This window comes from Dendrobium catenatum, unplaced genomic scaffold (genome assembly GCF_001605985.2).
Source record: "Dendrobium catenatum unplaced genomic scaffold, ASM160598v2 fragScaff_scaffold_390, whole genome shotgun sequence".
NCBI lineage: Eukaryota > Viridiplantae > Streptophyta > Magnoliopsida > Asparagales > Orchidaceae > Dendrobium > Dendrobium catenatum.
Genome location: NW_021318852.1, coordinates 1,888,153 through 1,950,583, shown reverse-complemented (window position 1 = coordinate 1,950,583; position 62,431 = coordinate 1,888,153). Strand labels below are relative to the sequence as shown.

At 33.3% G+C, this 62,431-nt stretch overlaps 1 protein-coding gene across 1 annotated transcript; it reads right to left on the bottom strand.

Annotated features, from left to right (window-relative positions):
- Positions 1–2,331: 2,331 nt before the first annotated feature.
- Positions 2,332–19,726, bottom strand: LOC114579440. Its single transcript, XM_028693936.1, has 2 exons — positions 18,574–19,726; positions 2,332–2,408 (listed from the first exon to the last, which is right to left on the bottom strand). The coding sequence occupies exons 1-2, from the start codon at positions 19,724–19,726 to the stop codon at positions 2,332–2,334; spliced, it is 1,230 nt and encodes a 409-aa protein (XP_028549769.1).
- Positions 19,727–62,431: the final 42,705 nt, after the last annotated feature.

The window sequence follows — 62,431 nt, the reverse complement described above, 5'->3', positions numbered from 1 at the left end:
TGGATCGTCCTGGACGATTTTACTTAAACGATCTGAAACGACCCTATTTGAATATGTGTATGAAATGTCTTCGTACAGCTGATCGTCCTGTACGAACTAGGTTCGTCCAGTACGAACGGTTATTACAAGGTCGGTTCTAGAAACTATTGAAAACTGTTCTAAGTCGGTTAATCGTTTGGACGAGAATATGTTCGTCTGGACGAAATTTTTACAAAGAACCGATCGTCCTGGACGATTCTTGACTTCGTCTGGACGAAAATTTTTCAGAGGACCAATCGCAACGGATGATAATTTATTTTCGTTTGGACGAAAATTTTCCAGAGACCAGATCGTCTTGGACGATTATTAATTTTATCTGTACGAAAATTTTCTAGAGGACCAATCGCCATTGACGATAATTTAATTTTGTCTGGACGAAAATTTTATAGTGAACCAATCGTCCTAGACGATAATTAATTTCGTCTTGGACGAATAGGACTTAGAAAAATTTTTCGAGCAAGTTCCTATTCATTCCATGTGCTCTATAGGAGATAACTGTCTGATCGTCCAGTACGAACGGATATCATCCTGTACGATCAGTAAAAATTTTATATGATCTCCTTATGTGTGTGTATGTTTTTATTCACTCAAAATACAATCACTCCCTTTCAATTTGATTTCTAAGAAAAGTGCAAGCTTCAAATTTTATAAAGTATCTCATGCTGAATTTAATTTGAAGTCTTCATAGTCTGGAGTTCATTTTTCCTAAAATGTTTGTACACACAAGAGCAAATATAATTCTTCTAAAAAATGTTAGGAGATAACTACACATTTGAACAATAATGTTTGGAATCATCAAAACTTCATAAGTTGCAAAAATGTAAAGCATGCAAATAACAACTATCTTAACAGGTTGCTATATAGATTCAGTAGATGAGTTCAAGAACCCACTCCAATCACTTTCTTGAAAGCTAGCACAAGCCATCATGACTTAGCCAAGTGAATCTTCTATTGAAACTGACTCAAAATAGGAAGTTCACTTGAGTTTCGAGAAAGTCCTTCAACGTAAGATGGCTAAGAAAGCTATTGAAAAAGATAAAAATTTTATTACACATTAGGATGATCCTATCCCATTTTCCTAAGAGCAGTCTAGGGAGAAAGGAAGGGGCCAGTTGAAGGTTGATTACAATGTATTAGGTCACTTAAGGAATATTCCTTCTCTTTTAGTGCCTACGATGCTCTAATGATGTCTTCTGACTTAAGAGAGACTATTTTGAAAGTGTTGCTTAAGCTAGAATCTTATCAAGCCTTCTTTACTTCTAAATCTGATTGGGATGTATGTTCTTTGAGAGAGATATCATGTTGTACCTTTTTAGACCAAGATATTCTCTTATAGACTTTTGAGCATAATTATCCCTTGTATGTCACCGTTGAAGTCAATGGTTATGAGGTTAATAGGGTCCTTATTAACCAGGGAGCTTCAATTAATATCCTGAGTCCTGAAACTTTAAAGAGCCTCTCTCTTGGTTATTTGAAGCTTACCTCTGATAAGATTATATTGAAAGGCTTCAATGACTAAGGCCAGCAGGCTCTATGGTCAATCACCCTGCCTTTGAAGTTTGGAGGTTTCCTAACTAAGGAAAATTTTCATGTGATTGAAGCGGATACCTCATACAAGGCTTTCTTAGGAAGGCATTGAAATCATGAATATGGAGTGGTGCCTTTTACCTTGCACCAATGCATGAAATATATGAGGAATGATGGTGAGTATTCCATTACTAAGGATACTCGACCTTTTTTAGTGCATGAGGTCTTTATTTATGATGATGCTGAGCATTGCACACTTCAAAAGACTTATAGATCTCATCCTACCCAATCAAAAGTAATACCTACTAGGTCATATGAAACCACTTGCACAGGGTCCTATATAACCACTAGTATAGGTTCCATCACATATTGGTATTTAGGCAGGTATCTCTGTTGTAGATCCTATGGGATCTTCCATTCAGTTTGTAGTTGGGCATAATTTTTCCCCTAGTATTGGTAGGGGATGATGAGGTAGAGGTAGAGATAGAGAGTTGGCTCGCTCCACAAGAAACTTTGACACTCGAATTCCTCCTTCATTACATCTTTACACATCTCTTTGACTATCAAGTCTAACTCTTTGGATGATGAGATGATTGATGTTCCTCATCATTCAATTCTCTCACTAGCCCTAAATTCCTCTAATTAATCCTCTTTCTCCACCTTTTATATGTATTGTATACTTGAGGGTTACTTAGTTATAAATAGTAGCTCAGATGAGGAAGTAAGCTTTTAATATCAAACTACTAGCAAACAATCTTTTTCCCATCATATGTGTGGAATAAGAGTTGAGTAGTCTCTTTGAAGAGATTCTATTACTCCTTCCCTTAGCGTTGGTGGTTCACCTGCACAGCATAAATTCATTATGCCATAATGATCTTGTGAGTATGCCTCTTTATCCTATAGCATATGTGCCCCATTGGGTCCAGAGAGTTAGGGTCCTGCATATACCATTATAAATAGTGAGGTCACCCATGTCCCTCATTACCTTTTCTCTTTTGTGGAAGGCTGTGTTGAGCGGGGTGTCATTCCTTTTACTTGGTCCGATGAATGAGCTCTACAATAAGCCCGTATTTAGCAAATCGATTTGCCTCAAACCTAGAAAGGCTTTGATTATATTGAGAAAGATCAGTTTAGTTATGCTAACGTTCATGTTGTGTCTCACTCATATCTGATTATTTCCCTTGATAATGATGAAGACTCGAGTGCTGTTGAGTATATGGTCCTTGATGCTCCACATGAGTTCAAAGATGGCACCACTTCTACCATGGATGAATTATATAAGGTTAACTTGGGCACTAAATTAGATAATAGGCCTATTTTTCATAGTTCCTTATTATCTGACTCAGAGGCTAAAGAGTACATCAAATTACTATTAGAATTTAAAGATTGCTTTGACTGGAATTACATTGAGATGCCTAGTCTAAACCTAGAAGTAGCAGTCCACAAGTTTGGTATTAAGCCCGAAGCAGTCCCTATTAAATAATCACCTAATAGAATGAGGTTAGAGATTGAACAACAGGTGATCCTTGAAATTAAGAAGCTTATAGAATCTATATTCATTTATGAAGATAAGTATCTTACTTGGCTTGTAAATGTTGTTCTAGTCCGGATGAAGAGAGGACAGATTTCTGTCTATATTAACTTCAGTGATTTTAATAAGGTATGCCCTAAAGAAGATTTCCCTCTTCCTATCCTCAACATTATGGTGTATATTGCTTCATTCCATAGCATATTCTCCTTCATGGATAGTTCATTTGGTTACAATCAAATAAAGATAGCCCCTAAAGATGAGAAGTTCACTACATTTCATACACCTATAGGTGTGTTTTATTACAAGGTGATGCCCTTCAATCTCAAGAATGCCAAGGCTACCTATCAGCATGCCATCATAGTTATCTTCGATGGATGACACATGAGCAGGTTGAGTGCTATATGGATGATCTTGTGGTTAAAAGTAAGATCCATGGAGATTACCTTAGAGATTTGCAAATCATTTTTGTTCTCCTACACAAGTATGAGTTAAAGATGAACCCTTTGAAATGCATAATTGGTGTTAGTGAAGGAAAGTTTTTGGGGATTATAGTTAACTACTGTAGCATTGAGATTGATCCTTCCATGATCAGTGCTATAATGGACTTAAAACTTCCTAAGAGTCTTACCCAATTGAGATCTTTATAAGGTAAACTTGCTTTCTTTTGTAGATTCATCTCCATTCTTTGTGGTAGATGTCATCCCTTTACTTTCCTCATAAAGAAGGATGCTCGTTTTTATTGTAATAAACATTATTAGGAGGCCTTTGAGAGTATAAAGCGCTATCTGATGAACCCCCATTTTTTAGTTGCACCCATCCCATTAAGGCCATTAATTCTCTACACATCGGCCTTATATGAATCCTTAGGTGCACTTTTGGCTCAAGAGAATGAAGAAGGAAAGGAAAAAAGCTTTATACTACTTGAGCAGAAGGTTGATACCTGCAGAGCTAAAATACCCAGCAATGGAAAAGAAGTGTTTGACTTTAATCTTTACAGTGTAGAAGCTTAGACATTTCATACTTTCACACAAGGTTAACATAATTTCACAAGCTAACCCCTTGCAGTATTTGATGACCTGTCTGACCCTCTTAGGTTGTTTAGCATGTTGGCCTATAATCCTATTACAATTTGATATTACTTTTATTCCTAGGTAGGCCGTCAAAGGATAGGATTTAGCTGACTTTCTTGCTCAATTATGATTTACTTGATGAACTACTTGGGAGTACTATTTTAACAGTGCATCCTTCATTAAATCCTTATATCTAAATGAAACTCCCATAGTTAGGATAGGTTTCGGCCTTCTTTTTGTATCCCCTAAAGGCTATACTCTTAGATACTCCTATAATCTTTCCAAACCTCATACTAATAATGAAGCTGAGTACAAAGCACTGATCTTGGGACTTGAGTTAGTCATTCATATAAAGATTATGTGGGTGAAGATCTTTGGAGACTCCTAACTAATCATTAATCAAGTAGTCATAGTTTTCAAAGTGCTTAAGCTAGAGCTCTTGTCCTATCACAGCAAGGCAATGGAGCTCTTATGTTTAATTTCTGAAGTGACTTTGGCTAAAATCCCTCGATCTATAAATGGTAAAGTAGACATATTAGCTAAACTAGCTAAATAGTTGGCTTACCCATCTGGAAACCACGTGTCTAATGTTGTCGAGCATTATTAAGCCATGTGTCCAACATACTTATCTTCTTATGATAAGACCCTTGCAGTCTTTACTATTGAGGATGATTCAAAATAGAGAGCCCCTTTTATTGAGTATTTGGAATATGGTTAGCTCCCTGATGATCAATCTCTTATTGCTATAATTACAAAGGGAGCATTATCATTTGTTTATGTAAATGTCACCTTGTATTGATGCTCTTTTGACCAAATGTGATTACGTTCCCTTAACAATGGGGAGGATCATAAGGTCATCGGTAAGATACATGAGGGGCTTTATGGTGCTCTTTAGTATGAACTAAAGCTGAAGGGCATAATTTAACACCTAGGTTATTATTGGTCGACCATAATCTGTGACTATATGGAGCATGCTAGAAAGTGCCACCAGTGCTAGATTCATGGCATAGTGATTCACCAACCTCCTAATCTGGTACACCCTACTATTTCATCTTTGCCATATGAAGGTTGGGGCATGGATGTAGTGGGTCCTATTAGTCCTCCTTCCTCTAAGGGTCATCGATTTATTTTGGCTGCCATTGATTACTTATTTAAGTGGGTAGAAGCTATCCCACTTAAGAAACTCAAATTAGAGGACGTGATGCATTTCTTTCATGATTACATTGTTTACTGCACTGATATTCTGTGCTGTTTAATTTAGAAAAACCAAGATTGCTAGATTTCCCGCTGCTATAATATCAATTGGTGATACTCTTTGATTTACTACCCTAAATCCAATGGCTTTAAGGAGGCATTTAATAAAACTCTTGTATAACTAATAAGAAACATTCTCGTGGTAAATAAGTGAGAGTGGTATGATAAGTTATCTGAGACATTATGAGCCTATAGGACTACATAACATACTCCTACTCAATCTTCCCATATACTTTAGCATGCGGGGTTGAAGCTATCCACCAAGTTAAGGTTGAGCTCCCCTCGTTATTTGTGACAGATAGCCACAATCTTTCTCATGAGGATGATGCCTGAATGTGGTTGGAAAAAATTGATGGTTTATAAGAGCTTCATCTTCAAGCTCATCAAAACATCAAGCTATATTAGTCCAGCATGGTATAGTCACATGATTGCCTTATTCAATCCCATACTTTCTAGGTTGGCGACTTAGTTCTTATTTTATGTAGGCCTAACATTTTGTGTTGTCGCGAAAGTGATAAGTTTGAGCCTATTTGGCTAGGCCCCTTCAGCATAGTGTAAGTCTATGAAGGTGGTAGATACAAACTTGTTGATGCAAATGGTGTTCACTCTATGCCTATTATTAATTGGCAGTACCTAAAAAAGCACTATGCTTAAGTTTAATATGTTACATGGGAGCTTCCCTATCACTTATAAATATTCCTCTATATAGGTTCCACCTGAAGGGATTCCTCTTACTTTTCGGTAGTCTGTGTGGCCAAGATGATTTGTCCTCTACCATATAATATTCATTACGAAGAGTATAAGGCTATCCTTAAAGATGATATGTTAATACGCCATAGGGATATTTGTGCATATGTCTATGCACACCAATCACATTGGTGTTAGTGCATAAAATCATCAATTTATTTCACCCTTGCTAGGGTTTTATTCTTCCTAGTTTCACTTGTCACCCCATATTTATTCTTGGTTATCAAAATTAATATGTATTACTTTCTTGTATTTCTCTTGTTTCTCTAGTGTAAACCATATGATTTGTTTATATTTTGCCTAGCTCGGTATAACTTATAGGATTCATATACCTTTATATTCAAGCTTTATAGTTTTCTAGATTTAAAATGTTAATGTTGATCCTATACTAATATGGATTTCATTCATACATCAATTTTTTTGTAACTGTGCTCCCCAGTTCATTCACATGAGTTGAATGTGGCATGGATTATCAAAGTCAATATGTCACTTCTTTATAGGTCTTGTAAAATCTTTGTCCCCCCTAGTTTTATTCATGTTGTGAATATGTCCTTGGTTATCAAAGCCACCCATATCTCCCTCTCTTTGTATTATGGTCATTAGAGAATATTTCATACTAGGAATAACTCATGGATATGGTAAACGTTCCCTTTGCCATTTGTTGACCACGATAGTATGGGATGTACCCAATCTATGACTGTGATATATATATATATATATTATAGATAGGGAAGCTCTCGGTAGAGTAAATTCAGTTACCCTTGTCATAAGTGGAACCTGGCTTTACTCTCCAAGAGCTCAAGTTCCCCCAAAATGTCTCTTTCCCTCTACTTCGAAGCATCTCAGTGATTACTTTAGGGATGACCCTACACTTATTTTTTTAGTATTCTTTGTGATTGTCATTACCTTCACTGGTGATTTGGTACATTGTGTTCTTGATGTTAACATCACTTCTTCATGGCTTGGATTTTTCTAAGGAAAGATCAACCCCCTTTCTACACTATTTTTAAAACCTACTCTCCCATTTATACCCTACTCTTAGTTGCCAGAGTAGTTTGATGGATGTGTTGGTGTTGCTTTCGCTTACCACAGGGTCCCACCAGTTGGTGTGGGCATTACCATTATGAACTTCTATTAAATGTTGATCCAATTCATAGTTATTAGCCTTGGTGGCAAGTGTATCCCCTTGCTACTTTAATTTGTTTCCCTAGTTGTGATGTAGTACATCATGTCTTAGATGTTTTTATCTTTTCTTTGAGAGTTTTTTTTTTAATTAGAAGATCAGCTCCCTAGCATCTCATGGCAACCTACTCTCCCAGTCATACCATACTTTTAGCTGCAAGAGTAGTTTTATGGATGCGTTGGCATTACTTTTACCTCTCACAGGGTCCCACTAGTTGGTGTGGGAGCTACCACTATGTTATTTTAATGAGTGTTAATCTTATTCAAAGTTATTATCGTGGGTGGAGAGGGTGTCCCCTCGAAACCTCAATTTGTCTCCCCATTTGTGATATAGTACATCATGTCTTAGATGTTACCATCATCTCTTTGTGAGATTTGATTTTCTAGCATAAAATCATCTCCCTGGTCTCTTTATCCGCATACTTCCCCATTGGGACCCAATTATTCGCTACTAGAGAGGTTCCTGGGATGTGTTGATGTTACTCTCACTTTTTATAGAGTCTCTGTCAGTTAGTATTGGTGCACCACTATAATTCCTTAATGGTTATTTCTCCTCAAAATAGTTTTATTCTTTATAGCGAGTGTGTCCCCTCGCTACTTCAGTTGTTACTCAATTGTGATGAGATCACCCCTCTCACACTCTGTTGATGGCGTATCTCTTTCTATTATCGATCAAGACATCAGTTTGATGCCTCTGCTTCATATGAATTTAGTTTTGCCTAAGAAATTCCACTGGAAATTGGATACTCATAGCCACGACGACTTGTCCTCTACCACGAGGTAACTAAAATATTGACTTAGGATTTCTTAGATAACTATTTCCTTAGAATTCTCCCATCTACTTTTTTGTTTCCCTAATATCCCTACACAGATGTGTGTCAAGTTGTTATTAAGGTGAATTTCTCTTTTATTCTACTATTTTGATATGGTGAGGCAGAAATTAAATATTTTTGCTCCTTACTCACTAATTCAATATAGTCAGTTGACTTATGAGTCGTTCACATTTGCGGTTTTGATATGGTTAGGAAAATATTGAAATTTTCTTGGTTGGGAGCCTGATAGAGTGTCTGGGAGGCATACTTCACCACCTCTTCATTCCTCCTATTTTATACCTTGGGTTAGGGGGGTTCTTGATCTATCTTTCACTCCTTATTTCACTATTTTGATGTGACCAGGTGAACATCGAGTGCTCTATATTCACTATTTTGATATGGTCAGGTGAATGTCAAACTCTTTTCATGATTATCTTTCTATTTTGATATGGTGAGATGGACATCAGATTTTTTGACTTCTTTATTTATTATTTCAATATGGTCAGGCAAGTATTGAGCCTACTTCATTCACTATTTTGATATTGTCAGGTGAATGTGGGATCCTTCCACCTATTCTGTTATTTTGATATGGTCTTGTATGTAGTTGGTTCACTTTCTTTGTTTTCTCTTTATTTACTATTTTGATATGGTCAAGTGAATATTGAGTTATCCCCATCCACTATTTCGACTTTGTTAGTGAATGTGGGATCCCTCCACCTTCTATTCAATTTTTTCGATATGATCAGGTAGGTTATTGGTTTGCTTTTCCATTTTGCTCTTTGTTTCTATGCTTCAATATAGTCAAGTGAACATTGAGTTGTCTACATTCACTACTTTGTTTTGGTCATGTGAATGTGTGCCCTTTTGTCTTTGTTTCCCCCTCTATCCTGCTCTTACAAAAGAGTAAGGAAGACAGATGAGCTCCCTATGTTCTTTCTTTAGTGATCTTACATGTGTTCCTTATTTTACTTCTCTTATCACATTTAGTCAATACAAACATGCACGGCTCCCTAATTATTCACCGCCCCTATTTGGGGTTCATTTGTTGACCTTGCTTTTTATTAAACTTTAGGTTAATGAGGGTTGACTTTGTTAAATTTACCAAGTCAGATGCTAAGACCACTTCTATTGGGTTCAGTGAGTCAAACCAAGTATATTGATCCCATACCCAAGTTCTGGGTCAACCTGGTCGACCAGGTCAACCTAGGTTGACCAAACTAGCCTAAATCACTCTTATTTGGGTTTTGATCAATTTCAAAGCCTCCCTTATTCACTCCCTAACCTATTTGGGTTTGATTGACCGTATTGACTAGTTCGTCTCATGTCTTGGTTAAGCCTAATTTGGTCAAATTTGACATATTTAAGTCAAATTCAGTCCCCTTTTTGCATTTAAACCATTCCAAATCCCCCTTTACCTAAACCTTTACCAAGGAGGCTTGATTACCTCCTAATTAACCCTAAAAATGATCTTGGCCGTCCATCATAGGACTAGGGCTATAAATAGAGTTTTTTGGGTTTCTATAGAAGGATCTTGCTTTTTCATTTTCCCTAAGCTCTCCAAGCTAGAGATCTCTCTTATGAGAGCTCCCCTAGTCTCACTCCCCCTCTCCCAACTCAAATCCACCGTCGAGACCCCACCAGCAGTGAGCTTCCAGCAACTCGAAGCACTAATTCTTCCAATCAAGTTTGTCATTGATCCATATCATTTTAAAGAATAATTCCTTCTACAAATAGGAGCATGGACAATCTACAAGTGAAATAAGCCGAAGATCTTCTGAATCCATCCATTGGATTAAGTAAAAACCTAAACCCTGACTAAAGCACTTAGAGTTAAATAACTTTTCACACTGTGCATTTTAGACCATGATTTTTGTCCCCCATGAATGCTCTCTCTTGTAGATGCTAAGTTTAAAATTTAGTTTGATTTGATTCAACCTATTGAGAGAATGAGGTGAAATATCATCTTAGGGATCGGGTTATATTTTCCATCTACTTGGGAGAGATCAGGACCACTGATCTAGTAATCAACGGACATGATCTTACTATTTTATGGTTTAGATTTACTGTGGAACTCGATCTAACGGCTCTGTGCTCAGTTATGCTCGATCTTAGCCAACAATTTATTTTAGCGAAGGATCAGAAGGAAGCAGGGAGTTGATGTATTCTTTTATTTCTATTATTTCTACTATTCGTGCTAAGGTTATGGGTTGGAAAAATGCTAATTCTATGCAGGCTATGTTTCTTACTCATTTCAAAGTGTGATTCTGGACTTTAGGGGCTGTTGTATTCTCAGGTTTTTTTTTTGTTGAATGTTGAGAATTCTCCCCCAACGGGCAATGATGAATGGCTCCAATACTTCTTTTAGCTCTCCCCTTAGATGGTCTCACTATTGCTTGTGCCAGTTTTTCCATGACATCTTTTCAGATACTACTTGATTTGGGTCGTAGCCTTTAATGGCAACCAGGGGAGTCCCTTTCTCACTTTAATTACTGAACCGTGCATTATCTCACTTGCTATATGGGTTTCTACCTGAGTTTGTTGGTGTCTAATCTCGTGAGTCTGTTTAGTCCATTGTATTTTTTGACTTTTTGCTTATGCTGCTTTTCCCATCCCTTTGAGCGCTCTGCAAATGTAATTTTTTGGTTTTAGAACTGTTTTTTGTTCTTCTTGTAATTTATTTCTCTTTAATACATGGTCTTAGCCCCAAATTTACCTAAAAAAATATTTAATTTTAAATTTAGTTTAATATAAAAGGAGTTTATTTATTTTAAGTAATTTCTTAATTTAATTAATTAAATCCTAAATACCTAATTATTTTTAATTAAATTGAAATTTAAATATATTCTTAAATTTTATAAAAAAGTATAACATGGATTGAGCATGTGAATAAAATTCTTGGGGAAGGATTATGTTAATTATAATTTAATTCTTTGCATGTCTAGGATGTACGAACACTTACCTTAAGCCCTCCTAGTTTTAAGGACATTGTTTGTGATTGTGTGTTGCATTTTACTTATGTTACCTAAGGGTTAGTCGTTGACACCTTATTTGAACCAGTTCAACCTAATAACACCTTATGGACAATAATTAATGACATGTCTAGAGATCATAGAGAAATTGTAGGGACTAGGATACACCTCTGAATAACATGAAGCTTGAATAATTTAAACTTAGTGACATTTTAAACCACATAGAATTTTCTATAAAATTTTAGGATCCTTTAAGCCACTTAATTAACAATTCCTAATTTAACCATTTAATTAAACTATGATAACTTTAAAAAATTCTAATATATTCATCTTAAATCTAAAAAATGTCAATATTACATCATACTCTTCAAAATTGAATTCTTAATCTAGGAAAATTAAAAGCCCTCTAATTGGACCATTCTTTGAACATTAATTTAATTAAATTAAATAATAAAAAATTATTACAAAATTCTAAAATTTTCCCAAACACTTGGAAATTCTTCCTTGGGTCATTCCTGACCTTTAGAGGAAATTCCAAGAGGTTTGTGGTTGATTTGAATCAAAATCCTTAAACTATCGTTAATTAAGAAATTTTAATAATTCATTAAATATCCAAATTTTAAAAATTCATAACTAATTCAAGAAAAATCCAGATTGAGTAAACTAAAAAGCATTCAACTCAATAAAAATATGAGCATTTCAAAAATTACCTAAATTAAAAAGTCAACTCTTCGATCCAGAGTAGTTTGATAACTAGGCCTTAAACGTCTAAAAATCATAACTTTGTGTAGAAAACTTTAAATATAACAAAATCAAATTTTAATTACTCCCCATAAGGTCTAATATTTATTAGAATTAGTAGAACCCCAAAGCTTGTCCTTTTTCAAAAAGTTACCTTTTGACCCCCTTGACCGACTGGATAGGATAAACTCATGCCATCTAAAATCCGCTAAATCAACTTATATTTCAGAGAACACTACTCTAAGCATTTAAATTGGCCAACCAATTAAATTAAATAAAATTGAGCTCAATATACAAATATTTATAATTTAATTAAAAATACCCTTTGACCTCCAAAAAAATTAAATCACAAACAACTTGAACTAATTACCCAACATAGGACATATCTAAGACCACACAGCCTACTATACACACATAGAATTATTTGTTAGGACATGACCTCTAGCTCTAGTTTAGGTTGGTGTTTCCTTTCTATTTCTATGATGTGACAATTTATATGTGTCACGTGTGCTGGTTGTTTTGATTTCTTATGATGATTACTATGATAATGATTTTTATTATTATACTTTCTTTATAATGTGATGTGTAATGAATTACCCATAGGTTAGGAGTGATCTTTATGATGTGATGTGTAGATGGTCATGCTCATGTAGCACTAATAAAGGGTGCCAAAATAAAAAATCATATATATAATTATTATAGGTGCTTCAACTGCTTAGCCCCCAAATAAATAAAAGCATGACTAAGTGTGGCTCATATGAGTACCTTTAATTCTGTATATAACTGCTTGGGATATTTTTTTTTAACTACTTAGGATAATCTTGCAGGAGAGTCTAGATTTATATTTTTATGATGTAATTTTATTTGATGTATAGAGTTGCGAAATTTTATAAAAATAGGGCAATTTAAATGCAAAGGATCCAACGAGAAAAGAAAACCCCTTGCGGGGAATTTCTTTCATTTAAATATCCTTATGGAGGATTAACTATAAGAAGTATGAAGGAAGATGACCCATAGAATGACTAGAATTAGAAGAGCAAGTTGAAATGTCTTATTTTTTAAATACTTACATCATTCTATAGAAATAGAATCTATGATATTGTCGGTGGGGCCTGACCACCTTTACTTTTTTTACAAATCTTAGGTTATATATTATATGACACATGCCAAGGACTTTTGAACTTTTTCATACTCTGCTTTTTATTTTATTAATGTCTTTACTTTATTTGTGTAGTAGAAATTGCTATTTTTTAAAGGTTTCTTTCTTGCATGTGTATGCAACTGATCTTGCTATGCTCTTTAGGGATAAAAACTTTTCTACTCATAATTAAAATTCAAAACTTTAAGAAATAAATAACATATAACATAGAAAGATAACAACCTAGGGAATAAGTTAGGAGGACATCCGGGGTTGTATGCATATTAACGTATTCCTCTCTCTCCTTGTTAATACACATCCCCATCTATAGGTAGAGTTCAGATAATCTTACCTATGAGGATGAGGTGCTGAACTTGGTGAAGTCAAGTCTTCTGAAAAATTTTTTTATAAGCCTTTTTAAAATTTTATGCATTTCTTATTTTGAGATTTAACTAGCATGTATTACATTAGAAACTAATTAAAAATAAAAATTTAATTTCATTAGTCCTAGAAATATACCACCCTTCATAAGTGCAAGGCCACATAGGAACCTCTCTAGATGTCAACCTTAATTTCTAAAAAACTCAGCCACCTACCCATCTTTCATAAAGACCAGGAGGTTAGTTGGCTTTCCTTTTCAGGTAGGATATAAGTCCAAGGTACATTAGCTAGGATACGAGAGTTAATGTTATGTGCAAAACACTAAACCCACTATAGATTAAAGTTTCAAGGCTACTACTATCATCATTCTGAAGTATGCCTCATCGACCGATAAGTCATCTATCCTTCGGAGGCTATAAATCTCACCTATCTGCATCACATGGATGAGGCCACCTCTATCTTTCTCTTTAGCATGCTCTAATTGAAATATTATCTTTTATCCAATTTATTTTCACTACCTTAGTCCTTCTGAATGATGATGTGAGTCGTGCATGTTGTCTAAGCCAAGTTGAACCTTTCATTCTCTTTGAATAGGAAGTTCTTAAACTCCTCCCTATATACCAATCCCACCGGAGAGAATAATGTATTATCCTTAATCAAGAATCTTCTTGGGCCTCAGGTTATGATGTAATAAACCACAAGGGCTTGCACTTAAGGGAAACTAAATCCCACATCCAATAAACCCCACTCAAGCTGATGTATAGGGCGGGGGGAATCTCATAACCTTGATCAGGTTATACATATTATTATCCCTCAAGGTGTATAGAAAAAAGTCACTATCCTCAATGGTTAATCGTATGTATGATCTCATCTACCCTCCCATTAGCGCGCTTACGAAGAGTACGAGGGTCTACGATAATTTTGTCCTATGGGATAGTGCGATCGTACCATTTACATTTTACTACCTGCCAAATGATGTCCTTTTAGAGGCCCATATTCTCTAACATATAAATTAGGTGCCCATTAAAGAAGATGCATTAGGCAATAAAAAATTTAGAAAGCTCTTCCCAAGAAAATATGGCTATAGTAAAGCTTATTTGAATGTTGTATAGCAACATATCATTAATCCATCATATTGATTGAAAATGTACCAAAAAGTTTAGGTTTTATAAAAAACTTGTAAATCATGTCCAAGGTAGGTCGTTGCAACATAAAATTTCTTATAAGTGTAAAAGGGAAAAGGAGCAGCAAGGTTAGCAATAAAATTGTCCTCAATGAACAAAGCTGGTAAACCCTTAAAAAAAACTATGAAAAAAAAAACAATTTTACAAGTAGAAGATGAAGCACCACCCTCAAGAACCTCCTTAAAAGAGCAAGATTTACCTTCCCTATTCGTAGTGAACCATGGGTTAGATGAAGATGGAGTCATCATCACCCTAAAACTATAGAAAATGTAAAATGAAGTAACAATTATTGTTTGAATAAAATTGAATACCCTAAATTTCTTCTTAACTCCCCTTGAATGAATAAATATTTTTATATAATGGAATTCTTTTAAGAACAAATAATTTTTTTTTAAAATGTTTTAATATATATATATAAGTGAGAAAGCATACAAAAGCATGACAAAGCACAAAAGCAAAACACAAAACAATAAACATAAAAATAAAAATAACACTAACACACTAAACAATCAAACTCAAATAATATTTCTCACCCTTTTGACAAGAAGAAAAAGAAGGAAGAAGGGAAAGTTGAAATGAAAGAAGTCATATGAGAAACTTTAATAATTGATCTTAAAAGAGATTGAACTATAATTCCAATAATAAGATTAAAGTCTATTAGATAAAAATAAAGATTCAAAACATTTAAATTAAAGTATACCATTGACAAAAAAAAATTAATCAAGGTCATGAAACATTCTAGACAATTAGATAAGAAGAATTATTGTAAAAGTGACGAAATAAAGATTAGTTAAATGAAATTTTCAATATAAAACATAATTGAAGATTAGATTGATTTGAATTTGAAGATTAAATGATAGAGGAAAGAACATATTTAATTGGCGACATTGCACATCTTTTTCAAATATTTGTGGCACACTTTGTGCACCTTTTTGTATTTGGGCTAATTTTGTGTCTCTTTTTAATTTATGAACAATTGCGCCTTCTTTCAAATTTTGCACATTTGTACATTTCTTTTTGATACACCCCTTTTTTTAATTGATCTTTCTTAAATTAATAATCTAAAAAATCAAATTTCTCTAATTATAAAGATAATTATATTGAACAGAGAAATAAAAAATAATAAGATATCAAAATTTCAATAATAATATTTAAATTATGTTTGCCTAAAAAGAACATGAGATTGATAGCCTTAACTTGATCGAGTTATAAGTTAACTGAAATTTTTGAAAAAATTAGATTTCATAATGAAATTAATTTTGTAGTGTTGGTTAATTTATATCACTCTTTAGATCAATTAACATAGTAATATCATATAGGCACGCTATATTTCAAACAACGAACAAAGCAACTAATCAAAATAAGTCATTTTTTATTGATATCAATTTAAAGATGAAATATATTAAAGCACAATTAATATCAAATCATAACACAAAGACAACAAAGTATCAACACAAAAGGTAAATAAAGACAAGTACACAAAGCATCGAAAACATGACTAAGTTCAACACATCTCAAAGAACTAGCAAAGGCAACACACAAGAAGAACATCTAGAACTCTGAAGGGCCTTGGTATGGAGGAGGAGGCTGATTAAAGATAGAAAAATATCTATTCATCATAGCTACATTACTATTAAAGGATTTGAACTGTCCTCAAATCCAACCCATGTCTTGTTGGTACTACGCATCCTGTTGATTTAAGTGAGTCTGAATTTGATAAAAACATTGATTAAAATGACTCTCCAACTGGTCAAAGTCCTAGACCATCTCCTAAAAGTCGGGTCCATTAGCAGGTGCAGGTGCTCCCCCTTCTTCTTCAGTATCCTTACTTGAATTGTCATTCTTCCCAAAAAGTGCTCAAAAAAACCATCGGTAAAGTAGATTGGCATTTCAAGTCGAGGCTCAGGATGAATAATGTTGTATTTCTTTCTAGAACATAGGTCACTAGATGTCCTAAAGTAATATTTTTATTCCTCCTATGAGAGACATGCCCAATTTCGGAATGGTTATGAATGTAATCAAGGATGAGTTGGGCTCATCTATAGGTTGTCTAGTCATGATTAGATAGTTAATAGTGGATATAAGAGGAGTAATGTTTATGCAATTACCAACCTTTGGAATGATTGAAGTTTTAAGGACATGCTGAACGATCATAGCATTTTTATGTAAGGTATAGACCCTAGGCAAGTGACCTACTTGAGAAACTCCTCTAAGAACTTTGTTTATTTCAGACTAGTCAAAATCAAATTTGGAGGTCATTATGTGTACTCTAATTCCTTGAGTTATTAAATGTAGAAAGGTTCCAAGATCTTCCCTTGTGAATTCTACCTGTTTCTTTAGGATATATAATCTTATCCTACTCTCATCCAAACTAAAAGTCATATTTTCTAGAAAACAGTGAAAGGTTTCTTTATGGTAGGCATGAATCAGAGTCAGAATGAAGGCAAATTGGGTGGTGACAAAAAGAGGCATTACTTGAAAGTGAATGTCTTCTTAGAAAATAGTCTAGATTGAGTGATTTTTGCATGGACAAACCTAAAGTAAGAATCCTCATTTTCATTTGACAGAAAGTTTTTGTCTACGCCACTTGAAGATGAACCCTTAGAGACTCTACTATGCTTGCTAGAACTGGTCATTGCTAAGATGAAAAGGATTGAAAGAGGCTATTGAAGTGAATGAAAATGAATTCTAACTCCCTCCTATTTAAAGAAAAATGATATTTCATACATAAAAAAATGAATTCGTACAATACAATAGTTTGTTCATATATGACAAAAATAATTTCATATGTATGAACAAATATATTCAAAACAAAATGACTTTCATAATCATGCAAGTTACGAAGCATCCTCTCGCACAGGCTTTTTGACCAGATAATCGTATAGACGAACAGGGGTTCATCCGGGATGAATGGTTATTTAAGATCATTTTAATGATGGTTAGGTTTGTCCCCCACATCGAAAGACACGTGGTTCATATGTATAAAATAAAGTTTCCTACATACGATCAATTATAATAACTAATTCTACCCATACAACCATCTACATGCATACAAACGAATGAATACAAATCATCCGAGATTATATAAATATCACACAGTATAATATGTATAAGAAAATGAAAATGTTATGTATTCAGTCCAAAACAACGGTCGACATGCTACATAATTTGTACGGGATGAAAATAATTTCATGCAGTATGAATAGAACAGTTAGAAAATTCAGCACGAATGATCAAAAATAGCAAATTTGATAAGTGGTGCAACACACAAAACATAAAACAAAATAAAAAATACATGCACAGAAACAAAAATAGAAAAAAATAGGAAAAACATACACATAGATAAATCATTGAAAACAAAACAGAAAATAAATAAAGAAAACATATCAAGTTTTCAGAAATTTTATTTAAGTATTAAGATCGATCACACCAAGACTTGTTCTTAATGTGTTAAAAGTATCAAAGGCTAGTGGTTTTATAAAAATATTTACAAGTTGATTTTCAGTAGAATATGATTCAATTAATTTCTCCTTTGGATACTTGATCCCTAATGAAATGATACCTTATGTCTATATGTTTGGTTTTAGAATGTTGAATAGGATTTTTTTGAAATACAAATGACAGTATTATCATAATAAATTTGAACTATGCCTATTGAAAATCCTAAATTAATCAACTATTGTTTAAACCAAAGAACTTGTTTTTTTTGAAAAAAGAGCTAATTACAAACTAAAGAAAAGGTGCACATTCCTTCTTCAACAAAGAACAAAGAGAAGGAGGAATGTTAGTGAAGGAAGAACTATCAAAGTAAAAGTTGTTATCAAAAGCTATAGTAACACACAAATCGGCTACCTTAGTACAATCTCTATGAACATGATGAAGAATTACCTTATTAAAATCGGCCAAGAAATGAAAGTTCTCCTCAATCCGATTGTAACCTTGCCAATTAGCCTTGTTCAAAGAATGTTGAATGAATTTGATAACATTGATGTTATCACCTTCAATTATTACTCCTTTAATTTCAAGCATCCACGGTTGAATAAGTTTTCTAAGAGTCAAAATAGCATTCATCTCAAGATGAGCAATATCCCAATGTGTTCTCTTTTCTCCAAAAGCAATCAACAATCTCCCTTTATAGTCTCTAAAGCAACCTCCAATTCCAGCACTATAAGAAGTAAGGAGAGATGCATCCACATTAATCTTAATCCAATCAGGCGGTGAAGGGTGCCCAGAAGTTTGAAACTCCCTAGGGAGGTTAGCACCCCAGCTATCAACGAAATGATTAGAGATTTTAACAGCAGAATATAATACATTAGAAGCTAAAGAAATCTTTGAAATTGCAGTTTTCCCATGTTTTATAGCATTTCTATTCCGCCAACTATGGTGCTCTGCATTGCAGTAAAGTCCAACTGTGTTTGGTGTAAAAGTAGAGAGAGTTTTCAGTTCAACAAAGCATTCATTTATGGATTCAAAGATTGGAATATAGAACCCCCAATTCTGGATCTGTCTAATGATATTCTGCAGTTCTTTGCATCGGACAACTATATAATCCAGATTTTCACACTCTAGATAGCCTCTAGCACACAAATCTTCATTTGTAAGTTTTCTATACTTCAAAAATTCATTGGTAGGGATTGCTTCTTTACTTACCCTCCACCAGAAAAGCTCAACACAAGCTGGCAGTTTTAATTTCCTCAACGAAGTGTAAAACCCCATGTCTCCTTCATCAATGTTGCTTTTGCTGTATACTTCATAAGCTCTGGCTGTGATGGTCTTTCCTGAAATAAAACATATTTCTTCCAAGTAATCCTCATTAGCATCCCTATCCATTGAGATCTGTAATACCAAAGTAATGATTTCTTCATTAAAAAAACATTGCAATTCCTCCAAATTCCAGAACCCATTCTCTGTAATAAAATAGCTAAGTTTAAGACCTTCCAAGCCAACACAGTTTTCTGTAATTGACCACTCATTTAATAGCTTATCTAACAGCCAAATGTCCTTAAGAACATCAATTCTCCTCCCATTAACCACTCTCCACCTCAAAAGAGTCTTTAAGTGTTTAGCTCCTTCATTCAAGATCTTCCAAGCAATTGATTTGCCATTAATACCATTACCTTGCCACCAACTATCACCATATTTTGCTGTCATAACCTAATGTAATAAAGAGTTCTAATTTTGTAACAGTCTCCAAGTCAATCTAGCTTTGAGAGGACCAGCTCTACTAACCGCCGAATGAAAGTTCAAACCTCCTTGAGCTTTTGGTTTACACAAAGTTTTCCAAGCAATGTAGTGCATACCCTTCTTTCCATCCCATTTATGCCAAATAAAATTCTTGCAACACCTATCAACCTCATGGAGTACCTTCTTTGGAACCAATGTGTGAGTAGAAATAAAGTTAGGTAGAGTTAATAGGGAAGTCTTAGCAAGAGTAATCTTCCCCGCCAAAGACAGACACTTACTTCCCCAAGTATTCAGTTTCTGCATAACCGAATCCAAAATAAACTTGAAATCAATTTTCACAGGTCTTCTCAACATCAGCTTTACCCCAAGATACTGAAGTTCTTCAACTATTTTAAACTTCAGAATTTTCTTCACATGTAACTTGTCCACTCTATTCATCTCCTTACTAAAAAATATTTGAGATTTGGCATTATTAACTCTTAAACAAGTCCACGAATAGAAATCCACAATAATTTTATTCAACTTGGTGGCAAGATGTTTTGAAGCTTGAGAGAAAAGCAAAACATAATCAACAAATAGCAAGTGACTGACTTTGTGAGCTCTTTGTGAAACCTGAATTCCCAAATCTTGACCTATTTGCGCCATTGCTAAAGAAAAAAGAGGAGAACAAATAATGTACAAATATGGCGATAGAGGGCACCCTTGCCTAAAGTCATTCTCTGCAATAATCCACTTGGAAGTTCTGCCATTTATGATAAAGGAAAATCTAGCATTCCTAACGCATTCCATAATAAGCATAGTCATCCTCCTTGGAAAACCAAACATGTTTAAAACTTGAAATAAGGTTTCCCAACTCATACTATCATAGGCTTGCTCCATATCAAGCTTAACCGCCATTAGGCCCTTTTTCCTTTTAGAAATTCTAAGCTTATGGAAAACCTCATAAGCTAGTAGACAATGATCAGACATTGATCTACCATTAAGGAAAGCTACTTGTTATTCCGTGATACATTTAGCAATGTAGTTTTTCATTCTATTTAAAATCATAGTAGCCACAAGCTTATAAGTTGTTTGACAAAATCTTATAGGCCTATAGTTGCACGGATTAATAGGCTTTTTTATTTTGGAAATTAGAACAATAAGTGTATCCTTCCACTCATTATACATAATACCGGTTTTAATCCAAGTGTCCTCCTCAACAATCTTTAAATAGAATTTGAAAAAAGAAGTAGTAATGCCATCTAATCTAGGGGATTTATTGTTACCTTGCTTGAAGACAACCTTGATCAATTCTTCTTTAGTGAAATCCATATCTAACAACTCAGCATCTTCATTGGAAATTCTTAGATTTTCTGGGCAAGAAGGCCAATCCGTGAGCTTACAATCTCTACCTGACCATTTTTCTAAAAAAAACTGTAAAAAATAGTTTCAATTTGCTCCAAATCTTCAACAACAGTCCCGTTTTCATCTTTAATTTGCCAAATCAAGTTCCCATTCCTCTTGGCTAAAGCATATTGATGAAAACAACTAGAATTTATGTCTCCATCTTGCTGCCATCTGATTTTTGATCTTTGATTCTACCAAGTGGAAAGTCTTCCCAAAGTCTCATTAAGATCATGTACTTTGCTCCTGAAAATTTTTAGCTTTCCAACCATTAAGCCTCCTGCTCTTGATTCTTCATTCTGAAGCTGTAGGATTTCCTTCTTCAAATCATCTCTTAATGAGTTCAGTTCTTTGCACTTGTTCTTATTCCAGTAATATAGAGCTTTTAAGGATCTCTTCAACTTCCTTTGAAGGATTTCCATAGTAGAACCAAAATCCACCTTATTCCAAGCTTTGAAAACAATGTTCCAAGTGGCTGGGTACGATTTCCATGTGTCTTCAAATCCTAAGAAAATAGATTTCTGGTTTTGAGGTTCTACCAAATTGATGGAGATAGGAGCATGATCCGAAGCAACTCTGGGCAAGTGACACACCTTAGCCATTGGAATATTATGAAGAGCTGCAGAATTTAATAAACACCTATCTGGTCTCTCCCAAATTCTAGAAGTTCTTTCCTTGTTATTACACCATGTATAGCTAGGACCCACAAATCCAACATCTTCATATCTTTAGAACCATTAGAAAGATGAAATATCTTTCCACCCTTCTTACCCTCCTTAGAGAGGATGCAATTGAAATCTCCCTCTATAATGCCTGGTTCATCACCAATCATACAATCTTCAAGCTTCTGCCAAAGTTATCTACAGGTTTGAGCATCGTTACCTCCTTAGACAGTTACAATGTTCCATTTATCCAAAGCATTGATGATAAGAGTTCCCATAATCAATTGGGAAGAATGATCAACGACATCAAAGGAAGCTAACTCCCTTTTCCACATCACCAAGATTCCAACCGACATACCAATCGCTGGATGATGAAAATAATCCCAATCACTTCCAATAATTTGGTTAATATCATTCCTATCAAGAGAAGATATCTTAGTTTCAGTTAGTCCAACAAAAAATTCCTTGTAGTCTTTCACTATCTCTTTAAGATATAAGGAGGCATCTCTCTTCCTAGCCCCCTACAATTCCAAAAAATGATGGAAGCCATTAAGAAACAATAGGGGAGTTATCCCCTATCACTTTATTAATTTTAATGTCCCCTCTCCTCTTCCTTTGATCTGTTTCCATAGGTCCGAATGATGTTAATTCTTTAGAAAGCTTGAATTTACCTGAGTTAGTAACTGATAACATTTGATCATCATACTCCTGTAAAGATTTAGAAACAACTAATTCTGGAGTGATATCAGTTTCATCAGAATCCAAATGCTTGGATTTCTTCAATAGCTCCGCACTAGTCCTCTCAAGAACTTCTCCTTCCTCCAAATCACAGTCCAAGGCTTGAAATCTATTCAAAATAACTGGGATATCCTGCACCCGAATGTCTTCAGCAGCTATAATAACTTCAAAAATTTTTAAATGCAATCCTTATGTGTTAACTAGATCTTTCTGTTGTTCAACAGCCTGTGCCTGTTTAATAGACTCTACAGGTTTATAAACCTATCTACTTTGAGTATTAGATCCATTATTCCTTCTAGCATTTTTGAATCTTCGATTTTTAAAGTTAACATGGATCCAAGGGCCATATTCATCTTCTAGCTATTTAGCTCCATCATCCTTAACAGTATTTATCTGTTTCAAAACTTCCTTTGATTCCTAAACAATTTCCTTCTTATCCAGAACTGCAACAGCTTCTGGACAAACATTTTTATTGTGTCCAACTCTCCCACACTAATAACAGAGAGACGTCAGCTTTTCATATTCCACTCGTTGAAAAGTTCTTCCACGAAGTCCTTCAATCCACACTCCCTTAGGGAGTTTCCTTTCCAAATCAATTCGAACACAGCACCGAGCATATTCCCTCTTACCCCACTTAAAGGAATTCCCATCAAGCATCATAGGAACTCCGATCATAGAAGCAATCAAGGGAATATTTTAATCATCCCAGCAGCTTAATGGTAATCCAGGAAACCGAATCTACACTGGAGAAGTAACACCCTTTAGCGATTCAGTGGAGAAGGATGACCACCATCTATCCATACCTATAATGTGGTTCCCAATATACCAGGGACCCCCACTTAATACTTCCTCCATGGAATCCATGTTAGCAAATGAACACAAAATCCAATTACATCCCAATGTAGTTAGATGAAAAGTACCATACTTGATCCATTGCCGTCTGAGTTCTTGACTACAAACAGAGAACAAATAGTCATGTCCCAACACCTTGATAACCAATAATTTCTTCAGCACCTGGGAGTTGGACATTTCCTTATCAGTATTGAGTTTGACAGCCAAACGATCTTTAGATAATTGGACGGAGTTAACATTAAAATTCAATTTAATATGCTGCATCTTCTACCAGGCCGATGTAAATTTATTTACAGGCACAGTTTCAACATTCGTCTTAACAACAACATCCACATTATCTTTATCTTTCTCAAAATCAATAGAAAGATTTTTATTAATCTGTTTCTGGTTCTCCAAATCAAGCATACTGGCATAATTCTTCACTTTTAGAACAACATCTGACGACGATAACGATTATGTATCCAGTTTTGAAGGAACATTTGGAATTACATTGTCTTCAGTAATTCGATCAGTTAAAACACCTTTACCTTTCCCTTCCACAATCGGTTCTAATCTCGCCGGAGGTCTATAACCTTCGCTGATCACCAGATTAGACGACATCCTCATCGGTTCTTGATCCTCAGAATCACAGTGATTTCTGATGGTTTTCTGATCAGAAAGTTTAGAGGAACATTACGATGAAGATCGGGTGGAGGAATACTGCTGCCAAGCCGCTGCCGGCGATCAGGAATCACCATCCTCCCAGAGCGCTCCGATCACAAAAATCCGAGAAAGCAGAAAATAAAAAAATAAGAACATTTTCTCTCTCTAGAAAATCCTACAGCTTCTCTGTCTCTACAATCTCCCCTTCCTCCACTCCATTTCTCTCTCAATGCTTTCTAACTCACTACAATATTACCCACCCACTCTAAAGTATGCACCTTACTCTCAACCAAAGAACTTATTTCCCAAGGCAATATATTCATCTTCAACAATATAGATAGGGTTATAGAATTATGCTTTTAATTGGACTAAGAAACTAAAGAATTTCCTATAAATTGACATATTCTAGATATACTCTTTCAATCAGTCATACAACCTACAAAATCCAAATCTAAATATCTAATTATTTCAAATGAAGATCTAAACTTAGGATACCAAATCCCTAAGTTCTGCGTTCCCAAGAGATATCTCAAAATCCTTTTTACTACCATCAAATGTGATTCTTTTGGATCTGATCAAAATTTAGCACACAAACAAACACTGAACATAATATAGGGTCTGCTAGCAGTCGAGTAAAGCAAAGATCCAATAATTCTCCTAAATTTATTTTGATTAATAGATTTTCCCTTTAGGGCCTTATCCAACTGAATTGAGGAACTCATAGGTGTACTAACTAGTTTAACATTGTCCATTTTATACTTCTTGAGGATTTCCTTAACATACTTCGACTGACAAAGAATTGTTTCCTCCTCTATTTTCTTAATGCTAAAACCTAGAAAGTAACTTAAATCTCCCATTAAGCTCATCTCAAATTCACTACTCATTATTTTATAAAAGTCATCAAAAAGATTTTTTTAAAAGATCTAAAAATGATATCATCAATATAAATTTGAATAATGAGTATATCATCTACCAATTTCTTTAAAAAAAGAGTGGTATCCACACTTCCTTTTCAAAAGATCTCTCAAGTAGAAAAGTGTTTAACCTCTCATACCAAGCCCTGGGTGCCTATTTCAAACCATATAATGCCTTTTTTAATTTAAAAATATGATTTGGGTATTTTTTAAATTTTTAAAACTAGAGATTATTCAACATAAACATTCTTTTGTATCACCCCATTTAAAAAGACACTTTTAACATTCATTTGAAATAATTTGAATCCTCTAAAATAGGCAAAGGCTAACAAAACCCTAATTTCTTCAAGTCTCACTACAGGGGCAAAACTCTCCTAAAAATAATTCCCTTTAATTTGATTATACCCCATAGCCACCAATCTAGCCTTATTTCTAATGGTAACTCCTAAGTCATTCATATTAATTTTAAATACCCACTTAGTTCCAACTATACTTTGATCCTTTGGCCTTATAATTAATTTCCAAACATCATTCCTTACAAATTAATTTAATTCTTCTTCCATTGCCAAAATCCAAAATTCATCCGAAAGTGCTTGATTTACATTTGTGGAAAAAGGTAGAATGATTGACTTCTTTGCTTAGTCCATACCTAGTCCTAACACCCTTACTAGGTTCACCTAAAATTAATTCCTTAGGGTGGTTTTTAGAAATTTCAAATCTCTAAGCAAAGGGTTTTCAATCTCAAAATTTTCTTCCAAATAAATTTTCTCAATCCTTTGGGAGTTATTTCTAAATCTTTTTCTTTTAAAATTGGCTCTCCTAAAATTCTAGATTCATTATATACAACATATGTGGTCTCCTCAACTAACAAAATTCTTTTATCAAAAACTCTATAAGATTTTCTAACATTAGAGTATACAAAAAAAACTCCTTCATCTTATTTTGGATCAAACTTTCCTAAAGAAGATTTTTTGTTATTATGTATGAACACCTTACATCCGAAAACATGCAAATGAGATAAATTAGGTGTTCTCCTTTTAAGAAGCTCATTAGGTGTTTTATTTAATTTAGATCTAATGTTTATCCTATTCAGAACATAACATGCAGTGCTAACTAATTAAGCCCGAAAATATTTAGGAAGTGAATATTCAACCAACATGACTCTAGTGGCTTCAATTAATATTCTATTCTTTCTTTTGGCTACCCAATTCTACTGAGGGATTCTAGGTGCAAAAAAGTTATGATGAATTCAATTTTATTTACAAAAATTCTCAAATTTATCATTTTTAAATTCACCGCCGTGATCACTTTGAATCATTAAAATCTCATACCCTAATTTTCTTTGAATATAAGTAGAAAAATCTCTAAATTCCTCAAATAACTTACTCTTATGAAATAAAAATTTAACCCATGTGAATCTTGAGAAATCATCTACAATCACAAATCCATATACCTTCCCTCCTAGACTTACAGTGCTAACTAGTCCAAAAAGATCCATATTGAAAATCTCCAAAGGTTTACTAGTTCTAAGATCATTATTAGAATGAAATTAGGACTTCACTTGTTTTCCTAATTGACATGCATCATAAAGGTCATCCTTAGTAAAATCTAGTTTTGTTATACCTCTAACCTTTTGGATAATTTTCCTATGGATTTTCATACTAGTGTGTAAAGTCTCCTATGACATAACCAAGAATCATCAGAAATTATCTTTAAATAGAAAGCAATAATTTTTTTAATATAATTCAAATCTAGCATATAAACATTATTTACCCTTTTTCCATGCAAAATATTATTACCATTTTGGCTTAATATGCAGCTAGTGGGAAAAATTTTTACACTGTTCCCTTTATCACAAAGCTGGCTTATACTCAACAAATTATCCTTTAAGTTTTCTACAAGTAGTGGTGTTATCTCCTAGTGTAACCTTGCCTCCACTTCTGGCTTCTAGTGATATAAATTATTTAGTGTGTCCAATCATATACTTGGAGCAACTGAAGTCCAGGTACTAAATGCTCACATGAGGCCTGATATGAGACCATTCCTCTTCTTGATCTCACTAATCAACATTGTCGACCATTAAGAGAAAGTTGGTGACTTTCTCCTCCTTTTCTATTTGTGGAAAATCTGAAGCTGAGTCTCTGCCCAAAAAACCTTTGAAATCTCTTTTTACCCTTCTTCACATTTTCTTTCTCCTCTACCTTCTCCTTGCTAGGAGCGGCTTTAAGATCGGGGTAGTATGATTTTATATGTCCAAATGTTTTGCATTCATAACAAATCATATCATTAGAAATCTTAACATTTTTATTGAATTTACCTCTTGTCCACTGTTGGCGTCTCCTCTACTTCCTTTTAAGAAAACATTTGAATTGCCTAGTCATCAAGGAAATGTCATCCTCTTCCTCAAGTTATGACTGATGACTCTCTGAGTCTTTCACTTTCAATGCTATGTTCTTCTCCTTTCGAAGTTCTCCTGCATCAATCTTTCTTTGACTCACTCCTTGCTCGTAAACAATTAGTGATCCAAGAAGATTATCATTAGAGTAAATATTAAAATCTTTAGACTATGTAATTGAAATTATTTTAACATTATAAGCAGTAGGCAAACAACGAAGAATTTTATTTATATTCTCAACATTCATTAATTCACTGCCTAATGCATGCAAAGAAGTGACTATCTGAGTGAATCATTTATACATGTCAGAAATGGATTCATTTGGTTTCATATAAAATAATTCATAGTAATGTAGAAAGATATTTAATATAGATTTTTTGCTTCATTAATCCCTTTATAAGTTATACAAAGTCTATCCCATATATCCTTTCCACTTTTGTAAGTGGAAACCCGCATGCAGTCTTCTGACTTAAGTGCACAAAAGAAACTATTTAAGCATTTAGCATTTAACTGTGTTAAGACATGTTGTTCTGTAGTCCAGTCAGCAAAGGGTGTTTCAACTCTAATACCATTAATTAATCTAGTTGGTTTAGTATACCCTTCTTGAACTAAAATCCACATGAGATAATCTTGTGATTGCAGAAAAGTAAATATGCGTGTTTTCGAAAAATTGAAAGGAATATTATCAAATAAAGGAGGTATAGTGATCAAAATACCCTTTAGCTGTATTTTGGTTTCCAAAAGTAACCATTCCCGTTTATCAAAAGTAGTCTAAACTTATAATTTTGAAACAAATCTCTATACCACTTGTTAAATCTTGATTAGGTTGTTAAGCCTAAGCTATTGTCCCAAGGCTAACCAAGAGGGGGGGGGTGAATTGGTAATTTTAAAACTTTCTCTTGGATTTAAAATTTGAAAAACTTTGATTCAATTAGCAAGTTAATTAAGATTTAAAAAAAAAATTTTCAACCACAAAATATAACTTGCAGTAAATAAAATGCGAAAATTTAAAAGACATAAAGATTTATTGTGGCTCAGTTAAACATGATATATATCCACTCCATAAATTCTCCCTCTTTAGGTATCATACTATTACCAAAGTGACTCTTCTTTATCCCCCACAGCAAGAGGAGAAGCCTTTACAAAAACCTCTCTTCCACAAATCCCCAGTTCGGCAAAGAGCTGTCATCCTTTCATACCCTCCAAGTGTCAGCATAGAACTGTCATTTGTTCACACCCATCAAGTGTCAGTAGAGAATCGTCATCCTTCCACACTCTCCAAGTATCAGTAGAGAATCGTTGTCCTTTCACACTCTCCAAGTGTCGACAGAGAACTGTCATCCTTTTACACTCTCCAAGTGTTGACAGAGAAACGGATCTTTTCTAAATATCTTCTCACGAGCAACTAGAAAGAAGAAAAGAAGAGTAAACACCAAAATTATAAAGAGATTTTTACATTTGAGTAACCTTGTGAACCCTTCACACTCAACTTGCAAGAAATCGCTCTTAAACACTCTCCCTCACTCTCTCTTTGAATTTCCCTTGAAAAATCATGAAGACAAGACTTTTCACGTTAGTTTTAGTAGACCTTTTATACAAAAGACATAAAAAACAGTTCAAAAAATTGAAATTTTAATTATGAGTGTAGATGATCATGCAATAAGATCAGATTTCATATATATGATTAGTTCAAAAATTGTTGCATACGAACTTAATGTGAATCGGTAAAAAATATTTCATATGTGGTCATCATCCAATATGAACAAAGTTTGGCCGGCATGAACAGTTAGAAAATTTTTCAACTTCATCGGGACCCCACAGTTTCATACCCTATATGGCGTATGTACGATGACGTCATCGTCCGATATGATTAGTGATAAAAATTTTTAAGTTCGTCTAAACAAAACATCCGGATGAAAAGGAACCTCATAATTTCATACTCTGGAAGGCTTGTATGAACTGTGATCATACAGTACGATCCACACTTAGAAAAATATTTTTGAGCGGAAAGGGACCCATCCATTTCATACTCTGAAAGGCATGTACGAACTGTGATTGTATAGTATGATCCATACTTAGAAAAAATATTTTTGAGCGTAAAGAGACCCGCCCATTTCATACTCTGGAGGGTATATAAGAACTGTGATCATATAGTATGATCCATACTTTGAAAAAATATTTTTGAGTGAAAAGGGACCCGTCCATTTCATACTCTAGAAGTCATGTATGAATTATGATCGTATAGTACAATTAATACTTAAAAAAATTTGTATTTTTATTTCTTTGACTGCTCATTTGGGAAAATAACTGATGAGATCATCTCGTAAAAATGGATATTGTATAGTACGATCAGTTAAAAAAATTTAGATTCTAAATTCTCCCCCAGTGTGTGAGTGCTCAGTTACTCAATTACAATCACACTCTCTCAGACTCAATAAAATGAAAAATATAAACTTCAATTATAATAAACTCTAAACTGATCTTGATTTAAAGTCTTGAAAAATCTGGAGTATGATTTCTTTGAATTGTTAGTACATAGAGAGCAAAACAATTCTTGCAAAATATGTTAGGAGAACTAATAATCAAATCAATAATATTTGGAATCATAAAAAACATACAAGTAGCAAGAATATGAACAAACAATAACTAAGTAGAAACTTTCTTAACAATATCTTCAAAAACACATTATTTATCTTTCATAGGATTTCGAATGGGACCTTCTGTCAACCATGGACATAATTAATTCATTACGATTACCCAAAAAGGGAAAACACATTAAGAAAAGGGTGAAGTAGTTTCTCAAAAATTTTTAGAGCATGAATGTATATTGAAATGTCTTCTATTGATTATACATTAATATTTTTTTTCTTGTTTAAATGAATGATGATATAGTTTTCAAATATTATTAGCTTTTTATACTTAATTTTGATTAGCAAAGAGATGTTGTCTAGAATCTTCTCTTAGGGAGAATAGATAAAGCGTGTCTTTTATTCAATGGAATTAAAATATATTATCAAAATCATTTTAAAAGAGAATACTTGAAGGTTATGTTTCATTTAGAGTAATTGAAATATATGATAAAAATCTATTGAAGAGAAAAACAAAACAACATGAAGGTTATTTTATAAAGAACAAAAAATAAATTTGAATAACTTATACAATGTAAGATCTTGTATGGTCAAACTGACATCATGTATAATATTTAGTAAATGTGAATGACAATAATACACAGAGCATTATGTAGTAATAGAAACATCCATATCAACATTTATTTAAAACATGAAAATTAATTTTATATGACATATGTAGTATAGATATAAATATCTAGATATCATGAGTCAAATGTTTAATTAGAATCACTGAAAGATAAATGGCCTCTCCTTCATAACTTTGTAACCTTTTTTACTTCATCCTAGAACAAAGAAACGGGTTCCATAATTATTGATTATGATTGTGTATTGCATATAGCTAAGCGGACTACTCTTTGACCCTTAATTATTATTTTTTTGTGGAAATGCCCTGACATAAAATCAAAGTTTAAATGGTCTAACACTTGGTATACATTCAAACTATCAATATCGACTAGCTTACTATAGATCTTCAACCCAACTATTCACCCCTCCCAAATTATACTTAAGCCATAACTATCAAAATCTCATTCGAGAATGCACATATAATCTATCGAGTAACATAATTACCTAATTATATTAATTAGAACATTTTAGAGTCATATAATCTACTTCTATTAGCACTAATAGTAGAGTAATTTTAGAGGGCCCTGGTATGTTTGGGACACATGAAGTCTTAGGAATGTTAAATATCTCTATAAAATTGTTTAGTTTTTTATTGGAATGAAAGATTGATTTTTACTTGTTAAATCTCAAGTCAAAATATATCATGGAGTTGACGAAGCTTTCAAAGTTATCATCTTTCTATTCCTTTTTTTTAAGATGCAATAACAATAGAATTAAAAAAGAAAATCCCTAATACAAACTATTAATACCATCACACTCTTCCTTTAACACTTGAATAAAATGAGGAAGAATATGATCCAAACTAATATCATGCCAAACAAAATTATTACTAAGAGCAATGTTAGCATAAACACATGCTAACATACTACATCCCTTATTAACATGATTTAAAATCACATGAGTAAAATGTTTAATGAATTCAAAGACTTCCATCTCAAGGTCAGCTTTGCATGCATTAAGCTTCTTAATTCCATCTTAAGGGAATCTGATGAAATTGACATTATCTCCTTCAACTATAATTCCCTTAGATTACAGCATCCAATCTTTCATAACCTCACTTAAGGATTGAATAGCAAGCATTCATAATTATAAAATATCCCAATGAATACCACTGTATCCAAAAGCCAAAAGAAATCACCCTCTATGATCCTATAACACACTGCCCACTGAAGCTTTATAAGATGGTAATAAGGAATCATCAACATTAACTTTGATCCAATTGGGGGGAGGAGGATGCCAACAACTCTTGAATAATAGAATCGAATGATTAGCACCCCAAATGCTTGACTTAAATAATTTACTTTTAGTTGATAAGGATATAGAAGCAAAGCTCACTCAATTTGCTTCAATCATGAGACAACTTTTCTCCATACCACAATACACACCTTTTCTTCTAGATTTCCAACTTAAAAAAAATGCTAAACAATAAAGGTTAGCCAAAAGGTTGTTTTTGGATACACCATTTTCCAACCATACATAACATTCCTGAAGGTTGTTGAAAGATGGAATCCCAAACCACCATTTCTTCAAGAATTGAATAACCCAATGCATCTTAAGACAATTTACCATCACATGCACATTGTCTTCAATCACCATACATCCCCTGGGACATAAATTGTCATCTCTTTGTATTATATGTGTCAGGAATTGAAAAGTAGGAACTGCATTGTGGTATAGCCTCCACCAGAACACTTTCACATATGGATTGAGATTAATCTTCTTGATCCATTTCCAATACAAATTCTATATTGGATTATGCACAAGGCCTTAAAAACCATAGAAGAAATCATCTTCCCTGTCATTTGATTAAATAGCTCCACTTAGTCTCTTTCCAATTGTGGACAAATCTAATTTTGATAAATAAGCATAACCAACTCCTCCCCAAAAAACTTCCATTGCTCGTCCTTATTCTTGGCTCAACCATCTTTTTATTCAGGATGAATAATATTATTGCAATGGCTAAGTGTGATTTTCTATGCCTTAAAAAAAACTTCATCGTCAATCATTTGAATAAAAAAGACTTTGACCAAAGATTTTAACAAATCTTTGCGAAAGAAGAACTAAATATAAAAGAATAAAAGGAAACTTTCTTTTTTTCATTTAATCATCTCAACAAACACTTTTTTGGTAGCACCATATATATATATATATATATATATATATATATATGCTAATTAATATGGTGTATTGGGTCAGCACCGTCCTTTTCCAATAAAATATAAGATCCTCCCAAATGTTTAAATTCTCTTGGGAAGAGGCATTCTAAAGTAGATTCATTTTTCCTTTCCAATATTGAGCAATAATACCTCATCTTAAAATTGAGATTAAGTCACCTACTAAGAATGCTCTATGCTAAATCTAATAAGAGCTCGAGTTAAACACGTTGAATAATGTTTTAGGATTTGTTGAGCTTGAAGACTAAGCTTATTAATATTGTGCAACTTCTTAAGATGATGGAAATTTTCATTTTTATTGAAGCCTATACTCATAGTTATGAGTAAAAAAGGCAATTCTACTTCCAAAGGAATTATTTTTTTTTCAACTGAAAGTTAAAGCAGAATGAGTGGTTAAGTTTGACTTCTACAAGTACTATATTAAGCCCTTAAGGCTTTTGTTAAAGCATAGTGATTAATTTGGACTTCTATATGTAGTATATTAAATAAAGAAGTATCTTTTTAAAGGACATAGCTTAAATGTTGGTGTGAGGCTAATAAATTATGGAACATTTTTAATTTATATTATGGAATTAAAACATCTATTTATTTTATTACCTTAAAGGCTATAACATTGTAAAATATAATGTTACAAGGCACAAAAAGCGATATAAAAGTTCATCATGAAAATAATGATATACAATTTCACTTTTTTTAATGGAATTGCTTTAGCACATCTAAATAAAGAATTAGTCTCGTCTAGTATGAATATATACCTTTATTTATGAATGAGGGTTCAAAAGTACCCACAACATGTATACCCCAATACTTAAATAACAAATAAGTGATGGTCAAATGTAAGATAATTTGGGACATTTAATAAATAAGGCCATGTATTTGGTATTGATAACATCATCTTATGTAATCTATGCAATCTTTTGTATTAGTTAGCTAATAATGCCCCATGATTTTTATTTTTAACTTCATCTATGGGACTAATTGATGAGCTTGATATTATCCTTCATGAAATTCTTATGTGCTCTTGTGAGCTTCATTCTTGTTAGAACAACAAAGTTACATCTAATCAAATGAGGGATGATATATAAGATCATTTATTGAAGTATGCCAGTGAACTCTTTTAGACTGAATTAATATGTGAAGGATTTAAAGGAAGACACCCTTAAAAAAGATAATCTAAGAAAACATGGTTGAAATCTTCAACTTTATTAACATATGGAATTAAAAATGAGTTTAAAATTTTAATTTTTGAGGAGTCAAAGGATCTAAGTATGCTGAAGATAACATTTGCCTACTTTGTATTAGATTTTATAAGGTGTATTCTTCTTGATTTGAAAGCTCCCTGATGAATTTTTCTAATGTGTCAACTTTGCTACCATGATTCCTTGGTATTACTAAGGTTCAATTTTTATACTATATAAATTCTCACAATTGAACTAATGTCCAGCTAAGAATCAAAATAAATTTTCATTCTCTTAATATCAATTTGATTCCCCAACTCTATGCTTGTAAAGAGTTCCTTATATTTTTCCATATTAATGCTTAAAGGATTTGTTAAAGAATAAGTGTATCATATATTCCCCCAATAGGGGTTATAAATATCAATATGAATCCTGGACTAACTAACAAAATTTTATTAGCAGTAAAAATTTGATGGATGAAGCGACATAAGAACTTTATCCCATTCTTAATTTTGTAAAGCTCACACTTATTCATCAGGAAAATTCAAATTTGAGGTAGAATCAACTGGCAATATTTTTAAATGAAAAAGTTAGTGAAGAAAACTCCTTTAATTACTTTTTTTTTTTTGAATAAAGATACAAATTGTATTAATGCTAAAAAAAAGGAACTAATTACAAACTACTAAAGAAAGATAAAACTATGACAATCCTTACTTATCAAGTCCAAAAAACTTGATGGAAGTTTTGTATCTAAAAAGGTATCCCAATAAAAATCACCTAATAAAGCAATATTGGTGCAATAATCTACAGCCTTATTATAATCTCTAGGAATGAAATTAAAAATGATATTATTAAAGATTTCTAGAAATGAGAGATCTAGCCATATAACTTTATTATTCTTCACTGTTCTCCTCTTGATTGAATATTGGAGCTTCCTTATGATATTTACATTGTCTCCTTCAATGATTATTCCCTCATATTCACACATCCAATCTTGAATGTAATCCCAAAATGTGATATCCCAATGTATCATCTTTAATCCATAAGCACACAACATTCTCACTTTATGGTCTCTTAACACCCCTGCAATTTCTGCCGCATTTGTTGGTAAGAATGCCACATCTACACTCGATTTAATCCAATTTTCGGGTGGGGGACACCAAGCTTTAGACAACTTTTGCTGATTGGTGTTCCAGTTCTTCTCGATTGGAGCTGAATGTATAAAGCTTTCTTTAGATAAGATTTCTGCCGCAATATATGCTATCAGTGGATCTATTTTTCCCTGCTTTTATAGGTTCCAAAACATCAAATTGAAGTATATTGCTGAAACATAAATTCTTGCTAGACCACAATTAGTATTTCCTCTGTGCTGTAGTTCCTCTACGCAGTTAGAGACGCTTTGGAACAACAGAACATTAATTCCCCATTGTCTCAATTTTTCTAAAATTTCCTTTAGATTGAAGCATCTTATAGCACATGTTATGTATCTTTAGTAGTTTGACTTCCTCTAGGACAATCTCTATTACAAAATAATCTTATATGGCATAACCATTCATTTGTCGGCAAAGCATCATTCAACAATCTCCACCAAAATGGGTTTTCCCTTTGGTTTACTTTAAATTTTTCCAACCAAAAATAATATTACCATCATGACTTTGGTTATTTGCTTCATAAGATAATAAAGTTATTGATCTTACTGAATTAGTGCTGATTAATTCTACCTCATCTCCTATACCTTCTTCCCTTATTTAGATCTTTTGAATTAGATTTCCCATATCTTCACAGAAATATGTGGTCGGTTTCTCTTTACTCCATCTTCCATTTTCTTCAATTAAGAAGGCAACTTTTTTTATCTTAAATTTCATTTGCATTGCAAGTAGCCGGCCAAGTATTCAATCTACTATCAAGTATCCAAGCATTATTTGTGATATTAATTTTTTTCTCCATTGTTGACTTCCCATCTTACTATTGGTTTTAGATAATTTGTGCCTTGTTTCATAATCTTCCAGGATGGAGATAAACATCATTTCACACCTTCTTCCCAAATGGCATCCCCATATTTGCTCTTCAAAATTCTGCTTAAGAGTGACTCTTAGTTCTATAGAAACATCCAAGCTAGTCTAGCTCTTAATGGGCTTTGCCTCTCCACTGCTCCCAGAATACCAAATCCACCAGAATTTATAAACAAGCATAATGTGGACCATGCAATACACTGCAATGATGCCTTGACTCCCATTTTTCTTGTGCCAAAGAAAAATCCTGCATAGCTTGTGTATTTTCATCAAAATGGTTTTCGGAATTAGAGAATGTACCACCTGATAATAAAGCATATTAGAATAAATATTTTTTATTAGTAGCATTCTCCCTGCCAAGGATAACCACCGAGCTCCCCATGAATTCAATCTTCCCAAAAAATTTTCATAGCATTGTTATAGTCTGCTTCTTTCAATCTCCTTAATGCCAATTTGATCCCCAAATAATTGAACTCCTTGACTTCTTTTATTCCCATAATATTATTTAAATTAGTTCTTCTCTTCTTCTATACCTTATTTCCATAGAGTACCATAGACTTTTGAGAGTTTACTTTTTGTCCTGTCTAGCCACAGTAATCTTTAAAGATTTCCATCAACATTTTGATATTTCTTCTATAGGCTTCAACAACCACTAGGACGTCATCTACAAATAGTAAATGTGTTAATATTTTAGCATTAGTTGCTAATCTTATGTCCAATTAATCAGATTTTTCTTGGAGAGCCTTGGATAGAAGTTCAGAGCACAAAATGAACAAACTAGGTGACAATGGACATCCTTGTCTAAAGCCACAATGTATCGTTATTCAACTTATTATTCTCCCATTTATATTAATCAAGTATTTAGGATTTCTGAAACATTGCATGATCAGATTTATCATCCTCTTAGGTACTCTCATTAGCATCATAACTTGTTTTAATGTTTCCCAACACATGTTATCATAAGCTTTTTCAATGTCAAGCTTTAATAACAAGTATCCCGGTTTTGCTACTGAGAATATAATCTTATTAGTAATATCTTGAGCAATTAGACAATTATCATATATGCTTCTTCCTAGTATAAAAGCTCCTTGTTGCTTAGAAATAACCTTTAGGAGACACCATTTAAGCCTACTAAGGATCATCCCTACAGCCATCTTGTAGACAGTTTGGCATAGACAAATAGGTCTGAATTCGGGGCATTCATAAGCATTTAGGACTTTAGGAATAAGTACCATTACTATCTCCTTCCAATACTCTAGCAACACCCCTGTCTTGAAGAATCCTTCAATTGCATTCCAAGTTTCTCCTTCTACAATGTTCTAATAATTTTTGAAAAAGTAAGCATTAGCACCATCTGCACCTGGTGATTTGTTGTTATTCATATTCATAACAGTACTTGTCAAGTCTTCTTTTATGAAGTCTAAATTCATTAACTTCCCCATATCTTCTTGAATGCAATCACCATTTATAAAACCCGACCAATCTTCCATGTTACAATTACGTTTGCTCCATTTATTAGAAAAAAAACTTCTCAATTACCTCATGAATTGACTCCTAGGCAGTTTCCATAGTTCCATTTTCACGAGCAATTTGATAGACCTGGTTGCTCCTTTTCTTTGTCGTAGCGTATGTGTGGTAGTAGCAAGTGTTCTTCTCCACCTCTTCTATCCATTATCTTTTTGACCTTTGTCTCCACCAAGTTCCTAATCTAGTTAAATTTATGTTGAGTTCATGCACCTTGATTCTAAGTTTTAATAGATTTTCCAGATTCAACCCGCCTTCCATAGCCTCCATATTTTGCAAATGCAAAATTTCACTTTGAAGCTCTTATTTCTTCATGGTTAAATCTCTCAATTTATTTTTGCTCCAATAATAAAGATTTTTGAGAGATCTCTTTATTTTCCTTTTAAGGATTTCATCAGCACCTCCAAAATCCTTCTTCCTCCAAGAATTAGCAATGATACCCCTAGCAGCCTCATATGAACACCACAAGTTTTCAAATCTAATTTTTCTTTGCTTCTGCATCTTTGTACTATAAAATTGAAGTAGTATAGGGTAATGGTCTGATGCTACTCTAGGTAGATGTTTAATGATTGCAGGAGAGATATCCATCATTAATTTTGACTTTAACCAAACTCTGTCAAGTCTCTCCAAAATTCTAGCTAGTCCTTCTTTGTTGTTGCACCATGTGAATTTAGGACCAATAAATCCAATATCTTTTTTTTAAAGGGATTCTTATAGTATTAAACCAAAAAAACTATTACAAACTAGAAAGACAAAAAGCAAAGTAATCCATTCGAAACTTTCATAATAAATATGAGATCTACTACTTCCCATTTTAAATCCATTGGGGTGATGGGGATACCAAATATTTAAACAACCTAAAAGGTTGGTTAGTATCCCAGAGTTCCCAAAAGATAAAAAATGAAAAGTAGTAAGAGTCTCATAAAACATTACAATAGTTCCAAAAAAGCAAACAAGGCCTAGAAAGAAAACAAAATAAAAACATAAACCTGAAAAGTTAAATCTAAAAATAACTACAACAAAAACCAATCCTAAAGAAGCTCCAATTCCATCCTTCGTAGCAATAGTTTCCTCAACATGCTCCAACATCCTTTTCTCTGAAACAACAAAAAGATGCAAACTTCCTTGGACAAACCAATCAACTAAACAATCATCCTTAGATGATCCACTAAGCGGCAGCCAAAGTGCTGCAATAATCTTGGTATTCGAGACCAAATCCTCTTGAAACATAACTTTCACATCCTTAAAACTAGTAGGTATGAAACCTCCATGAACATATAAAATCTCCATTATCTTCATAAAGGAGACAAGAACACCAACCACATGCTTAATCATATTACCATCACATCTAACAACAAAAATATCCTTCTTGCTAACCACATAGCTGCCAATTCTCATGGAAACTGAAACATACAAAACCTCACAAGCCAAATTGATGTTGATAAATCCTCCACCAAACTTGTTATCCAAACTAAATACATGAGAGAAACTAAAAGAAAATCCAACAACCTTCACTTATCCATCACAAATCTTGCCTGTTGGGCAATCCAGAGGAAAAAAAAAAAAAAAAACAATCAATCATAACCAGGACTGCATCAGATCTTTCACCAAGAACCTTCAAGAAATCGAGCAAAGAAAAATGAAGAACAAAGTAGTTATATAAAGATTTCCAAACCGCCATAGAAAAAACTTTAGACCAAAATAATCCGTAACTACCCCATTTCTTGAACAAAAAGAGATCCTTCAAGAAAAACTTCAATCTATAAAATGAACAACTGTCGGCAATACAGGGTCGACGACGTCCCTCCGCCGAAATGGCCTTGAACGATATCTTCCTCTTCCGTTCAGACTTGCCAAGGCATCTGACTGACACTTCCACTTTGTAATTCAAATCGATCAAGATCGCTAACATCATCTCCGCCAAGATCACCGAAACACCAAGGTCACCTCGTCTTAGGAAATGTTCCACCAAAACTGACTTCAAATTAGTCTCCTTAACAAAAAAAGGATGAAGGAGGACCTCTGCCTAACAAACTTCTCCACATAATTCTTAATCTCCACAAAAAACCCACCAAGGAACTCTGTCAGCCATACCAGGCCGACGGAGATCCACAGAATGCCAAAGCACCACCAAAATGCCTAGATCGCCTCGATCCGTCAAAATCGCCAAGAACACCAATATCGTTCTCCACTCTTCTATGATCCTCCTATTCTTCATTCAATCAAAATCAACAGAGACATGTCAAGGACCTCCATCATCCATCCAAGGCCGACGGAGAACCACTGATCACCTTCGTTCCGTCAAAATCGCTTTCGTTCCGTCAAAACTGCGAAGAGTAGAAAGTTACCTTCCTAGAACCAATATCTTGATAGTCGTTATTAGTCATAAGCTCCCTCATTTCTTGAGGGCCTCATGAGAAAATAAATCTTTTACCTCCCTTCTTCTCATGCTTATTCAATAAGCAATTAAAGTCTCCCCTACTATACATGGCTCCTCACTATTCATATTATTCTCAATCAATTTCCATAACTTTCTTGTTTCATACAGGTTTTTGTTTCCATAAATAATGAAAACCTTAATTGAGTTTCCTTTAAGAATTGTTAGCTTACCTATTATACATTGATTTAAATAATCAATGACTGTATAGGAAGTTTTTCTGTATTTCCACAATGCAATAACACCAACTAAAGTTCCACTAGCCGCAACATGGTGGAACTCCCAATCGTCTCCAACCAGTTTCCTGACATCATCTTTTCATAAATTTTCCAGCATTGTTTTCATAAGACCAATAAATAAATTATCATTTTCTCCAATCGAACTTCTCAAGTAGTGGGAGACTACTTTCTTTTTTGCTCCCCTACAATTCCAAAACTTTATGTAAGACTTTAAGAAAGTTGTAGGGATGAGGCCCCAAACATTTCAGATACACCTTCTCCTTTCTTTATTTTATGATTTTCCTTTATAGGACCTAGCATTTTCATTTCCATTGCTAGTTTAACTTTACTGGTTGATAGCTTTGCATTATTTATACTAGCTCCCATATTCCCATTTAGCTTTATCACTTTATTTCCATCTCCATCACCTTTGCCAAATTTAGCAATATCTTCTTGCTCTTCTGGAATATCTATCATTTCAAGCTGACTGATCTTTACTTGATCTTCAAATTCTTTATTTTGATATAAAACAATTTTATTTTTTGAATCATTACTGATCTCAATTGAATCTAACTTGGAAATTTCTACAATAGATACATTTGATTTCTCTACTTCTTGAACTTCCATTTCCTCATTAGATGGGATTATCACATCTGCTTGTTCAACTGCCATGCAATTATCTATTTCACTGATAATTTCTCCTTCTTCAATCACTGTATTACTTAGGATATCCTTATGTACTTCCTCATTCACATTTGTTTTTTTCCTTTGATTTCCCAGCACAATGATTTTGTTGTTTCCTTTATTGTAGTACTGCTTGGAACCTTTTTAACAAATGTTTTCTTGAACGACTTCCCATTAGAAACACATTTTGGCTTGTTTCTTTTGTAATTCACAAGCACCCATGGTCCATAATTATTGTTCTCCTCATTTCTGCACCATTTCATGAGAGTGCTTGTTGTTTCCTTCTAGTTTGTTATTTCCACCAAGCCTCCTTTTTGCATTCACTTTTAACATGTCTTATTTTCCCACAATCAAAACAAAAATTTGAAACTCTTTCATATTCAATTTTTTAAAAAAATCTTCCTGCAATGCCTTCCACCCAAGCACCCAAAGGTAGTGGTTGATCTAATTTCACACTAACACATTCTCTAGCAAACTCTTTTCTTCTCCAATGGGACATGTTACCGTCCAACATCAATGGAACTCCTACCATTGAAGCTATCCTTACTACATTGCTCTCATCCCAACATTGCAATGGTAGTTGAGGCATTCTTATCCAAATAGGAGAGGTAAGTCCTTTCATTGATAAAGGAGAAAACTTCGGGGACCATCAGTCCATACAAGTAATGTGCCGATTCACGAACCATGGGCCACTAGACAAACACGTTTTAGAGCATCATTAGATTTTAAATAAACATAAAAACCATCCCATTCGTAGAGTGGTAAAATGGAATTGATCATATTGAGCCCATTGGCGTCTGATTACCCATGCTACTACATGAGGTGGCACTTCTTTCCCAAACACCTTACAAACCAAAGAATTACAAAGTAAGTTTATATTTTTTATTTCAGATTCCTTGATAATTTTAACAGCCTTTCCATCTTCTATCAACATATCTTCTCCTTCTATGAAATTTAGTTTTATATATGGCTTTTTGATCCATACATTACCAGGTGTAGTATTCTTACCATCCCTTTCAATCATTTGATCATCAATCTGATTTGCTATTTTTTCTTTAACAAAAACTGACTTCAGCGTCAGTTGATCTAATTGCTAGTTTGTGTTTAGAACAACACTTTTGTTCTCAGAACTTAGGAAATTCTCATTTATTGCACTATTTTTAGGGATTACATTTCAATTCCCAAATCTTTGAATAAATATATTCATTCCCGAAGACGAAGCTTCATTGTTAAAAGTTTTTGCTGGTGACAGTTCAACCATTTTCATAATACGGGGTGTTCTAATTTTAAACTCCTTTGAAACATTCTTTCCTTTGCCTTCAACATGATTGATAATAATGGATATATTATAACATTTTCTTTTATTACTAACATACCTTTTGATCTTCTTCGTTGAACCTCCTCTACATCCATTGATGACCTTCCATTTGACATCTCATATGAAGTTTTGTTCAACATCAATGATCCACCTTGAGTAGTGGAGTCCATCGACGTCCAGCGGACATCTGCCGCCATGTCTTGGTTGTCTGTAGCAGCGACGAATTAAAAATTGGGAGCGTTGAATTTGAATTTTTCTCTCTCTAGCGGGAGATTCTCTATCCAAAATTACATTAAGGAATACATTATGTCAAATTTAAGTAAAATCATTGACCTGACTAGTCATCCTAATAATATTATTAAAGTTAAAAAAATATTTGACCAGGTTTACTCAAAATATTTAACTAATCTTTTGGAATAACATATAATGGTTTAGTTTATGAATAGAGAAAATCAATACATATCACAATATATGAATAATTGGATCGCAAGTTGTTATAAGGCATTTTAACTTAATTGACCCCATGGATTTGCCAAGTAGTTCACAAAAATCCATTTGCCTGAAATGAGCAATTAAGGGATCAATCAGACCAAACAACATTTAGCATGAAAAATGACTAAGATATATGGATCTCAAACTCACGATTAGATATTTTTAAAAGAAATATATCCTCCAAAAGCCAAGTAATCCATCATTGGACCTATAAGGCTTAGATCATCCAAACTGATACTTGTACATAAATTAAAAAAATACCAAAATATTTTTAAAAAATTTAAATTTATTTTTAACTATTTAAAATTAAGAAATCATAAAAATTTTAATATATAATTATTTAGCAATATCAAATTAGATAAAAAAATTCCCAAAAAATAAAAAGCGTTTATAAACCTAAGAAACATTCCATAAAAGTTTCAAAAAGTTTTAGGATAAATCCTAACTACTGAGATTTTTAATATTAATTTTAATATTTTAATATTTTATAATATTCATATGACAATTTAACTGGTAATGAAAATTTTATTTGCGGTTTATTAGCATTAACTTGACTTCTCCAGTAAATTTAAAAAATATCAAAATATAAATTTTAATCACAAAATTTAGATTTAAATAAATATATTTAATTTTTTAAAATTTTAAGGTATTATTATATTTTTTAGGATTTAAATTAAATTTATTATGGATTTTTAATGCTTTTTTAAAATAATTTAAAATATATAATGTGTTTTTAAATATTTTTAATTTTAAATTAATGATATATTATTTTAAAATTTTGGGTTTAAAATTAATTTCTAATTATTATTTAATAAATTATAATTTAAAAAGAATTTAAAAACTAATTTAAAAGTAATTTTTAATTAAAAATGATGGCGAGCTACTTGATATCCTCTGAGTGGATGCCCCAAAGTACAAGTAATCATTGCCTAATAGCGTGATGATTATGCCACCAATAATGATTACTGCAATGACCATAATAATGATTTTTGTGGATGTGGTGTTACTTAGCCATGTAGGCAGCTCCCCGTGTCTGTCTGATCCTCCACTATGATGAATCAATGCCTTAGATCAAGCCGGACAGAGGATAGAGCCACATGATCAAGTACCACTTGATATACAAACCACATAATAGCAAGATCATAACCATTGATTGTGAGAGAAATGGCCCTAATCTCACCAGTGGACAAAAAATGTAACCTGATCCATAGGATGATATTTGGCCTCGTGCTCTTGATAAAATGATTCAAATAAAAAAAAATAAACTTAACATCTATAATTGAATAACATTCATGGGGACAAAAGTCTTGGTCTAAAATGCACTGTGTGAAACATTATTTAACTCTAAGTGTTCTAAACTAGGGTTTAAGGTTTTACCTAATGGATGAATTCGGGAGATCTCAGGCTTGTTCAACTTGTAGACTATCCACACTCCTATTTATGGAAGGAATTGCATTTCATAATGTGATGGATTGATGTTAAATTTCCTTGCAAAAATCAGGGATTTGGGTTTCCAGAAGATCGCCATTGGCGAGGTCTCGATGGTGGATTTGGCTTGGGAGAGGTGGTGGGAGAGTATGGGAGCTCACACAAGAAAGATGTCAGACTTGAAGAGCTTAGGACAAAAGCAAAAGCAAGATCCTTCTAAAGAAACCCTAAGACCTCTATTTGTATCCATAGACCTACGATGGATGGCCAAGATTACTTCTATGGTTAATTAAGAGGTAATTGAGCCTCTTTGATTGTGGTTTGGGCTAAGGGGGGATTTGGAAGGGTTTAAATATAAAGGGGGAGGGGGGGTTAATTTGACTTAAATATGTAAAATTTGACCAAATTAGGCTTGGTTTGACGAAGCCATGAACTAACATAGTCAACATGTTCAATCAAACCCAAATGGGTGAGGGATTGAGCAAGGAAAGCTTTAAAATTAAATAAAACCCAAATAAGGGTGATTTAAGCTAGTTTGGTCAACCAGGTTAACTTAGGACCTGGTTATGGGCTCAACAGACTTGGTTTAACCTACTGAACCAAATGGAGGGTTCTAGCTTAATCAATTTGACCATGTCAACTCCCCTTGACCCAAGGTTTAGTAAAAAACAAGGTCAACAAAGAAGAATCACCTATAACTACTATTTAAACTTCACTCCAAATCTAATGCTGCATTTTTTAATTATGAAATTCTTTTTTGCTTTAGCTTTCATCTTCAATAGACCTTTATAGATGGACCAAGTTACTGCTTCAATTTTTAGACCGTCTGTTTCATGAAATGGACATTTTGAAGAAGCACCCCGAGGAAATTTGGATTGTTTTTGAGATCATTGAGTATCAACATAAAATTGATTTTGAAAATTTCCCTATATTTTATAGTTTTTATAAAATGCATGGTCATGGTAATTCTAAATGTTTTAAATTACATCCTCATTTTTGCATGCATAAGGAGGAAGCTATATATCTACAAGGGGAAATTATCATGAATTCTAACCCTATGCAGAAATTTGTTGAAGAACACAATGATCATGGGGGAATTCCAAATCCGGTTCACAATGTGGTGAATCCCTCATCTCTCCAGGCTGGTGAAAATCCATCTTGTCTTTCCCCCAAGGCCAGTGGGAAGGTTAATCCTCAGTTTGGTGCTACTAACACTAATTATTTAGCCACTACCAATAATTCGAATGAGGATGAGAAAAGAGTGTATACCCATTCAGAGGAGTAAATGGATGTTATGGTCATTGAGCATAATAATATGATTAATAGTTTCCAATTAAATTTCTTTACTAATAAGAACTTACTTGAGATTTGTAATGATACTCTTAAAAAGGAGGCCAATTTACATGCTAATAATGCCTATACTTCCCATGTTTAGGTTGTTGGTGAACAAAATTTGGAGGAAGGTGAATTTGATCAAGGGGACTTAGTGGAAGACCCACTAGAAAAGAGTTATAAGGTTTCTCAATAACTAATTTCTATGATTGGTGGTGACAATAAGGCTAACAATTCTAAAGAAAATTGTGAGGAAGGTGATTTCCATCATACGCTTGCTAAAAAGAGCAAGAAACATAAGAATATTGTGCTTAAATCTCCTAGAACCACCAGATCTTATGCTCCATAATGTAGTTCTCATGATTAAGTATATTATTTATAATGTTAGGGGGATTGTTTACCCTTAAACTAGAGTCAGAGCCAAGAACTTCTATCACATTCATTCTAATTCCATGTTGATTTTAATCGAACCTTTTATTTCTAGTGATAAAATGAATGGTACTACTAGATTTTTTTGGTTTTAACCATTTTGTGGCTATAATCTATAATAAGATTTGGGTTTTGTAGAAGGATCCTTTGGCTATTAATATTATGTGAGATTTCACTCAGGTGATTCACTATCATATTGGTTATATACACTATTGCTATTTTGCTTCTTCTGTCTATGCGGCCTCTTTTCGTAGTAATAGAAATACTTTATGGAACCAACTTATTCTTTTTCACAATAGTATTAACTCTCCCTGGATGGTTTGTGGTGACTTTAATACTAACTCCTCTCCTAGTGAAAGACTTGTGGGTTCTACACCAATTTTTCAATTTATGGAGGACTTCAATATCATGATATTTTATTGCAACCTCATTGACATTCATTTTACTAGTAACAATTTCACTTGGAACAGTGGTAATCATTGGCAAAGGTAGGATCGTGTTCTGTTTAATGATATTTGGATTAATACTTTTATCTCTACGCATGTTGAGCAACTTAGTAGAACCTTTATGAGCATACTCCTTTACTTTTCATTATTAATACTAGAAATGACATCTTCATTTTCCAACTTCAGATTCCAAAACATGTGGTTACTTCATCACTCTTTCATTGGTTTATTTTAGGAAAATTGGCATACCCCCCTTCACCCTGATAATTCTATATTTGGTATGAATAGGCTCTAGCTCAAGTTGAAAAGACTTAAACAAAAAAATAATTGGTGGAATAAGAATGTTTTCAAAAATCTTTTTACTAACATTATGATGACTGAAAATAAAGTTATTGTTTTGGAGCAGTTGTTGCAAAACTATCCTTCTGATGCTAATGTTAATGCTCTTCAATTGGCTAAAACTCATTTGTGTAATTTGCACGAACAATAAGAAACTTATTGGAAGCATAAAGTGGCTTCTAAGCACCTTATTGATGGGAATAATAACACTATGTATTTTCATGCTTTAGTTAAAAGGAATAGAGCTAGGAACATGATTCATAAAATTGCTTCTAATGATGGGGCTTACATTGAAGATGTTGGGGAGATTGTTGTGTCCGATGTGCAATTTTTTAAAAATCTATTTAATAACCATTTCACTCTCCTCCCTATTTATAACCCTAGTTTTATTCCAAGCCTCATTAATAATGAGGCTAATTTGGCTCTTATTATTCCTCCTATTATAGAAAAAATTAAGAAAACTGTATTTGAGTTGAATCCTGACTGTGTATCTGGCCCTGATGGTTATACTACTAAGTTCTTCCAAAAAGAGCAGGATATCATTAGTTTTGATTTATTTTAATGTTGTCCTTGATTTTTTTGCTAGCAAAAACATGGCTAAGTTTTTTTCCTCTTCCTCCACTGTGGTTATTCCTAAGAAGAATGGGGCTTCTTCTTGAAATGATTTTACACCTATCAGTATGTGTGTTTTTTTTTAGCAATGTTATTTCTAAATTGATTGTGAATTTCTTGGCTCCTTTTCTTTTTAAAAATTATTTCCCTAATTAAACTACTTTTATTAAAGGTCATTTTATTTCAAATAACTTTTTACTTACCCAAGAAATTTGAATGATTTGGATGTTAAAGTGCATGGTGGGAACTTTATTTTCAAATTGAATATCGCCAAAGCTTATAATAATATTAGCTGGGATTTTCTTTACCACATTTTGCATTTATTTGGTTTTTACTTTGTTTTTTGTTAAATTGATTAAACAGGTAATTGAAAATTGTTTTTCTTATGTTATCATCAACACTAAAAGTCATGGTTTCTTTAAGTCCTCTCATGGGTTGAGACAAGGTGATCCTATCTTGCCTGCCCTTTTCATTATTACCATGAACTATTTTTCTAGAGTTATTATTAACGTGTATGAAAATTTCCATAACAACAATTTTTTAACTATAGGTGGCTTTCCTGTTTCTCATTTATGTTTTACCAATGATGTTATTATTTTTTCTAATGACTTGATTAATAGTGTTAGCAATATCCTGAGGTTTATTAACATCTTTGAAAAGTGTAGTGGCCTGTTTATCAATAAAAAAGTGCTATTTTATTGGGTCTAGTAAGTTCTCAAATAATCGCATTAACACTATTCAACATAACACTAGTTTTGTTAAAGGGTCTTTCCCTATTAAGTACTTAGGGGTCCCTCTCTATAAGGGTAGAAAGAAAAAATTTCTATTTGATGATCTTATTACTTCTATGCAAAAGAGGCTCCTTTCTTGGGTTTCTAATTTTCTTAATTATGGTGGTAGATTAACTCTTATTAAAAGTATCTTATGCTCATTACCTATTTATTCTTTTCAAACATTGCAAACTACACTTATTGTGTGTAGTTGAATTGAGAAATTAATCAATAAGTTCGTCTGGTGTGGTTCTAATGGGAATTTTAAAATTATTTGGTCTTCTTAGGATAATTGTTGTGGGGTTTTGAATGAAGGGGCTTTAGGTTATAAGAATATGTTGGATTTATCACATGTCTCCTTTAAATTGTGGTTTAATTTTTGTTCTAAACTTTCCCTTTGGTTCCAAATTTATGAATGATAAGTATTATGTGGGTAAGTATCTTTATATGTGCTATTACAAAGCTGGGGACTCAAAAGTGTGGAAAAGACTTTATAAGATCAAGTGGAGTGTAAAACCCCATGTTAAATGGGGGCTTGGTAGAGCCAACATATTCTCCTGGCATGACCAGTGGCTTGGAGGTATGTCCATTAATTCCATTTTTAACTGTGTTTCCATAACTGCTACAAAAGTTGCCTCTTTTATCACCGACAACACTTAGGATTATACCAAACTAACCGACAATCTTTCAGGAAATGTTATTATCAAAATTCTTAATCTGGCTATAACATTGATTATGAGGATTTGCTTTTATGTGATTTGTCTCATAATTGTAAGTTTAATTAATGGATGCTTGACATATGTTTAGGGTTAAAAAAACTATTACGAAGGCTTTCGCTATGATTTTGCATAAAAGTATCCTGAAGACCATCTCTATTTTTATGTAAATAATTTTGCATAATTATATACCTACCGATCAAAATTTGAGGGAAAAAAAGTTTCATTATTACTTCTAGGTGTCAATATTGCTTTCATGTGGAAAACATGCACCATGTGTTTTTCTCTGGTCCGATTGCTATCACAATTTGGTATTACTTTGACAAGATTTTTAAGATAAACATTTTAAATGCTAATATAACTATTAAAGCTCTTCTTGATGCTTGGCTCATCAATTCTAAAGGGCATATCATAAATATTATTCCTTCTTTGATTTTGTAGTACCTGTGGTTTGCTTGAAACAATGCAAGGCTTAATGACACTCGCATGGATGCCTATCATATTGTTAAGAATATTAAGGATAAAGTTTTTAAAGTTTTCCATGACAAGCTTCTGACCTTGAAGAATTTTAAGAATTACTTTTTTGTTTGTTATCTATTTGGTATTATTCTACAGACTAATTGCTAATTGGAGGATCCTAATTTGGTGTATTAAATAAAACCCCCACATAACACTTTTGATCTTAATGTGGATGGTTTATTTATATGTGATGCATTTGGGTGTGGTGGTATTATTAGGTACAACAAGGGTAATATGGTTATGGCTTTTGCTGACCTGTTGAAGAATTGCTCTGTTGTTAGTGTTGAGCTTTTTGCCATTCTTAACGGCCTTAAATTATGATTTTTGCTTTGTATTAACAATATTTGGATCATAGTGGATGCCACATCCACTACTCATTTTCTTTTGCATCAAGTGAATAGTGTTTACAATCCAGAGTTTTTCTATCTTATTAAAGAAATTAATCAGTTGTTGATGTTTGTTAAATTATTTATTTCTCATGTGCATAGGGAACGTAACATGTGTGCTAACTGGCTGGCAAATTTTTGTTGCATGTTAAACCATCCTATCAATTTTTCCAATTCTAATCTTCATGTGATTCTTAAAGGCATGATTAGGTTGAGAATGGGATTGCATTATATCAGAAATTAGTTCTTATTGTGTTTCCATTATTTGCAAGTTTTTGGTTGTTTGTTCTAGATGACTTTTAGTTCTGTTGTTCTGTTGGTGCTAGCCTTGTTCTAGTTTTTTTTCTTCAATTAAGTATAACATTATTTTGTGGGTTATGGTGATGGACTTGAGTCGTGTTATATCTTTTTGTATACTAATGGTTTACCTATTGGGCTTGAGCTGTGTTACACCTTTTGTATACTAACAATTTACCTATTTGTTGCTATCATACCTCCATGAGGTGTAGTGTGACCTGTCTTTAGATGTACTTTATGGTTGCGGGTAATTATGGTAGGAATGTTGGGGACTGGGTCAATATTCACTATCTCTATTTTGGTGGTGTTATGGGTTTGTCCAGTTGCTAGGATGGTTGGATTCAAGAAGTTAACTTTTGCTATTACTAGGGCCTTTTTCTTTACTTGGGAATTTTGTATTTGGAGGTTATTTTAGCTATTTTGGGCCTTTATTCTGCATACCTCTTTTACTTTAAATCTATTCTGAGCATTCAGTTGTGGCTAATTATTTTCGGTCGTTGGATTGAGCGGCATTTAGGTTACCCAAGTAATGGCTTCTTTTTTGTAACTTCCTAAGCTCTAATAGCCTATCCCTTTGCTAGGGTTTTTTGCAATAGACCATTTATCATGGGTTTAATTCTATCATGTTCCTATGGTATTGTTACCTGGTTGGCACCCTTTTTTGTGGTGTTTTGTCTTTTCACTTGGTGCGGTGACTATTTAAAGATTAATGTGTTCTTGTGAAATAACGGGCCTTCAAACAACTGTTGCTTCTTGTCATAAATGGATAACAATTTATATACTATCCACTATTGTCTTGATCATTTTATTAGACTGGTTTATGTTGTGTTCACTTTGGTTGACACTCTACTCAGGTTCAATATTATTCACTATAATTTCAAATGACATTACCTTTTTCTAATCGATAGTTGGATCCAATTCTTTAGTAATTTTTCTTGTTTTGTTATTTCTATTTTGGTTTTGTTAATTCCTTTCTTTAGTGTCCCTATTGGCCTTTTTTATAGGTTTTTGGAGACTAGTGCTCATTTTGTGCAGGATACTATTTTGATTGGAAAGGCCGAGCTGACTCTTGATTCCTTTTCCTTTTAAATTTTAGTTGTTAGAATGCTATTTGGTAATCTTGTACTCATGCTTAATGGGGATAGCCAGCTCTTAGGTTTTCTTTTTTTTTTCTTTTGTATCTCTTTTAAGTAGTAGTGAGCAAGAAATCCTCTTAAGTACTTGTACCCCTTTTTTTATTAACACGTAGGCCCTACTATGGGTTTGCTCCAAAAACAATTTCTACCCAGCCTCGAATCAAGATTCAATCTTATCAAATCTTTAATAGTTAAGCAATTGATCGTTATTTATATGGTAATTTTAAACTTAATTAATTAAATTCAAATTCTTGCTCGAATCCTGAATTCAGAAAAAAATGTAGGGTTAAGGACCCTTTTCTAGAAAACCTTTTTGAGTAATTTTTCAATCTTTTCAAAACTCAATCAAATTACCCCTAATTAATGATATGTTAATTGTATATTAATTAGACATGTCCCTAGGGTCTGCCCTAAAAAATTGAGCTCAATTCAAAACTCTTAGCTCTAGAAACTAAATTTATTTTGAAAGACTGTAAAACCTTCAAATATTTATAGCCTTTGCCACATGAGTTTCCACCCTATGAATTTTGACCTTGAGAGCTTTCCCAAGACCTTTAATAATATACATAACCTTTGTTAGGACATGCTCAACATTAAATTGATTTTTGGTGGATTACATTTGACCCTTAATTGATTGGTGGTCAAAATGACAAAAATTTCCTTTAAGGGTAAAATTGAAGTTTCATTCAAACTTCAACATGGATCAGTAAAATCATACCCTAAAACTTCCATTAATTCTTTCTAAAAACCATTAGGAATGCATTGGACTCAAATCTTTTCCTTGTCCAACCTAGTTGACCAAGTCAACTTATTTTGATTAAATTACCCTTTAAGGGCTTGAATAGTCATTTCAACCCAAATTACTTCACCATTGCTTGGAACCACTTCCATTGGGTCTTAAATATTATTTTAAACTTATTGGCCTCAAACCTAAGCCTTGGTTTTACATGGTTGACCAAGTCAATCCTAGTTGACAAAATAGCTCCTTATTGGTCTACATAGTCATTTTGACTGAAATGACCTTTCTAGTCCAAGGGACATCCTCTATTAGTCTCCAATGATCTAATCAAACTTGTTGAGCCTAGCCCCAACCCTTGGTTTGACCTTTTTTACCAAGTAAATAATGGTTGACTAGATTGACCATTAAATTTTATTAACATTCAATCAAATTTCTAGTTACCAATCAATCAACATCTCCAGCCATCTTATAATCATCATTAAATAAAATCTCAATCTTTAGCATTCAATCAAGTTGAATCAATCAAAATCATAGTTAATCTCCAATCTCTCAACCAAACAGTCAATCAATCACAACATCACTTAAACATCAATCATCCAGCATGTAATCAATTCAAAATTCAATTAAATTTTAATCAACCTGTATTCATTAATCAAAACTTCAAGTAATCATTCAATTTCCAAATCTCCAAAATATATTACAATCTGGTGGCTCAGTGCACTGCTATGCACAGTGCACATGCCTTCATGACTACAATCACATTCAAATCACTTTACTAGGAGCCTTATGTATAAACCAATCATCATGAACCTTATGAGATAATGATTTATTGGGATAATTAATTGAGCTAGTTCAAGCTATTCAGTTGATCTTTAAACATCAATCACCTTTTAATTCATCAAAAAATAAACTCTAACCCTCCCCAAACAATTGAGCTAGTTCAAGATATTCAGTTGATCTTTAAACATCAATCACCTTTAAATTCATCATCAAATAAATTCTAATCCTCACCAAACTTCCCTAAACACCTGTCTTAGTGATTTCAATGTGATTGATCACCTTTACCTTATTAACAATTGACTTGGTCAACTGGACCTAAGCCTTGTAAACTGATGTTAACTTGAAAAAATCCCTTGAATCCAATAAAAGAAAACAACAAACCCCATCAATCTCATTCTAATGCATGCTTCAAACATCCCTAAACCAATCATGAGAACCATCATCAAGGTTTTTAACCTAGTCAAACCACCATGGGTGGTCAAATCTACCAATGCAAAGATGAAAGTTTGTTAGGGATGTTAGGCCCTTATGAACTAATCCCAAGGCTAACCAAAAAGGGGTGAATCGATGTTTTAAAATAAATCATTCGATCAAAAACACAAATAAAGATTCAACACATAGAAAACACAACGCAAAAAAATAAATACAAAAATAATAAAGGAAAGAACACACCATATTTATAGTGGTTCGGTCAAGCCTTGACCTATGTCCACTCCTTGGAGGCACCCTCCAAGTATTGCACTAAACTAAGTGTCTCTCCTTTAGCCCCCACAGCTAAGCAGAGAAGCCCTTATAAAATCACTTCCACCTTCCCCGGTGTGGTGGAGTCGCCGGGTCCTTTGACACCAAAGAGATCTTCTTCTTTGGTGAACTTCCCTCAAGACAAGCCTTGAATCCGACGGTATTATGGTGCAAGCCTGCCAGAGCAACCGTGTGGAATCCCTCTCCACACTCCCTTGATTCCTCCCTCACAAGATCTTCTCCCTCTCTCAGATTTCACCCGTTCCTCACTCACTTTCAAGTTCTCTCTTCAAGTTTCCCCCAAAATCATGAAGCTATAATGGCTACCAAAGACACTTACAAAAGTGCATAGTTAAAAGCTTAAATAGAAGATCTCAAAATAAGCTCATTAATGCAACTTGCCTCTTTTATCATCCTGGCCGATCAGTACAAATTAAGCTCAATCAGCATGGGATGATTTGGGACGATCAGAAGAAAATTGGTTACATCATCTATGATGTTATAATATCATCCTGGCCGATTAGTTTAAAACTAGGTACAATCATCCTGAACATCGCCCTTAATATATGCTGGCCGATGTTAATCGTCCAGGCCATCGTCCTAGTCGATCCTGCGATCGGCTCGCCCGATGTGATCTTATCAATCAGCCTTTAATGCTTTCTATATATACCAGATTAATTTAGGCATAATTGAGTTAGTTCACCCAGGACAATGAGGATATCATCCTAGCTGATTTCCTAAAATAAAGAATATCTTAATTGATCATGGCGGCTAATTCTTTCTTAATTGAGTCTATCATTCTGGCCGATACAAGTAGTGTACAGACCGATCGGCTTAATGACGGCTGCCTTAATGAGGATGCCCTAATTAGAGTTTCTATTTTTGAACCGATGGTCCAGACAGATATAAATATTTTCCCAGCCGATGTTACCAAAAATAGTAAATTTTAGGAAACAGTCAAAAAATACTCCAAGGTACGTGTGTGCAAAGTTACATAGCGTTAGGAGCCACACCAATTACAATAGACTCAAGAAAGGAAAAAGGGTATAAATTGACTCAGACCTAGTCTGCCCAATCTTGAGTTGATTCCAAATTGCAGTCTGATCTTGTGGACCTGAAAATGTTAGTTGATAAGGCAATCGTAGAAAATAAGAGTGTTTGCTATCATCAAAATTATAAACCATGAAAACAGATCCGTAATAATCTCCCCCTTTTAATTGATGGCAAACATTACTATTTGAATTTGCAACAAAGAAAACATTATTTCCTAATCTCCCCCTCACTAAAATAAAACTTTAAAAATTGGGGAGATAAAAAAATTGTTGTTTTTAATTTTTTTTTTCAAAAAAAATATAAGAAAAATGATACAAATTCAACAGTACATTCTCCCCCTTTGACATTATCAAAAAGAGAAAGCGCACAAACAATAAAAAAATGATTAAGAGAAAAAAATGATCTCTGATCTAGTGAACAAAATAAATATTCTTAAAATGAGAAATTTACCTCTTATTTTTAATCAAAAACTTAGTAGAATTATATTGACAACGCATAGCCCAAAAAAGGTTAGAAATTTAGAATTTCATAATCCAAACTCAATTTCTTTTAAAGGCTCAAAAAAAAATTATTTAAATATCTAAATCGTGAAATAAATTAGAGAAAGAAACAATCATTTTTTAAAACTCCTTCCAAAAAATATATCTAATAGAAGATTAATACACGAATTGTTGAATCAGGAATCAAGATTTTCAAAATAAAGTATCAAAAGTATCAAGGGTTTTCTTAAGCTTTAAGAAGTACAAGAATGGTAAGCATTAAATTTTGTGGGCTCATTTTATGCTTCTTGACAATTGGTTGGCACACTGCGCATCTTTTGATTTTTGATACACTTTGTGTATTCACTTTTTTTCAATTTGGCGTCTTTGCGCATCTTTTATTTTTGGCATCATTGGCCAATTTTTTTGAATATACTACCTTTCTGAATTCTTAAAAACAAAATCAAACCCATCCTATTGACAAAGAGAATTTCTTGATTAAGAAAATTATGAGTTATATTCAATAACTTGCAAAAGATCTCTATGTGATAAATAAAATGTAGGGAGTTAAAAAAATTTAGATTCTAAAACTAATTTAAAATATTAAAAAGATTTTAAATCAAAAGTAGAATAATCTTTTTTAGGAAACAGATATTGAGAGTAAAAAAATATGAGTTTCCTTCCTTTGAATGTTTTTAGAGAAGTCAAACACATTTTTCTTAAGAATTTAAGAAAAAAATAAGAGGTAGGTTTTTTATTTTTAGAAAGGTGAACGTGTGTTAGATCAGAAAAGACACATAAAAAAATTCAACGAAAAAAGAAAAGAAAGGAAAAAATAAATAAATAAAAATAGAAAATCACAAAAATAAAAGAACAAACAAAACATGCAAACATAAAAAGTACACACAAAACAATTTAAGCATCATCTTGCTCCTAATCAGATGATTCAGAAGAAAGATCTGCCCAAGAAAATTTTTGCTTTTCATTATTTCACCAGTTTATAATTTGCTTTGCTTTACCCTTTTCTTTTGCAGGAAGAATTCTCAAATTCGGGCACTGATTTTTCATATGTCCAGGCTTCCTACATCCAAAGCAAATAATGTCAGAAGAAATATTAACATTCTTACCATTTTTACATTTATTCCACTTTTGTTGATGCTTATGCTTTTGGTGAGCTTTTTAATTTTCTTGTCAAGTCATTGCATTTGTCACCAAGTAAGCTACCTTTTTCCGTATCTTCAGCTTTTAGCACTATCGTTTCATCGGCATCCCAAAATCTTTGACCCAAACTTTGCTCGTACGCAATGAGTGAGATAATCAAATTATCAATAGAATATTCATTCAAATATTTTGATTCACAAATAGTAATAACTTTAGCATCAAACTTATCCAGTAGAGAATGAAGGATTTTATTAACTTTATCGAAATTTGAAAATTCTTTATCAAAAGCGTGCAATGACGTCACAATTTGAATAAACCTAGTATACATGTCCAAGATCATTTCATAAGGTTTCATGGAAAACATTTCATAATAATGCATTAACATATTCAACTTAGATTTCTTAATCTCACTAGTGCCTTCGTATATGGTGTGTAGTTTATCCCAAATTTCCTTACCAGATGTGCACATTGAAACTAACATACAATCTTCAAAATTTAAAGCACAGAAAAAATAGTTTAAAGATTTTGTATTCAATTGAGCATTGATTTTCTCTTCTCTACTTCATTGATTAAAAGGAATATCAGTTTTAATTCCATCTAAAATACGAGACAGTATAGAATAACCAGTTAAAATCATATGCCACATATGAATTCAATCGATTACAAGAAAGTAGACATGCAAATTTTCCAAAAATCAAATGTAATATTTTCAAATAAAGGTGGTCTGGTGATTGAATAACCTTCCATAATATTACGATTAGAAAAATTAGCCATGGATTGCAAATTCAAAAGATTTCAAAAACTTATTTTTATGAATCTCGCTCTGATACCACTTGAAAGTTTGTTAGGGATGTTAGGCCCTTATGAACTAGTCCCAAGGCTAACCAAAATTGATATTTTAAAATAAATCATTCGATAAAAAACACAAACCAAGATTCACCATAGAGAAAACACAATACTAAAAAATAAATTCAAAAATAATAAAGGAAAGAACACATCAGATTTATAGTGGTTCGGTCAAACCTTGACCTACGTCCACTCCTTGGAGGCACCCTTCAAGTATTGCACTATTCTAAGTATCTCTCCTTTAGCCCCCACAGCTAGGCTGAGAAGCCCTTACAAAATCACTTCCACCTTCATCGGTGCAGCGGAGTCGCCGGGTCCTTTGACACCAAAGAGATCTTCGTCTTTGCTGAACTTCCCTCAAGACAAGCCTTGAATTCGACATTATTAAAGTGCAAGCCTGCCGGAGCAAACGTGTGGAATCCTCCTCCACACTCACTTGAGTCCCCCCTCACAGGATCTTCTCCCTCTCTCAGACTTCACCCATTCCTCACTCCCTTTCAAGCTCTCTCTTCAAGTTTTCCCCAAAAGAATGAAGCTATAATGGCTTCCAAAGACACTTACAAATGTGCCTAGTCAAAAGTTTAAATAGAATATCTCAAAACGAGCTCATTAATGCAACTTACTAACTTTATCATACAGGCCAATAGGAATATCATCCTAGCTGATTAGTACAAATTAAGCTCAATCTGCCCGAGATGATTTGGGACGATCAGAAGAAAATTGGTTACATCGTCCAGGCCAATACAATATCATCCTGGCTGATTAGTTTAAAACCAAGCACAATCACCCAGAATATCTCCCTGAATAGATGTTGGCTGATGTTAATCATCTAGGCCATCGTCCTGGTCGATCCTGTTATCGGTTCGGCCGATGTGATCGAATCAATAAGCCTTTAATGCTTTCTATAGATACCAGATTAATTTAGGCATAATTGAGTTAGATGGTCCCGGATGATGTGGATATCGTCCTAGCTAATTTCCTAAAATAAAGAATACTTTAATTGATCATGGTGACTGATTCTTTCTTAATTGAGCCCATCGTTCTGGCCGATACAAGTATCATCCAGGCCGATCGTCTTAATGATGGCTACCTTAATGAGGATGCCCTAATTAGGGTTTCTACTTTTGAACCGATCGTCCAGGCCGATATAAATATCGACCTGGCCGATGTTACTAAAAATAGTAAACTCTAGGGAATAGTCAGAAAATATTCCAAGGTGCGTGTGTATAAAGTTACAAAGCATCATGAGCCACACCAATTATTATAGACTCAAGAAAGGAAAAAGGGTACAAACTGACTCAGACCTAGTCTACCTAATCTTGAGCTAATTTCAAATTGCAATCTAATCTTGTGGACCTAAAAATGGAAGTTGATAAGGCAGTTGTAGAGAAATAAGTGTGTTTTCTATCATCAAAATCATAAATCAAGAAAACATATCCACAACAACAGACTTCTTCATTTATATGATAAATCTAGCCACCAAGAATCCACGCAAATTACTTAAATAGCCCCCACATGCTATATAAAGTTTACCCCCTTCTTTGACCAATTTATTAGTCAAAAATGTTAACCAAACTATTAAATAAGCCTGTTTGGTCAAACATCCATTTTTCATAACTCTATTTCCCTAAACCTCTAGCCATTTCCTTTAGTAGAACCTACAAGCCACCAAAATCCAATCCCAGCTGGCAAGGGCTAGTTGATTGGTCAAATAGTTAGCTCCAATCCATGAAATGGTTTAGCTAATCAACAAGCTTGTCCTGACCCATTTCCCCAACCCATCCCATGTAGCTCACTCAATGGAGTCTAGAGCATTCCTAATACTTGTTTAAACCCATCCCAACCATCCCTTTGGCCTGAGATGGGGCAGTGGTCCCCTATGCATTAGAAAAACCTTGGGTTATTTTTGCTTGAGGCAACATCCCTCTCTAAGATCCAACAACAAGGAATATGTGTCTAACATCCATTCATAAAGCCTGATCAATCCTAACTATCCCTCTCAATTCCAACTCCTGTAATATGGCTAATTGACAAAAAATCTAAACCCTAAACCTATTTATATTTCATTCACTCTCTAACCCATTTAGAAGTTATACTTATGCTTCCTAGAGCTATAGAAACATTTCCTTGGTGGTTTCCCATCATTTTGATGTTGCCGATGGTGAGTTAAATATGACTTCATCCCATCTCCTTCAATATCTCATCCAGACCTCAAATGGCCTCGAAGTCATCATAGAAGTTATGAAGGATCTCCCAATGAGAAGAACGTACCCTTTTCCATCATCTCAAATCTTTTGTGTAGACATAAGCCTTCAACCCTAGGTTATTATTTTGGTTCTTAAATAACATTCTAACCATTGCATCAATGGATTTGAAAAAAAAATTCACATTATTTATGGACTCCTATTCTACCTCTATTCAAATTCTAAAGTCACTTGATTCATTATTTCATGATAAACTAAAAGAAAATGAGTTTAGAATTTTTGGTTGGTCTTATATGAGAGATGAAATTAGGATCATTTATTCATTCTATTAGATTTAGATGATCCTGGTCCCGCTACTCTTAATCTTTATTTTACCATGTAATTAGTTTAGAATTTCTTATTATGTTATCTCCTATTAATTGCTATTATTGCATATTTATTTTTCTTTCACGCAAACATCTTAATTCCACCGTACACTTATAAGTTTGATCAGCTCATGATTAGGTAGATTAGGGTTGTATGTCTTGAAGAGTATGTATTTTAAATTCTTATGTATTTTTACCTTTCTTATGTTAAATCATATATTTTAGTGGATAGTTAGCTTGGTAACCATCCACACACACTCAAGGGAGCGTGTTAGTGACAATATCAAAAGTTAGATTTTATGAACTAATCATAATATAAAATTCATATCATACTATAGGATTAGTTAATAAGAAAAATATTAAAATGACTGATTGTGATAACTAAAGAAAGATGAACTCATTAACCTATTTTAAAGCCTTTGGATACTTAGTGTTCTTGAGAAGGAGCTTTGAAAAAAAAACTAAAAGAGCTTTAGGATGAAGAGGGAATGCTTGTTTGTGAGGAAGATGAAGGGTGAGGGGATCACACGATTACTCTATGCAAGTGTCTTGCCTTATTCCTCCACCTTTCTGTTTAGTTTTATTGGGTGGCTCTAAGGAGAAATTCTTTAGTTTAAGGAAGTCATTATTTTCCATCACCAGGAGTGTGAGAAAGGAATTTAAGGCAATTTACGTTCTATGTGAGGGAGAAAGAAAACTTAAAGTTTGCTTCCATCACTTGGAGGGTGACAAAGCTTTCGGCTCTCTACCGCATCGAGCTTTATGGAAGTGATTTCTGCAAGGGGTTCTCCACCTTGCCGTGGTGGCAATAGGAGATACACTATAGTTATAGTACAATATTTAGAGTTGAGGATTCTAGGGAGTGGACGTAGGTCATTATTTGATCAAACCACTATAAATCTCTAGTGTGTTTATTCTGATTTCTATTTTTCACATTTTACTTATTGCACCTTAATTTCATTTTAACTACTTGATGAAAATCGTACTCAATTCATATCTTTACTTATTAAAATTTCATCATTTTTATTTTCAAGTTTTGGTAAATTCATCTTGCATCGGTACTAAGGGATAATTGCTACTTATTTTTTAATATTAAAAAAATCCAAAAATATTATCTATGTTTTTTAAAATAAGAAATTAGTTTTTAAATTCACCAATTTTCCCCCTCTTGGTGTACCTAGGGAAAAATTAACTTAGGCTTAACATCCTTATTGAACTTCTAATTGGTATCAGAGCGGTACACCCAAAAAGTTTTTTAAAACACCTAAAGGAAAATGGTCCATGGTACATTTCATAAATAGGAACAGTGCAGAAGGTTCCTCTATTTCTTATCCACCTTTGTTTGAAAACATACCATTTAATTTCTTGTAAATATTCATGTCTACTTTCTTGCAATCTATCAATTTTTGCATGTGGTTTTTGGTACAAGAGGGTTACTCTACACAATCTCATTTTTTCAATGGCATTAAAATTGAGTTACCAATTAATGAATGGAGCAATGAGGATAGAGACTTAACTTAATTGAATGCAAAATGTTTGAACTATTTTTTGTTTCCTCTTAAGTCAAAATATTATAAGAGATTCTCTACTTGTAACACTGGAAAGGAAATCTGAAAAAAATTATGAATCACATATGAGGAGACCAATGACGTTAAATAATCTAAGCTGAACATTCCATTGCATAATTATTATCTCTTTTGCAAGAAAACTAGTGAAATAATTTCAGACAAGTACATTAGCCTAATATATATCATAACATTTTTGCACGGTTTAGGGAGAGAACTTTCCAACATTGAGAAAGCAAACAAAATTCTTAGATTTTTACCTAGTAACTATGATGCTAAGGAAACCAACATTTGTTAATCAAGGGATCTTAAAATTTATTCCGTAGATAACTTATTAGGCCACTTATTGTCTATGAGCAAGGTGTAAGTTAAAGATTGTAGGATGCAAGAGATATAAAGAAGGAAAAAGTGGTAGCTCTAAAGGAAAATGAGTCAGAAAGTGAGAGCTCTGCAGCGGAAGGAGAGGATTACATAACACTAATGACATGGAAATTTAAAAGCATCCTAAGAAGAAAATAGAAGCACCATCAGCAATGGAATAAAGGCAAATTGAATATGAATTCTAAGGCATATTATAAAAATATTTATTTTCAGTGGTGGAAGCCAAGGCACTTGAGGATGGATCGCCCCAACCTAAAAAATCACCCAATTAAGGAGAAGGATGAAGAAAGCAAAAGGTTTAAAAAGGTTAAGCAATGAACTTAGAACGTATTTTGGGCATACTCCGCTTTAGAATAATCAAAAATAGAAATAGAATATGAGGTAAATAATTTGTGCCTCATTGAAGATAATAATTTTAATCATTCTAATCAAGTGGAGGTATGTGAGATTTATCAAAGAAAATTCATAATTCATATATGAAGCTCAAGAAAAATATATAGTAGTTTAAACACTTACTTTACTATGAAAAAATAGTGTACTTGTTTAATAAATAAACATTTTAGCTTATATAAAAATCACATGCCTTTACTTGATGGGCTTGATGCATTAAATAAAAAACATGTTGAACTAATTATTGCACACAAATACTTGAAGAAAAAGTATTTAAGGAGTTCTAAATAATTATAGGTGATTTAGATAGTGATGGGCATGAATTTAAAATGGTTTAGAGGCTTTAGACAGGGGTGCCCTTTATCCCCATATCTTTTCATTCTCTGCTCTCAATTACTCACAAAAGCTTTTATTTCCAAAAGGAGAAATTTGGGTTTAAAGATTGCTCCTTTGGCTCCCAGAATCTCACACTTACTCTATGCCGATGACATCTTAATTATCTCAAACACTAAAGTAGAAAATATAAAGAAAATTAAGAAGTTTACGGTGGAGTATTGCAGCTGGACAGGGCAGGTTATTAACGTTAACAAATCTTCCATCATTTTCAGCAAAAATATGAATAGAAGAAGAAGGAGAAGTATCTGTTCGCTATTGGGAATCAAGGATGTCAAAGAGTTTAGT

Coding starts and splice junctions, on each gene's coding strand:
- LOC114579440 (XM_028693936.1), bottom strand. CDS start 19,726: ATGACAGCAAAATATGGTGATAGTTGGTGGCAAGGTAATGGTATTAAT. Junction 2,409..18,573: donor TAAAGGAGTAATAATTGAAG/GTGATAACATCA, acceptor TATGCTGTGCAG/GTGAACCACCAACGCTAAGG.